The 72,089-nt window shown below is 39.3% G+C and overlaps 1 protein-coding gene and 2 pseudogenes across 2 annotated transcripts; 2 read left to right on the top strand and 1 right to left on the bottom strand.

Moving 5' to 3' along the window:
* Positions 1-9,103: 9,103 nt before the first annotated feature.
* On the top strand, positions 9,104-9,546 carry LOC118007454 (annotated as a pseudogene).
* A 7,091-nt stretch (positions 9,547-16,637) lies between these two features.
* Positions 16,638-20,568, bottom strand: LOC118007554 (annotated as a pseudogene).
* A 214-nt stretch (positions 20,569-20,782) lies between these two features.
* ACTR2 (actin related protein 2) lies at positions 20,783-58,205 on the top strand. Of its 2 annotated transcripts, XM_035001411.1 has the most exons (10): positions 20,783-20,977; positions 27,764-27,874; positions 29,870-29,884; positions 33,276-33,491; positions 37,252-37,324; positions 40,870-41,006; positions 43,235-43,384; positions 47,698-47,843; positions 51,447-51,579; positions 55,484-58,205. In XM_035001411.1, the coding sequence occupies exons 1-10, from the start codon at positions 20,930-20,932 to the stop codon at positions 55,652-55,654; spliced, it is 1,200 nt and encodes a 399-aa protein (XP_034857302.1). In that variant the 5' UTR covers positions 20,783-20,929; the 3' UTR covers positions 55,655-58,205. The 2 variants fall into 2 exon arrangements, with proteins under 2 accessions (XP_034857302.1, XP_034857304.1); XM_035001413.1 differs by lacking the exon at positions 29,870-29,884.
* The last annotated feature ends 13,884 nt before the right edge of the window (positions 58,206-72,089 follow it).

The raw sequence follows: 72,089 nt of genomic DNA, 5'->3' as shown, positions 1-72,089 counted from the left end.
CAAGCAAAAGTTAATACTAGAAATTTTATACAGGAACATGTGTATGCAATGAATATGTTTTGAACTTGACTTTTGAAATATTAAATAATTATAGATCAACAGGGAGTTGTAAAAAAAAAATAATATAGAAAGGTCCCATGTACCTGTGCTCCAGTTTCTGCCAATGATAACACATTGCATCAAAACAGGAAAGTGACATTGATACAATCCACAACTTTATTCAGATATCACCACATATGCACTCGCGTGTGCACACGTGTGTGTGTGTGTACACTTCTGTGCAATTTTATCACATAAGCAGATTCATGTAACCACCACCACAATCCAGATAGAGACCTGCTCCATCACCCAAAGATCTCTCATGCTACCCCTTTAAAATCATACCCAATATGCTCCCCAGGCCCCATCCCAAACACCTGGCAACCACTCATCTCTTCTCCATCTCTACAATTTTGTCATTTCTAGAATGTTATATAAATGGCATTAAAGAGTATGTAGCCCTTTTAAGATTTTTTTTCCATGTAGCCTAATTCCCTTGAGATCAATTCAAGTTCTTGTTTTGTGTATTGATAGTTCTTTTCTTTTTTTAAATTCAATTAATTAATATATAATGTATCATTAGTTTCAGAGGTAGAGGTCAGTGATTCATCAGTCTTATATAATACCCAGTGCTCATTACATCATGTGCCTTCCTTAATGTCCATCACCCAGTTACCCCAATCCCCCACTGGTAACCCTCAGTTTGTTTCCTATCATTAAGAGTCTTATGGTTTGTCTCCCTCTCTGATTTCGTCTTTATTTTTTCCTCTCTTCCCTTATAATCCTCTGTTTTGTTTCTTAAATTCCACATATGAGTGGGATCATCATAATTGTCCTTCTCTGATTGACTTAATTCACTTAGCATAATACCCTCTAGTTCCATCCACATTGTTACAAATGGCGATATTTCATTTTTTGATGGCTGAGTAATATTACATTGTATATATATACCACTTCTTCTTTATCCGTTCATCTGTCAGTGGATATCTGGGTTCTTTCCATAGTTTGGCTATTCTGGACATTGCTGCTATAAACACTGGGGTGCAGGTACCCCTTTGGATTACTATATTTGTATGTTTGGGGTAAATCCCTAGTAGTGCAATTGCTGGGTCATAGGGTAGCTAGCTCTATTTTCAACTTTTTGAGGAACCTCCATACTGTTTTCCAGAGTGGCTGCACCAGCTTACATTCCCATCAACAGTGTAGGAGGATTCCCCTTTCTCCACATCCTCGCCAACATCTGTCATTTCCTGAGTTGAATTTTTGCCATCCTGACCCCTGTGAGGTGGTATCTCATTGTGGTGTTGATTTGTATTTCCCTGATGCCGAGTGACATGGAGCATTTTTTCATGTGTCTGTTGGCCATTTGGATGTCTTCTTTGGAGAAATGTCTGTTCAAGTCTTCTGCCCATTTCTTGATTGAATTATTTGTTCTTTGGGTGTTGAGTTTGATAAGTTCTTTATAGATTTTGGATACTAGCCCTTTATCTGATAAGACATTTGCAAATATCTTCTCCCATTCTGTCGGTTGTCTTTTGGTTTTGTTGACTGTTTCCTTTGCTGTGCAGAAGCTTTTTATCTTGATGAAGTCCCAATAGTTCATTTTTGCCTTTGTTTCCCCTGCCTTTGGAGACGTGTCTAGCAAGAAGTTGCTGTGGCCGAGTTCACAGAGGTTGCTGCTTGTGTTATCCTCAAGAATTCTGATGGATTCCTGTCTCACATTTAGGTCTTTCATCCATTTTGAGTCTATTTTTGTGTGTGGTGTAAGGAAATGGTCCAGTTTCATTCTTCTGCATGTGGCTGTCCAATTTTCCCAACACCATTTGTTGAAAATACTGTCTTTTTTTTTTTTTTAAGATTTTATTTATTTATTTGAGACAGAGAGAATGAGAGAGAGAGAGCACATGAGAGGGGGGCGGGTCAGAGGGAGAAGCAGGCTCCCTGCCGAGCAGGGAGCCCGATGCGGGACTTGATCCAGGGACTCCAGGATCATGACCTGAGCCGAAGGCAGTTGCTTAACCAACTGAGCCACCCAGGTGCCCGAAAAGACTGTCTTTTGTACATTGGATATTCTTTCTTGCTTTGTCGAATATTAGTTGACCATAGAGTTGAGGGCCCATTTCTGGGCTCTCTATTCTGTTCCATTGATCTATGGGTCTGTTTTTGTGCCAGTACCATACTATCTTGATGATTACAGTTTTGTAATAGAGCTTGAAGTCCAGGACTGTAATGTCACCAGCTTTCATTTTCTTTTTCAACATTCCCCTGGCTATTCGGGGTCTTTTCTGGTTCCATACAAATTTTAGGATTGTTTGTTCCAGCTCTGTGAAAATTGTTGATGTTATTTGGATAGGAATTGCATTAAATGTGTAGATTGCTGTAGGCGGCATAGACATTTTAACAAAATTTTTCTTCCAATCCATGAGCATGGAATGTTTTTCTATTTCTTTGTGTCTTCCTCAGTTTTTTTCATGAGTGTTCTATAGTTTTTTGAGTACAGATTCTTTGCCTCTTTAGGTTTATTCCTAGGTATCTAATGGTTTTTGGTGCAATTGTAAATGGGATCAACTTCTTAATTTCTCTTCCCTCTGTCTCATTGTTAGTATATAGAAATGCAACTGATTTCTGTGCATTGATTTTATATCCTGCCACTTTGCTGAATTCCTGTATGAGTTCTAGCAATTCTGGGGTGGAGTCTTTTGGGTTTTCCACATAGAATATCATATCATCTGCGAAGAGTGAGAATTTGACTTCTTTGCCAATTTGGATGCCCTTTATTTCCATTTGTTGTCTGATTGCTTAAGCTAGGACTTCTAGTACCATGTTGAATAAGAGTGGTGAGAGGGGGGGTGCCTGGGTGGCTCAGTCGTTAAGTGTCTGCCTTCAGCTCAGGTCATGGTCCCAGGGTCCTGGGATCGAGCCCCGCATCGGGCTCCCAGCTCGGCGGGAAGCCTGCTTCTTCCTCTCCCACACCCCCTGCTTGTGTTCCCTCTCGTTATGTTTCTATCTGTCAAATAAATAAATAAAATCTTAAAAAAAAAAAAAAAGAGTGGTGAGAGGGGGCATCCCTGCTGTGCTCCTGACCTTAGGGGAAAGGCTCTCATTTTTTTCCCCATTGAGAATGATATTCACTGTGGGCTTTTTGTATATGGCTTTTATGATATTGAGGTATGTTCCCTCTATTCCTACAAGGCAGAGAGTTTTTATCAAGAAAGGATACTGTACTTTGTCAAATGTTTTTCTGCACCTATTGAGAGGATCATATGGTTCTTGTCCTTTCTTTTATTAATGTAGTGTATCGCATTGATTGATTTGCAGTTGTTGAACCACACTTGCAGCCTGGAAATAAATCCCACTTGCTCGTGGTGAATAATCCTTTTAATGTACTGTTGGATCCTATTGGCTAGTATCTTGGTGAGAATTTTTGCAGCCATGTTCATCAGGGATATTGGTCTGTAATTCTCCTTTTTGGGGGGGTCTTTGGTCTTGAGATCAAGGTGATGCTGGCCTCATAGAACTAGCTTGGAAGTTTTCCTTCTATTTCTATTTTTTGAAACAGCTTCAGAAAAATAGGTATTATTTCTTCTTTAAATGTTTGGTAGAATTCCCCTGGGAAGCCATTCAGCCCTGGGCTCTTGTTTGTTGGGAGATTTTTGATTACTGCTTCAATTTCCTTGGTGGTTATGGGTCTGTTCAGGTTTTCTATTTCTTCCTGTTTCAGTTTGATTATTTATTTATTTATTTATTTATTTCACAGAAAGACACAGCGAGAGAGGGAACACAAGTATTTGTAGAGTTGCAGCAATTCTTTTCTTAGATCTCCGGTTGAGTTCGCAGGTGTTCAGAACAATCTGATAGCTATGTAACTGAATTCCTGGGACTAGATGAAACTAAGGTCTGCTACTCCTCCAACATCTTGGACTCTCAGATAGTTTGTTTCTTTTTATTGCTATGTAGAATTCCATGGTAAGGATGAAACATACATTGCTTAACCATTTGCTCATTAAAGGACATTTGGGTTGTTTCCAGTTTTTGGTTATTGCAAGTAAGACTGCTATGAACATTCCCCTGTAGTTTCCTTTGTGAAAGTTTGTTTTCATTTCTCTAGGGTAAAAGTTTAAGCATACAATTGCTGGGTTGTGGGTAAGTGATGTTTAGTTTCATAAGGAATTGACAGACATATTTTCTAGACTGAATGTTTCACTTTATATTCTGATCTGCAATGTCTGAAAGATCCAGTTTCTGTATTTTTACCAGCATTTGATGTTATCACTATTTTTTATTTTAGTCACTTAATAGTCTGATAGGTGTGTAGTGGTATCTAATTGTGATTTTAATCTGCATTCCCATTATGGCTAATGATGTTGAGTATCTTTTCCTGTGTATCTAGTGGATATTCTAAGAATGATCTCTTAGGATCTTCCAAAACTTAAAGCAATGTTATTTCTTTTTTTTTTTTTAAGATTTTTTTTTTTAATTCATTGAGAGACAGAGCGAGAGAGAAAGGCAGAGGGAGAAGCAGGCTCCCAAGGAGCAGGGAGCCCGATGCAGGACTCGATCCCAGGACCCTGAGATCATGACCTGAGCCGAAGGCAGACGCTTAACCATCTGAGCCACCCAGGTCCCCAAAGCAATGTTATTTCTGAGGAAGATGAGAGGGAACTGGGATTAATGATGAGCATAAAGAGGGACTTCAAGTGTATGTATAATGCACCAGATGCTAAAAGAAGAATTAATTCATGTAGTATTTATATGATTAATTATTAACTAAAACAAAACAAAAAAAGCACAGAATGAAAAACAGCAGCAGTATTTTATCCTGGAAAGAACTCAGACTTAAAACCAGATAGACTTGGCTTTGAATTCTGATGTCCCTACCAGCTGTGACTTTAGAAGCTGATTTTAACCTCTGTTAGTCTCACTTCTCTTACCTGTAAAATAGTGGTACTAGTACTCACCTCATGGGATTGTTGTGAAAATTTAGTTAAGTTAAATAATACATTAAAAGGGCTTAGTATAGTGTGTGGCAGAAACGAGTTGCTCAATAAATAGCCACTGTTCCTACTAAGATGGAGACTTTATTATTTTCTTTAGAGCTTAATTTATTTAGACCTTCAACTCCTCTTAACCTCCCGTAAGTGGACTAGTGTTCATTTTTAGGAATAGTGTTATGCTATAACATGCTTAGTGATCTCATTCCATGCTTCCTAAATGAGTAATAGATTGTACCTCTAAGTTGTACAAAGTTGATACTAGCAAATCCCTAGTAAACTCTTTTCCTTGAGGTCCTCAAAATTTACAAAACTGTCTATAATCCTTAACAAAGGCTTTTCTACATTTTTGTGATTGTCAGACCAAATCAACAATGGAAAGTCTATAATCTTAACCAGAGTAAAGAGCAATCATTTATCCTTAAGAATGCCCAAACAGGTTTGAACAGGTCAGTTTCTCCAGCAACTTCACATTCCAAGATAAAATCTCATCCAGATATTCAAAAGGAAACTCAAGTTCTCTGCATTAGGTGTTAAGTGAAGATGCCGTGTTACCAAAATTATGTGATAGGTCTCCAATAGGAGTTAGTCTACTTTAGCATATTTAGGTTTTCTTTGCCACCGGAGATGACCAGTCTGTCACTGAAGACAACATTATTTCAGGTACCAGTACATTGCATTTATAATTTATAGGGAATTTGATTCAAGTATAATGTGTCAATTATGTACATTTACCTGAACAAATATGAAGAAGTGATCACATGTCTCGAAATGTTAATACAGGTCATTGGGGTGAACATGGAGAATCTTATTCTGCTAACTGAGGAGAAAAAGGCAAAAAGGGAAGGAGAATAAGGAAAGAACAAGTATATGAGGAACAAGTATACGAGGAACATACAATGCTCACCCTAATTAGAACATCACCACTGAAAAAATATAATGGAACATGAATGTCAATGTTATAACTCTGTGTTGTAAAATGATACTATTTTTTATAAATTGAAAGAGTAATGTATTTATTTGGGGTAAAAAACAAACAGAAATGTATAAAGTGAGAAAAGTTTAGAAAGTCTGGCCAGGATCACAAAGCTAAGCATTCTTAAAGTGAAGACTAGAACCCAGGCCTTCAAATTCATGGGTCAGTATGCTTCCCACTAGCGTCTATATCCCATGATATAACTACATTCATTATTCCATCATTTAACTCTGCACCTCAGGCCACTCATCTTTACAATAAGCGGGGGGGGGGGGGGGGGGGGGGGGGGGGGCGTGGTAACAAATCTGAAAGTCGTCACAGGTATCTGAGGGCTATTTTTAATATTTTGTAAGAGAACAGTGATACCGTTATTTCAAAACAGGGATACTGATGATTTCAGGGTGTGCCACCAACAGTTAACTGGGACACATGCCTGACAATCACCTGTGCATCTTGAGCACAGAGAGTATGGGCTCTGCCTGGCAACAGTTCAGAGCAACAACCAAGCTAAGCAGCAAAGTGCATTCAGTGGGATCTTCCTCCTGGAAAGGTTGGAAACCACTGGATTCTATTGCTATGCAGCTTTAGCAGTGGTAGAAAGAGAGTTAACTCCCTGCTCAGTCCTCTTGCTGTCTACGCATCTGTAATACAGGTCGGCAGATGAGTCAGAGTTTGAAGAGGGTTTACGGCTTCATCTGGGAGTTGTAGGCGAAGATCTCAGCTAGACTCAGGAACACCATAACACAGACAAGAAATAATCCCAGGAAGTAGAAGAAACAGATCCTAAGCCTCCAGGCCAATGGCAGAGGCAGGGCCCAGGCTTAGTTTTACTAGGTTCTATTTTCATGTCTATAAACTCACATATTTTTATTTTAGACTTGTTAAGCTTCAAGTCCTGAAAGAGCTTGTGACAAAAGCTCCATGCTGTTCCTCACGCTGCTGTTGGGGGGTTTGGCCATGGAACATATCCCTTTTTAATCTTTCATTAGAGATTTAAATATATCACTGCCCCCACAAGCTTCGTGTTTCTTTTCAGTAGCAAGCTATTCCATCAGATTTTAATCACGATGTCAAAGTAACTGAATATCTTATTTAGGTTAAACATAAATTCTGAATTTAATCAAATTTTATGCATTTTATCTAGATAATTCAAATGATTCTTAAATTAAAACTTCTGCTGTTCTGATAATTCACTTGTCTTTTGGTGATGATAGATCACTTGGAGGTCAGGAGCTTACATGTTGATGGTTGGATACTATTTTCTGGCATAATTTTTCCCCCTAAATCATGTGAAAAGTGAAATTCAAACATACTTAGTTATTTAAAAAAAAACTGTTTAGGGGCACTGAACCCTTATTTAAAAAGTCATCTGTTAATAGTCCAATTCTGAGTGCAATGACAGCCTCAGGAAACAAGAATGAATGGATCTTACAACAGGATGTTGAGCAAACAAATGAGACAAAAGAATATATATCATAATGATTATATTTACATAAAGTCAAAAATTCATCTTTGTTGTTAGAAGCTGGGTAATGTTTTCCTCTGGGATGGAGGGGGGGACAGTGATTGAGAGGAGGTGTGGGGGCATCTTCTGGGGTGCTTGTAATATTGTATTTCTTGACCTCGGTGTGATTACATAGCTGGATTCACTTAGTGAAAATGTCTTGAGTGTAAAAGTGTCCTTTGTGCATTTTTTTGCATGTGTATTGTATCTTTTTTTTTTTTAAAGATTTTATTTATTTATTTGGGAGAGAGAATGAGAGACAGAGAGCATGAGAGGGAAGCGGGTCAGAGGGAGAAGCAGACCCCCCGCTGATCAGGGAGCCCGATGTGGGACTCGATCCCGGGACTCCAGGATCATGACCTGAGCCGAAGGCAGTCGCTTAACCAACTGAGCCACCCAGGCGCCCCTGCATGTGTATTGTATCTTAATAAAATTTTATTTTAAATTAGATTTATTTTTTATTTTTTAATTTTTTTAAGATTTTATTTATTTATTTATTTATTTATTTGAGAGAGAGAGAGAGAGAAACAGCATGAGAGGGGATAGGGTCAGAGGGAGAAGCAGGCTCTCCGATGAGCCGGGAGCCCGATGTGGGACTCGATCCCAGGACTCCGGGATCATGACCTGAGCCGAAGGCAGTCGCTTAACCAACTGAGCCACCCAGGCGCCCTAGATTTTTTAAATGTTAATTTTAATTACATGGGAAATACATGAAAACATCCCCCCTGTTTAAAAAAAAAACTGGAATATTTTAGTTAAGGTAAGTCCTTTTTGATCCCTTTCAAATTTTGTACTCTCCCAAGAGGATATCAGCTTATCCTTTTTACATATATTTACATACCTAAGTAAGGGCATGGAAAATATATACCATTGTATGTGTATTTTAGAAGAATCTGTATTCTTTTTTAAACTATCTGGATTAATAGAATTTGCATTGAATAATGCAGGGTATCCACACTATCTTCCACTAAAAAACCTCTAATAATCTTCACTAAAATTAAATATCATTTTATAATATACCCCATAGACACAAGTTTTATTACACGTATTATATTGGATATATGTTTTGTATATGGTATTTATGCAATATACCTTTTATTATAGTGTAGATCTTTTGTACAACTTGTAATAAAATTTATGCAATAAAAGAGTCCTTGTGTACCTGTCAGTCAGCAAACCTCAAGGACAGAAAATTAAACTTGGAAATAGAAGCCTGTAAGAATCAATAGTAAGTAGCTGCATTGAGGTAGCAACATATATAATCAGGTTGTAAAATTTGTAAAAGTGCTGCTAATGAGATTATGCTAGAGTGTTGTCCATACTGTATGTAGAAGCCTAAGGAAGCTCCCAAATCAAGGGTTAGAATTAATTTAAGCAAGATACCATATGATCTTGCAATTTATGTTGCATAGGGTAATGAAGCCTTGATAAAAAGAAAGCCAAAAAGCAAAAAATTAGCCATTGTTTATTTAGTACTGGGTATTCAACCTACACTACACTACACACACACACACACACACACACACGTTAAAAAGTCAAATGGTTTTCAGGGAGTTCCAACAGAGGCTGCCCAGCAGGGGTCTGCGGTGGAAACTGACCGGCTGTTCCTTGCAGGAGTTATCTATTGAAGACAATGTCTGAAAGCTTCTGCCATCATGATACTCCAATTTTTGAAATGGAGTTTTTGCCAGCTGGAAAAACAGAATCCAACGATGATCATTGTCATCTGAACCATTCATAGCTCACACTGCTCTCAACCTCGTAGATGAGAACATGTGGCTGTCATACAACATAGATCTGAAAACTTTGGACAAATTCAAGGAGTGGTTTGATTCAGCATTTGTTACTGCAGGTCATGTGAGATTTATTATGCTTCATGACATAAGGCAATAAGATGGAATAAAGAACTTCTTTACTGATGTCTATGATTTATAAAGTTTGCAATGAATCCATTTTATGAACCCAGTTCTCCTATTTGATCAAGCCCATATGACGAAAAAGTTCAGTTTCTTGGGAAGAAACACCTTTTAAGTTGAATGCAGAAAAATTTGGAAATAAACAATGTTGCTACGATGGGGTATTCCCAGGAATGTGCACACTGTAAGTAACTTGATTAAATAGCCTGGAAAAGTTTAGGGGAAAAGTCCAGGGGCGCCTGGGTGGCTCAGTTGGTTAAGTGGCCGACTTTTGATTTCAGCTCAGGTCATGATCTCAGGGCTCCACACTCAGAGGGGCGTCTGCTTGAGATTCTCTCTCCCTGTTTTTCTGCCCCTCCCCTGACTCACGTGCATGCTCTCTCTCTCAAATAAGTACATAAATCTCAAAAAAAGTCAAATGGTTTTACAAAGCTGATAATGTTGAACATCCAGTGCCGGCCTTATCTTCTCTACTCTCAATTTCTGCTTCCCCAAGGCAACTACCTTAAACTCTTAGTTGTTTCTTCTGATACTTAACTCCTTCTTTCTTTTTTTTTTTTAAAGATTTTATTTATTTATTTGAGAGAGAGAATGAGAGAGAGAGCATGAGAGGGGTGAGGGTCAGAGGGAGAAGCAGACTCCCTGCTGAGCAGGGAGCCCGATGCGGGACTCGATCCCGGGACTCCAGGATCATGACCTGAGCCGAAGGCAGTCGCTTAACCAACTGAGCCACCCAGGCGCCCTTAACTCCTTATTTCTGAACATACTTCTTCAGCTATTTCTTGATCTTTTTTAGTTTATTTCTTTAAAGATTTTATTTATTTATTTGAGAGAGAGAGTGCACAAGAGCAAGGGAGATTGAGAGAATGAGTTGGGGTAGGGGCAGAGGGAGAAGCAGACTCCCTGTGGAGCAGGGAGCCCAACATGGAATTCGATCCCAGGACCCTGGGATCATGACCTGAGCTGAAGGCAGACGCTTAACCGACTGAGCCACCAGGTGCCTGATATTTTTCAGTTTAAACACCATCCCTTAACCATCTGCTATGAAAGATCATTTAACTCCATTACAACTCCTCCCCAATACACATACACTTCCCTTCCCCTCATCCTCCTAGCATCCAAATATCATAATATTTGATTAGACCATTATTTGGTATTTACACTCATACTGAACCATGTAGTATGCATAATAACATTTCTTTTGTATTACAATTTAAAATTTTTCCCTGGATTTAATCATTGTCTTATTTTTCCTCTGTTTAAGAAGTAATCACTAGTTTATCACCAAACTTTCCACTAGAAGTACATATATACAGCTCCCAAAGTCTTTTATTTTTATTTATTTATTTGAGAGAGAGAGCACAAGCAGGGTGCGGAGGGGCAAAGGGAGAGGGGGAGGGAGAAACAGACTCCCTGCTGGGTAGGAAGCCCAACACAGAGCTCAATCCCAGCACCCTGGGATCATGACCTGAGCCAAAGGCAGATGCTTAACCAACTGAGCCACCCAGGTGCCCCTCAAAGTCTTAAAATATATCAGATAATCTAGTGTGTATGTGTATGTGGGAAGTGAGGGAGAGATTGATTTCCCTCCTGAAGTACTCTGTCCTGATTCAGACTCTAGAGTGATGCACAGCAGATTCCTTGGGATTTTTGTTCTACCATCAGTCATGGAATTCTTATCTCATTTCTGTCTTGGTGAATCCCTGGTTTTCTACTTTTCATGATTTCGTAGTTCTCGAATAACTGCCTCATTTTCCAGGAGTACATCCTTCAATAACTTTCTGAGAAATGGAGCATTGTCTAGAAAATTGTTTCTCAGTTCTTGGAAATAATCTTGTATTATTTCTCAAATTCTTTTTTTCCTCCTATTTTCTGTTCTTTCTTTCTGTAAATTCTATTATTCTGATATTAAATGTCCTGGCCTAGGGCACCTGAGTGGCTCAGTTGGTTAAGTGTCTGACTTTGGCTCAGGTCATGATCTCAGGGTCCTGGGATCGAGTCCCACATTGGGCTCCATGCTCAGTGGGGAGTCTGCTTCTTCCTCCCCCTCTGCCCCACCCCACTCATGCATGATCTTGCTCCCTCTCAAATAAATAAAATCTTAAAAAAAAATGTCCTGGCCTGATCCTCTAATTTAATTTTTTTCCTATTTTTTTTCCATTTTATTGTCTTTTCACTCTACTTTATGGAAAGTGTCTTAAGCTTTATGTTCCAACCTTTCTGTTGAATTTTTTCTCCTATCACATTAAAATTTTCTTATCCCTCTGAGGACACAAAGATATTAATTATAATGATTTTTAAAAGTTCTCTTCTGCTTCCTACATTGTCACTGTTTTGTTTTTTGTCTTAGGTGTTAGAGGTTCTCTTGAAGTGTTTGACGATCTTAGGTGGTCCAATGATATTTAGGAGAGAAAGACTGAAAAACTGACTGGAAGATGTGTGTTGGGCACTGAGTCCTGTTGATCGTGGGTTTTACTGTAGTATGACCTAGCAGAGTTTTGACTATTTTTGTTAGAAGGATCCCCAGCTGTCAGTGTCTATAGGAAAACTGATTATCAGTTTATTAGCAGTTCAGTAGGAAGGAGGCTGGGTGTCTCACTGTTTTGGATATAGATTTCCCATTAATCTCCCTGTAGTCCCCAACTGTGTCTGTCCCTGAGAACAAAGTCCTTTGGCTTTAACTCACTCTAGAGAAAAGCCACTCCATTCCATGACAGAAGGGATGGCATGGGAGGCAGAGCGGGGTGTCATCTGGCTGCAAGGGCTGAAGGAGGATATTTAGGAGTCCAGCTAACGTTTAAACCATTTTTAGTCAACTCCTTTTCAGATCTCTGCCTCAAGAAGAAGCTTGCTTTTTCCCCTTCCTAACCTCAGGCATTAAGTTTTAAGCTTTCTAAGGTTTGTTTAATGACTGCCATTCCTCCATCTGCTCTCCAGCTTACAAGTATTTGTCAATCAGTCTAGCAACTTCATTTCTTTCTCTCTTTCTTTTGTTCATTTGTTCATTCCTTTTTTTGGCCTCAGGGAGTCTTTGTCCTTGCAGTTCTCTTCACCTGTAAAGTGAACTACTCTAGCTTTTATCCTGAAAGTTAAAAAAAAAAGGCTTTATTGAGATATAATACACATACCATACAATTCACTTATTTAAAATATATACAACACTATATGTCAATTCCATCTCAATAAAACTAGAAAAAATAAGTAAATATTACAATAGAGTTGTGCAACCATCAGCATAAGCAATTTGAGAACATTTCATTCTCCCAAAAAGAAACCATATACCCATTAGCAGTCATTCCTCATTTCTCTCTTCCTCCCCCACAACCCACCAACCTAGTCATAGACAACCATAATGTGCCTTCTGTTTCTATAAATTTGCGCATTCTAGATATTTCATATAGGGCGCCTGGGTGGCTCAGTTGGTTAAGCGGCTGCCTTCCGCTCAGGTCATGATCCTGGGGTCCCGGGATCGAGTTCCGCATCAGGCTCCCTCCTCAGCAGGGAGTCTGCTTCTCCCTCTGACCCTCCCCCCTCTCATGCTCTCTGTCTCTCATTCTCTCTCTCGCAAATAAATAAAATCTTAAAAAAAAAATTGCTAGATATTTCATATAAATGGAATCCTAAGTTGTAGATGGAATTGTAATTGGCTTCCTTCACTTACCATAATGTTTTCAAGGTTCATCCATGTAATAACATGTAGCAGTATTAGTACTACACTCCTCTTTGCAGCTGAATAATATTCCATTATGTGCTTATGAACACACTACATTTTGTTAAGCCATTCATTGGTTGATGGACATTTGGGTTGTATCCACTTTTTGGCCTTTATAAATAATGTGGCTATGAACATTTATGTACAAGTTTTTGTATGTGCATATGTTTTCTTTCTCTGGTATATATCTAGGAGTAGAATTGCTAGGTCATATGTTAACTGTGTTTATCCTTTTGAGGAACTTCCATACTGCTTTGTAAAGCAGCAGTACCATTCTACATTCTCACCAGCACCATTTTACATTCCCACCAGCAATAGACAAGAGTTCTAATTTCTTCACATTCTTGTCAACCCTTGTTATTATCTGTCATTTTGATTACAACCATCCTAGTGAGTGTGAAGTGAAACCTCACTGTAGTTTGCATTTACCTGATGGTTTCTTTGATACTAATCAAGCTAAATTCTTTTCACGAGCTTATTGGCCAATTTGTATACCTTCTTTGGGTAAATGTCTATTCAAATCCTTTTCCTATTTTCAAATTGGTTTAATTATTTTTATTATTGAATTTTAAAATTTCTTTATATATGCTGGATACAAGTCCCTTATCAGGTACACAATTTGCAGGTATTTTCTCCCATCCTGTGAGTTGTCTTTTCACTCATTGGATGGTATCTTTTGTAGCACAAATGTTTTTAATTTTGATTAAGTCCAACTTGTCTATTTCTTCTTTTATTGCTTGTGCTTTTGTATCACATCTAAGAAACCATTGCCTAATTCAAGGTTATAAAGATTTACCCCCTGTGGTTTTTTAAAAAAGATTTATTTATTTGAGAGAGAGAGAAAGAGCAGGAACGGGAGGGGCAGAGGGAGAGATCTCAAGCAGACTCCACACTGAGCTCAGAGCCAATGTGAGGCCTGATTTCACGACCGTGGGATCATGACCTGAGCCCAAACCAAGAGTCGGACACTTAACCAACTGTGTCACCTAGGCACCACTACCCCCTAAGTTTTTAAAGAGTTTCATAGTTTTACCTCTTAAATTTACATCTTTGATCTATTTCAAGTTAATTTTTGTACATGGTGAGATGAGGGGAGAAATATGAACCTTTTGAATGAAGAATATCACAACTAAAATGCCAACTAAAACTATAGCTTATACACACTAAGTGCCTATGAGATTTGTTTTTTGATTTTAAAAAATCATTTAATTAACCCAGTTTTAAAACTATAATTTTTCCATTGGAAAGCAACTGCAGTGGCTAATTAGGTCAAAACCTATTAGCTTTGGAAATGAGAAATTATGGGTCAGGCAAACGACTTGATTGTTTTCCGATCCAGTCAGGCAACAATCATTGATGACTGCTTAAACTATTAAGTGGCAAGCTCATGGGGAGCTCTGTAATATATCATTCGATAAAACCAAAATCCACTGAATAACCTTAACATCACTAACTCTGGGACATCCACACATTGTGTTTCTTCAAATGTGATGCAATAGGAAGTACATCTCACTGCCCATGAAATACTTTTACCAAATAGTTGAACCTACATCTAATCAAACTTCTAGATCTAACCACCAATTTCTAGACAACATGGAAGCTAGAGGAATAAGACAAACAACATTGCATGGATACAATCAGCCAAATCCAGAATCGGGACATTCCAGAGGACAAATGATCCAGGTTCTTCACCCAAAATATGGTGTAAGAAAAGAGAGAGGGAAGTGTCATAGACTAAAATAGGCTTAAGAGACATATCAACTGAATGCAATGTGCAGGACTTATTTAGATCCTGATTGAAAAAAACCAAATGAAAGAGAAGAGGACATTTTGGAGACAACCGGGGAAAGCTAAATATGAATTAAGTATTAGGAGATAATAAGAATTTGTTAATTTTGTTGGCTATAATAATGTTATTGTGATTATGTTTTTAAAAGTCAGTATGTGTTAGAAACACATACTGAAGTATACAAAGGAGGTAAGGTATGATCCCTGAGATTTGCTTTAAAATACTCCAGCAAACAAGAACAACAAAACTGTGTGTGGAGGGAAATTGATGAAACAAGAACAGCAGAAAGCCGATTGTTGCAGAAGTTAGCTGAAGTTAGCTGACGGGCTTATAGGGTTCATTTTACTATACTATACTTTTATATGTGTTCGAAATTTTCCACAATAAAAGCCAAAAACAGTAATCAGATTGATTATTAACCTAGGGGTGCCTGGGTGGCTCAGTCAGTTGAACATTCGACGCTTGATTTCAGCTCAGGATGTGATCTCAGGATGTGATCTCAGGGTTGTAAGATCAAGCCCTGTGTTGGGCTCCACACTCAGAGTCTGCTTGAGATTCTCTCTCTCCCTTTCCCTTTGCCCCTCTCCCCAATAATGCTCTCTCTAAAATAAATAAAATCTTTTTTAAAAAACCCTTAAAACTATTTAATCATAAAACACATAAATTCTTCAGAATTATTTTCCTCTAACCCTGAGATGTACTTATGTTATACAGGAATCCAAAAACAAGTAAGAGGCTAAATGAATTCAGAAAAAGGGCACTTGACTGGCTCAGTCTGTAGAACATGTAACTGTTGATCTCAGTGTCATGAGTTCAAGCCCCACATTGGGCAGGAGTCTACTTAAAATAAAGAAATAAATAAAGTCAGGAACTTGGATAGTAAAGCATTTAGTTTATTAACTTTCATAATATTTATTTCCTTCCCCAACAGAGTTATGGAATCATAAATCACAGATTCCTACTTTTGTGTGTGTGCATATGTGTGTATAACAATTGTACTCTTTCTAGGCTAGATCTAAATCAAGGCAATAACATTATTTATAGTATTGCAAGATTTTTGCTTGGTTCCGATATCAATTCAATGTTAATTTTATATTATCAAAAGCAAAGGATGTCCATGTAACACATCCTGTCTATAGTACCATCAAATGCCATAACAACATTATGCATAAACATCACTTAAAAATGTAACCAACCACAAGAAAGCAATCATACAAATCCAGGACATGGAACATTTCTATAGCCAAATGATCTGAACTCTTCAAAAAGTTAATGCCATGAAAAAAAAGTGGGATGACTATTCTAGATTAAGAGATTAAAGAGATTAACAAGGGGTGCTGGGGTGGCTCAGTCAGTTGAGCATCTATGCTTAGTTTCTGCTTAGGTCATGATCTCATGGGAGCCCACCCAAGGCTCCATGTTCAGCATGGGGTCTGCTTGAGATTCTCTCTCCCTCTGCTCCTCCCACTTGTGCTCTCTCTCTCAACTAACTAACTAAATAAATCTTTTTTAAAAAAGAGAGAGACATAACAACAAACACAATCTCTGAACCTTGATTGGATCTTGGTTTAGGAAGAAAAACAGCTATAAACGTGGTAGGGACAACTGGGGAAATACAAATATGGACTGGATGTTAGATGATATGGAATTACTGCTTATTTTTCCTAGATATAATGATACCGTGGTTTTGTAAAAGATGGCATTTGTTCTTCAAGTGGACCTGCTGAAGAATTTAGGAATGTAGTCCACTATCCAAAACATTAAAGCATTGACAAAGAAGAGGGCGATCAGCAGGACGATGGCTACTTTCAGATCTGGGTTTTCAATGGCTCAATGGGCCACCTTTTTCCACTGAAGTATGAAGAGGACAGTGAAGGTGACAGACTTTTCAAAAATCATGACCAAGATGTAAAAGCACACTGCTGGACCTGGGCTACACACTGCAGAAGGTCTCCACATTCATCCAAACACAGGGGCTCCCACTGCTACTACTCGACCAAGATGCTCATGGCCTGTACGCCCACATAGATGAGCAACTTGCCAAAAGTTGTGTCCCAAGAGGAAGGTGATGTGAACAAGGGACCTCTTCGATGAGATCTGCTAGGTACACATTTGCAAAGTGGATGAACAACATTCCTATAACTTGTTTGGAAGTGTCTAAAAACCATATCCTCAAAAGGGACGTCTTTCATGATTTGGTTCTTTGGTTTGAGCATCAACATGCTGAAGGCCACTGCACGTAGCAGCCCTCGCAAGAAAATGCCAAAACTGTGCAGGAGTGCAAGCCTCTTGCCTTGCAGTTCCCACCAGCCTTGAGGGCAGCCTGCGTGGCAGTCCCAGCTGGAGTGCCTAGGGGGCCCTGCATTGCCAGCCTAGCAGAGGAGCACAAGCCCCAGGCCACCCATGGCCTTGCTGCCTGCAGGCCACCACTCTCATTATGATTTTAATTTGTATTTCCCTAATGATTAATGATGTTGAGTATCTTTCCATGTGCTTATTAGCCATTCATAAAACTTTTTGGGTGAAATGTCTATTCAAATTTTTCACCCCCTTTAATATTAGGTAATTTGTCTTATTATTGTTATGTGTTCTTAATTTATTCTGGAGACAAGTTCTTTGTTGGATATGTAATTTGCAAAAATCTTTTGTCTTTTGGTTTTCTTAATACATGAATTGAAAGTTTTAAATTTCTGTTAAGTCCAATTTATCATTTTTTTCTTTTTTGAATCATGATTTTGGTGTCATATCTAAGCAATCTTTGCTTAACTCAACATCAAAAGATTTTTGTCTTTTTTTCCAGAATTTATGGTTTTAGCTCTTCTAAATTTATTTATTTTTATCTTTTAATTTTCTAAAGATTTTTTAAGTAATCTCTACACCTAATGTGGGGCTCAAACTCACAACCCCAAGATCAAGTGTTCCATGCTCTTCCAGCTGAGCCAGCCAGGCTCCCCAGCTCTTCTAAATTTAAATTTATGATCCATTTGAATTAATTTTTGTGTTTAGCGTGAGGTAAGGATCAAAGTTCTTTTTTTCCCTCCACATATAAGAATATCCAGTTGTCCAAGTACTATTTGTTTAAAAAAAGATTACCCTTTCCCCATTGAATTTTTTTTACCAGATTTGTTGAAAATCAATTGACCATAAATATAAGTTTATTTCTGTGCTGTCTATTCTGTACCATTGATCTATATGTCCATCCTTATGACATTATCATACTGTCTTCATTACTGTAGCTTTATAATAAGGTTTGAAATCAGTGGAAGTCTGCCAATTTTGCTTTTCTTTTTCAAAATTATTTTGGCTATTCTGGCTCTTCTGCATTTCTATATAATTTTTAGGATCAAACTTGTCAATTTCTAAAAAGAAAAAAACCTGCTGGGGTTTTGATAGAGATTACATTGGAATTTATAGATCAATTTGAAGAGAACTGTCATTTTAATAATGAGTGTTGAATCCATGAACATGGTATGTTTACTTATCTAGATCTTCTTTGATTTCTCTCAGCAGTGTTTTGTAGTTTTCAGTATATAGGTCTTGCATTAAATTTATTTGGATTTTTCTGATGTTCTTTCATTTTCAGATTGTTCACTAATGACATGTAACAATATATTGATTTCTGTTATGTAGACCTCATATCCTATGACCTTACTAGACTTAATTTTTTTAAAGCCCTCATTTCTCATGTGTAAAATGGGGATATCTACATAGCAAGATTTTTATGTGGAATAATATACATAAAACCATGACAGAGGAATAGAAATGAAGTCTCCCAACCCTCCTCCCCCAAAATAATCGCCTAAAATGTGTGATCAGATTATTTTGAGGAAAGTGAAATGACCAGGTCTTGCCTGGTATAGAAGGCAGGAGCCTGTCACCAATAGTACTGCATCTGAATTTGCATAATCAAGGGTTTGCTGCATTTTCATTAGTACAATGAATAGATGTTGATATTTTCTATCATCTGCATATGCTGTTTTTATAATGGAAAAAAACAAAAAATGTAATTTCTTAAAAAGTAAAAAAGAAAGTATGAAACTTAATTTCATAGAGAGGAAAAATAAAAGGACACAGCAATGCTTGAGTTCAGTGTGCTGAGACCAAATAAATATACTTCAAGGAAAATTGTACAGTGCCAGGCACTGGGGCCACAAAAGGAAGATGTGCAGTTTATGAACTAATGCACTGTTCAGCAGACTGAGGTACCTCAACAACTACTGAAGCAGGTGCAGAGAAGACATATTTCCCTGAGGCCTCCTATCCATCCTAATTTCTCAAACTTTCAACTACTATGGCAGCTTTAGTCTATTTTATATGTTGAGGTTCCATATAAGATTAAATTTGAGGGGCACACCTGGGTGGCTCAGTCAGTTAAATGGTGGGCTCTTGATTTTGACTCAGGTCATGATCTTAGGGTCCTGGGATTGAGCCCTGCCTGCATCAGGCTCCACACTCAGCAGAGAGTCTGCTTAAGGATTCTCTCTCTCCCTCTGCCTGCCCCCCATGCTCCAGGACTCTTTCTCTAAAATAAATTAATAATTTTTTTAAAAAAAGATTAAATTGTAATAAAGCCACCTATGCCTTTATAAAGGTTTGAAAACCACTGGTCTAATAAAAGAACAAAATGAAAACTGAGAGGTAGCCTAGTCTTACAATACTGGACTGAGGGGTTCATGATCCAAGTTTTATTCTAGTCACTGCACACGTACAGCCATGTGAAGGGCACAATTCTAGTTCTCACCTCTCAAAAATGTTGGTATTTTTTCAAGATAAATTTTAATATCACTCATCCAATATTTGTTGAATGTCATAAGCACAATAATATTATTCATATATCCATGGTAAACTAATTAGTGAAGAAAGAGAGTAAAGAGCATCTTGAAGGTTATTGCAAAGCCTTCATAGATGTGACAACTGGGTCTTAGAGCATGAGCAGAAGTCTCTTGATCGATTAAAAAAAAAGGAGAGCCATTATAGGTAGAAAGAATTATACATTTAAATGTATGTAAATAATAATCAATAGCTACCACTGAATAGATACTTACTCTATGCACAGAATTTTATCCTCACAACCACCCATAGAACTAGAGGTTAGTATTCTTATGCATAGGCAAGGATAAATCCAAATCACAGAATTCTTGAGTGGCAGGGCCATATTTGAAACTAGGGTTGTCTGATTTCAAGGCCAAGACTCTGGGTTCAAACACGTACATACAGTGAAGAGGTGTGAAGCAACATGGTGCTGCTGGAAGGGAAGTGGTGAGCGAGGGGGCTGAAAAGGTAGGCGCTCACTCCCGCTCACTTGACTAAGGGCAAATTGGGCAAAAAAGAGTTGGGCTGGAATTGGAGGTATCGGTATAAACGCATGACTTCATGTGTGTCTATCCATCCCAGCTCTGATCCCTGAAGAGGCCTGGAAGCAATGACACACCAACCTATGTTCAACAGTGGGGTCAGCGTGGATGTCGAGGTTTCTTTCCCCCGCTTTCCACCCTACAGGCTGTCTCCTCTCCCCACATTCCACTGCCATCTCGCACAGATTCGGTGTCCTTCACCTCCCTGTCCCTTTTGCAGACGGGTAAGCGGGCCCTTCAACTCCTACAGCGCCTTTGGCCGCAACGTCCACTAGATCTGCCGCCATTAAGGCCCCGCGAAGCTCCGGAAGCTAGAAGCAGTGGGGAAGAACCCGGGTGGGCGGTGACCCCTACGGCTGAGCCGGAGCCGAAGCTGAAACCGGAGTTGTGGGCGGGGCCTCGACACTTCTCCGTCTCTTATTGGATATCACTACTGCCAGTTTCGGCCTCCTCCCTCCCATTTCCCCACCCCTTCCGTGCAGACTGTACCTTAAATGGCGGGTGGGGCTTAGCTGCGACTTCCGGTTGGGGGAAAAAAGTTGGGCCGAAGGAGGGGCCGTGGAGAAGGAGGAGGAAGAGGAAAGGGCCCGGCAGCAGGGGCTGTAGGTCGTTCGGCGGCGGCGGCGGCGGCTCTCTTCCGGGCGGACGATGGACAGCCAGGGCAGGAAGGTGGTGGTGTGCGACAACGGCACCGGGGTAAGCGCCCGGCGGTGAAACCGTGGCCACATGCCCGGGCGGGGATGTGCTAGTGGCGCTTGGGCCCTCGGCGCCCGAGGTTGCACCCCTGGGCCCGAGGGGCGCGGGAGAGCGCTTCCGGCCTTCGCGGGCGTGGGGAGGGAGCGGACTGAGCCCAGTCCTGGTCTCCCCGGCCCTGCCACCTTCGCAACTCGGGGTGAGGGCGGCGGGCAAGGCCGACGCTGGAGGGGGATCCAGCCCGCTGCCCTACGGTGGCCGGCTCCGCGCCCCAATGGGAACAATTGGGCTGAAGGGCTGGAGGGGTGAAAGACTGGGTAGGTTTGTTCGATAAGGGTTCCATTTCCCAGGGTTACTGGTTCTGTAGAAAGGAGAAAGACCCAGAGGCCTTCCTCTTCCTGTATAATTGAAGATACCGAAAGGGAGGCAGGAAACGGGTTTAAAGAAAAAAAAAAAGGGGAAGTGCTGTCATGCAACGAGCCGCAGCCCTTTCGCAGTTTTTGGGGCGGGGAGGGGGGGCAGTTGAGCAAAGCATCATTTACTTTTTGTTCTGCATGCTGGGAATTTGGCCTCCGTGCAGCCCCGCAGAGACAGTATGTTGTATTGATCTTGGGAGATCTAGGACCCCGTTAAGGCCCAAGTGTTAATTGTGGACCTTGGGGGAAGTCAACCAATTTTGGTATCCCCTCCCCCATTTTTTTCCCTTAGATGCAGAACACAGATCATGTTAGTCTTTAAGATTCAAAAAGGCAAATGATTGTAAAAATCTGGCTAAAACACTGATTTGAAAGTTGTTGCTTTCAAACCTCCCTCCCCTCGCCCCCATTAAAGAATAACTTATTTGGAGTAGCACATTAGAAGATAGAAATGTTACTTATTTGGGATGAGTTCTGTAGTGATCATTTCCCCCTACATTACAATGATTACTAACCATTTTGGAGTTGCAATATTTTGTGACTTTTCTTTTTCCATAAATGTGACGTATAAATTAAAATAGGCTTCCAGTTATGGAGTGAATAAATCACAGGGATGACAAGGACTGCATAGGAAATATAATCAGTGGTATTGAATAGCATTATATGGTAGCTACACCGGTGGTGAGCATAGCATAACAGAATTGTCAAATCACTATGTTGTACACCTGAAAAAAAAAAAAAAAAGATTTTACTTGAACTTTAAAACATTTTGGAAACTGGATTGTTGAGGGGAAAAAGGGAGCTGATATTTACTGACATAATACTGCCCTTACTGTGCTACAGACTTTTACAGGCAATAATTATACTAGTTTTATATGAACTAAGTTAAAAACACGATAGTAAGAAGAGTTATAATGGGACATCCGTACAAAATGGGATACTTAAAAAGAAAGATCCACCACTGTGGAAACATATCTAAAATTTATTGTTAAGTTAAAAAAAAGTTTTAGAATGATCCCATTTATGTGACTGTTCTGGGTCCACAGACTTGTACATGAAAGTTTCAGAGGGAGAGGTATGTTCGAAGCGGTTACTTGTGAGCCTGGGGGATAAGAGTGAGGGAAGATGGGAAAGACTTCATGACTTTTCTGAATTATTGGGAAGTGTTCTGTTTTGTTTTTTAACAAAACATGTGAGACTGTCTTTAAACCAAATTAACTATAAACATTTCTTACCTTTTTTTTAAAGATTTTATTTATTTATTTGACAGAGAGAGACACAGCGAGAGAGGGAACACAAGCAGGGGCAGAGGGAGAGGGAGAAGCAGGCTTCCTGCTGAGCAGGGAGCCTGATGCGGGGCTCCATCCTAGGACCCTGGGATCATGACCTAAGCCAAAGGCAGACTCTTAATGACAGCCACCCAGGCGCCCAACATTTATTACTTTTACAGCTAAAACTCAGTTAAAGGTGCTTAAAAAAAAAAACAAAACAGTAGCCGGATTCCCCCTGTAGTCTCAAATTGACCTCTAAATAAATTTAAACTTTAAAAATGGAATTTAAACTGTTTTAAAAAATATGTCTGATACTCTCTTTAGAAATCAGAGCCAGTTATATTTCAATAGATTCCTCCTCTTTGAAGGGTAACGAGCTCTGTATTTATAGTGTATGAGTTTTTCCATTCAATTAGAATAGGATTGTTAGCCATGAGTTCATTTTTGTTACTATTTCGTCAGTTTACCTGAGTTAGAAAGCTGATTATATGTTAATGATTAGGCTTATGGCTAATCCATAATTTAAGAATCTTGTATCTTAAGAGATCAGTAAAGGAAAAATGTACTTAATTTGAACAAAATTTATGTATTTGGTGTTACATTTCTAGTTACTTTAAAATTTTATCCAGATTTTCTATAGACATGATTGGCTTCAAATAAAGAAACAGTTCTGATGTAATATGTAGCTAGGAATGCTGTGATATTTCTGAAAATTTAGAAGATTCTAAATACAGAAATTATTTCTTACTTCTTATACTTCATAGTCCTCTTGATTTTGTTTAGGTACCTGAAGCTATACTGAATTATCTACAACTAAATATTACAGAAGGTGTTCAAATTTAATTTCTAAAAACTTGTGTAAATAGTTGTTACCCTAAAGCAACTGGCCTCTTACACATTTTAGGTTTTAGACTTACAGGCTATTTGAGAAATTGATTTTTTTTAACTAGGCCCTAATTGGAATGCTCCGAGTGGGTGACTCTTATGATCGCATGCCAGATGTTGGTCCTGCCTCTCTTCCCCATTAGCTCCCAAATAGACCAGGGTCTCTCTTTAGGGTGGCTTAGAGGAGGAAAACTTACCTGATTCCAATAATTTATGCATTTCATCTTCATAACCATTCAAACCTAAAATAGCACTTCCATCTAAATAGAGCCACTGAAAATGGCCAGACAGATGAAAATCTGGAGATCTGCTTAGGTTTAGGTGTCTTTCAAGAGTTGGGTCCAGGCCCCTGGTGTGTATTGCTACCAAACTTGGGTGATCTCATCAGCATTAAGATAGTTCACTGACAGGGAAGACTCCTGTGCTTAATGTGTGACTGGTAGAATTTTTAGGGTCTAATGATACAAAGTAGCTTATAGTGCTAGGATAATTATGCTTTCATTTATAATTCTCACTTTTGTTGTTGCTTATAGCGTGCTTTATCAGATTTATCCTAGTTTATATGTTGAATTTAGGAGTCCTTGAAGTAGGAACAAACCAAAAACAAATTTGGCTTCACTCTGCAAAATGCTTTGAAATAGAATAAATTCTTTTGTGGCTTAAGATGAGAATAATCACTAGGTAATTAAATTAATGAGCATATCAATACCATCAGATTAAATTAATAAAGGAAAAATACAAATTAAATAAGCTCAAATGGAATTTATAAATCCCAGTTTATTTTTTGGGGGGAGAAAGGTACTTTTAGAGCAAATGTAGTTGCATTTTTTTCTGCATTTTTGCTTGAAAGAACATTATACTGTTCATGTTCTTACCATTTGATGACTCAGTGGCAAGTAAGGGAGCCAGTTCAAACCACAGTGCTAAGAAGAGGAAACTATATATGGTAAAATCTATTTCTTAAACACAGCCTTCTTGCACACAATGAGAGAACGAAGTCCAAGTCTTAAAATGATTAGACTGGGGGAGGTATTGCAAGGTTAAAATGATACCAAATGATACCAAATGAGTAGTTTAGAAAAGAATATTTCTTTGCATTTTATCACATGAATTAGATTTTTTTTTAAAGTACTGACTTTTTGCAAGAAAGGAAATGCCAAATTGTGTCCTCATTTTATGTTATTAAGAAATAGATTATTTTAATTAAATTCTTGTTATAGCTATTAATGCTTTCACATTTGAAAGAATGTGAAATAGTGCAGCTCTTGTCATTTTGACCGAGTATCTAATACCCTGTAGGAGTGCTAGTGCTGGATTACTAGGCAGCATCTACTTCCAGTAAGCCACTGCTTAAGCTGAATAAGTAATTTCATTAATAAGTGATTGATAATATTTAATTTGAATTAAATGCCAACTTTCCTTATTTTGTAAAGCAGAGGAATAAGTGGGTTTACAATTGTTTTTATAGTTTCAGGGGGTCTCATATTTCAGGGAGGTCTTTTTACCTTGGTCACTTGGCAAATATTTCATCCCTTAAAATATGCTCAAACAGGAATTTTAAGATATAAACCACCCATCTGACATTTATGATCAGTAAACATTGACAAATGTGATTATTTATATATTTGCCATGTTGTGTATTTCTGAGTATGTGTAGTTCAGAATGAGAGGGGAAGCATGTCAACCTTCACAGCCTCCTTCCTCCCTGTACCAGGATTTGATTTATTTCCCATGCCAGGCTTGTCCTCCCACCTTCAATTTTTAATATGATTTCTGTCTTAAATCATTTGCTTATATTTAATATGCTGAAGATGGCCCTTACAAACTTGATTCTTTTTTCAGTCATTCATTCTATAATTTTCTTTAAAAACATTTATAACTATATAAGTGAGCATTTTCAGCCTGGAATGGACACTTTTGACCCACCCAGTGTCTTATCTGTTCATTATTTTGAGGTAAATGTAAGAATTTAATATCTGCTTTCTGCATTTGGGATATAAGGTAAATTATGACTAATGCTGGTATTAGGCTGATGATCATGATAAATTTTATTCATATAGAAATTTGGGTATGGTTGGGGCACATGGGTGGCTCAGGTTAAGAACCTGCCTTCAGCTCAGGTCATGATCCCAGGGTCCTGGGATCCAGCCCCACATCGGGCTCCCTGCTCAGCATGGAGCCTGCTTCTCCCTCTCCCTCTGCCTGCAGCTCCCCCTGCTCGTACTCTCTCTCTCTCTCTCTCTCAAAGAAATAAATAAAATCTTTTTTTTTTTTTTTAAGATTTTATTTATTTATTTGAGAGAGAGAGAATGATAGAGAGAGAGCACGAGAGGGAAGAGGGTCAGAGGGAGAAGCAGACCCCCTGCCGAGCAGGGAGCCCAATGCGGGACTCGATCCCGGGACTCCAGGACCATGACCTGAGCCGAAGGCAGTCGCTTAACCAACTGAGCCACCCAGCGCCCCGAAATAAATAAAATCTTAAAAAAAAAAATTTATTCCTATGTCATCATATCCTACTATTGCCTTGAAAGATAATCCAGTAAGAATTGTATCATAGTTTTAGAAACGGGTAGCTATAACTGAAAAATACCCTAGCCTTGGTGGCTCAGAGGTTAACAGACCAGGACTAGGTTTTGTGGGTTTGGAAGAAAATGTATATGAGCGGTATGTTTTATGTAGATTCTAGAATGTAAATGTGAACTGAGAGGATAGGAATTCAGGTGGTATTTCAGACAGATTTTTCATAGCTTTAATCTGCATAAGTCATGACTTTAACATATTTTAAAAATTCTATTTATAAAAGACTTGAAATTCACTTGAAATTCTGGATGGCAGAATGTTCTAGGCTATTTAAAATTAAATGTGGTTCATCAACATTCCCAACAAGGTTGGTGTTAGAGATCTTTGAAATATGAAAATTCTATATTTTGGTGGATTACTTAAAAGTCAGTAAATTTAAGATTGTTGCTAAGTTTTACCACCATCAAATAAAACAGTTCCTTGTACAAAGTAGCTTTCTGTCAAGGGGTAGGTTAATAGTTTCTGTCAGCCTTTTTGTTATTACTGTCATGTGTCACACTCAGATACTGTTTTTCTCCTTAATTCTTTTCAGAGAATGTATGGTGCCTGGAGCCATGAAACAATGTACTTTTTCTCAACATGAAACATATTCTCTGTATTAAAATAATCCTAGTATTGTACTCCCAAATCAACAGCAAAACTTTTAATTTTTATTGATCATTGATATAGTATGCACTTCCGATGTGCCAGACACTGTTCTAGGCACTTGAGATTCATCAGTAGACACAAAAATCCTTACACAGTATAACTTACGTGAAAAAGACTTGTTAAAGAAGAGGGTAGAGATTATGATTATTTTTCCTGGTCTGTAGCTTCCTCCTCCTACACTGAAGTTTTGAATTGCATTTTCCTTGCAATGTCTGCTCTTAAAAATAAGACTGAACAGACTGTATTACTGGTACAAGAATTAAAAACCCTTGGTTCTATTTTCAGTTTTACTGTAGTTGTTAAATCACTTAGCGTATCAGTTTCTTACAAAGTATTATCAGAGTCAGTGTTATGCCCTCACTGGAGAACTACACTATCCAAATATAAAATTCTGGTTACCTGGTATTACTAAATACATATATCTAAATAGAAAAGTGTAAACAGTCAAAAATGCCCAAAATGGTTTTTTTAACGTGATGCTAGTCCAGATGCCATTTTCTCCCCCGCTTTGGTTAAATGTTGCTTAAGTAAATTGCCAGAGATAAATGAAAGCCTGCTTTAGAATTGAAGCATTAGTTCTGTTCAGTTTCTAACATTTCTCTTTGTAAAAAATTCTTAGCATTTGTTGAGTGAATCTGTCCATTTCTCACTTGTGTGACCACTGTGTGCTAAGATCTTTTTGAGGCATTTGGACTCCACCATGAACTGCTCAGCTTAAGCTTCCTGCTTTCCTGAGACATTCCCTGTAGTGGGGAGACTTGTGCACTAAATAAGCAGTTAACTGGTAAATAAACATGAACTCTTAAGTAGTCAATGCCATAAAGGAAATAAAAGGAGGATAAGATAGATTGGGTAACTACTTCAGATAATTTGAAAGCACCAAAAGTTTAAAATATTGTATAAATGCAAAGTGGTATTTTCCAGATGCTGTTTTTAAATGGACATGGTAAATACCTTGACACTGACCCACTTTTACTGTTCTCTTCCAGTTTGTGAAGTGTGGATATGCAGGCTCTAACTTTCCAGAACACATCTTCCCAGCTTTGGTTGGAAGACCTATTATCAGATCAACCACCAAAGTGGGAAACATTGAAATCAAGGTAATATTTTATTTATTGATAAATGAGGATCAAAACTTGTGGGGTGTTCTTTGAATTAAGTAGTTTTAAGATCTGATACCATGAAGAGCAAAGAGGCAGAATATCTTATATTTTTAATTTATATCAACACTTGAAGACACAAAAACTGAAATGCCATTGCTCTCTGAATGGAGTAAAACTCTTATTAATATTTTTATATTGATGTGAATATTGTATTAGAGACTTAAAGCCCTTATTACATATAATGTTTAAAAGAAATAAGCCTGATACTTTTATGTCTTTCAGTTCCATATATTTTTCATTATATGTTAGTGTCTATTTGGGACCTAAGACTTTTCCTTCCTTCTCATGCCCTGATCGTCCTACTTTTAATGTAACTAGTCAGGAAAACACAGGCTATAAATCTTATTGGTTCCTTTTTTCACTAATATAGTAACTGATTTCCATAATGTACAGGAAGAAGCAGTGCAAGTCTTGAGTTGGCCTTGCATTATTTATCTTACTGTAAGGAGAGAGGAAGAAGGTTGTCATTGCCTACTCACTGTACTTAACATGAGAGACTGGACATTAAGGATGACAGATTTTTCTCCGTATTAAAGGAATTGGAAATCAAGTGGGAATTACAATATTTTAAAAGAAAAAAATAGAATAATCAAAAGGACAGTGGTCACCAGTTGACTTAAATTCTTAAGGTGGCCTAGGGATCAGATTATTAAAAATGCAGTCAAATTGAGGGGCCCTTTTATTGAATTATTTGTGAACAAGCTAGCATTGTTGGTCCTATCTGGATAGTCTTTGGCAGAACTTCAGTTAGATTATGAGTCATTTGAAATACGAGTTAAGTGTACCTCTTTGGGATATTTGTTTGAGATATCTAGGAAGGTAGTAATAGCTAGGAGATATTTGCTACTTGGTAGCTCTCTGCTCTTGGTACTAGAGAATTGAGTTACACAATGAATACAAATGCCAACTGAAACTGAGGTTCTGGGTTAAATTTTTAAAGACTTAAGGTAGTGAATGATTCTGACCTCTGTTTTGTTATTTTACAATCAAATGGGACATTCGGTATGATAATTTTTTTTTCAAGGTCTTTTGGGAAATTTGGGGGATACCTTATTCTCTTTTTGTGAATGCCTTTCATTCTGATTGAATTTAATCTTAAATGAACGACTTAGCCGATACTTGTGATAAGGACAGTCACACTTTTTAGTCAGTATCAGGCTTTTAAAGAATGTCTCTTTTTTATATACTTTATGGATAATAACATTTTTGAGGTGTACAGATACATCATATATAACCATTTTATTCCCTAACATGGCACAAATGATTACATATCTTTTCACTCCCACTTTCTTGCTTTTTAAGGCCAAGTGATGGAAATGAAACTAGTCTATATCCTAAGACATTTTTGCTAAGGAATTCCCCAGTAGCATTTGCTTGTATGGTTTGTCATTCTGTGTTCTGTTGGCTCAGTTCTGTTCAATCTGCTCAATCTTTTAAGTCTCTCTAGTTAATTTGTTCTTCCAGTAGAAAATAGTAAAAGAAATCTGTGTCAAATTTAACTTGACTACTAGAGCTTAGAAAAAAACCACTCTAAACTCACCCTCTACCTACTCAGCTAGATCTTTTCTGTTATTTAATTTCCTTAATTAAGGTTCTTAAATTCAGTAATGAATTAAAGAAACTTGACTTTTTGGAATTCCTATGCCTAGTGGATTGACTTATACTTTTGTGTTTTGTTAGCTGAAATGTGATAGACTAAAAACTGGAAATTTAAATTGTTTAATGAGTTAATTTTCATTCAGGAGTAATAACTGTCCATGTTAATTTGGCCCTAATTATTAACTCCGTAAAATATAGTACTGCATCTGACCTCTACCTAATTTGTCTCTATTGCTTGTATGTTTAAAAATTTCAGTGAGGATTTTATTTAGGCCTTTTCTGACTCTTACTTCTACCTTCTCTTTCTTCACCTTTCTTGACCTGTTGAAGTAGAATAACAAAAAGATGGTAAGTGAGGTTACACACATGCTCTCTGTTTGTTTTCCACTTTTGCTTGATGGAACAGTAGTTGTTGTTTTGTGTCCCTGTAGTATTGGGGAGGGGGGCAATTCCATATTTTAATTTTAAGTATTTTGATTTTTAACCTTTTTCATTGCTTCAATTTGGTAGCAACTAATTAAGTCCTATACTTTCCTGATTGCATACAATGGACCAGACCAGAACTAATTACTAACACAGTTTTGAATTGTTTTCCTTGTGTTTCTTGTAGATGAATGTTATAATTAAAATGGAATGTGGTGTGCATAATATTAGAAACCAAGTAGCTTTATTTAGAATATGTGTGATCCAGAGAATTGGGGTGAAGTTGTTACATTTGGACAAATCAGTTTTATTGATCAATGTTAAATTGAACATTACCTATCATAGTCTGTAGGTATTTGCATCCAGTTGGGTAGCAAATGTGTAATAAACTGAGTAAAACTTTAATATGCCAATAACTATAGATAGAAAAAAAAGAGGAAAAGAGATTGACTTGTTTCCTATACCATTTTTATTGATGAGCAGATTTTTACAACATTATCTGAGGATAAATAAGAAAAATATGAAAGTCTTATAAGACTTTTCCATAAACAGCAGATCTTCCCCCTAAATAAATACCATTGTGTGGCCCCTTTTTCTTTTGAACTAAAGTACGGGGCACATCCCAGACAATTCACTCTTCTTTATATTTTTCTGTGACAGTCCTTAAGTGCTTCAATAGTGGGTATTTTCAGGTTTGTGTGTTTTTAATACTATTTATAAGCAGTTTTGACAAAGATGAGGCATTTCTAGTGATTTATATTTTAACTAGTAACAGTGTCTTTGTGGAGTTTTCTTTTGGATAAATGAAAACATTTAAATCTGGAAATTCCTATATTTATACTAAATAAAAGATCATGCATTAATCTTAAAATCTTAAGGAGATTGAGTGTATACTTTCAGAGAACAGTGTAGGGTTTATTAACAAACTTTTTTAATGGAATTTCCTTCTTAGGGATTTAATTGTGGTTTTAAAGTATGTTCACTCTGTTTTCCAATTTGAGGTGACATTGTTCAGAATAATTCTTGGCAAATATCTACACTGCCTGCTTTTCATAAAAGATAAATGCCTTTGAAAGAGCATCTCAGACAGTTACTGTGATTTCTCATTCTATTAGGTACCAGGTGGTAGTTCAGGCTTGAAGTCCAGGGATGAGGTGGGTGGTAAAAATCTAAGGTTCTGAGGTATGAGGGCAAGTTACATAAAGCTCTTGGCATTTGTAGTTTTGGGAAGTTGAAATGTTCTAGGGACGATTATATGTTTTATGATTTTTTAAATTAAAATTTTAGATACAAATTTTTTAATTAGGTGCTGAAGCTACTTGAGAATATTTGCACTAATTTCATAGGTTAATACCTGTTTTCCATTTTAACTGTCCTTCCTCTTTGTTCAGAGGGATTGTAAAATATTCAGTGCCAGATGTTTCTTTCAGTTTATTCTTTATAGTATGAATGCTCTCGAAGTAGATAGATGAGGCTTTTATTTTGAGTTCGTATTGGGTCAGACATATGTAAGTCCCTATTCTTGCATGGAAATAAAAGTAAATATTCTGATGAAATCAGATCAGACTTATTGTAAATTTGATGAACTATAGTTGTGAATGTATATTGATTATATAAGCCATCTAATTATCTAATTTATTAACTTTGTACAACACATAGAATGATACATTCTAGAGGAAAGTAAGTAACAAAATTGTGTTTTGTATTTGTTAATGGTTAAAAGTAATGTATGTTCTTACAGGTATAGATTCCCCCCTAACTTTTTATTAAATGTTCAGAACGTATAGCAAAGAACGAATTTTACAGTGAAACCCATACGCCCATCACCTGGATTCTGACATTAATATTTACTCTACTGACATATTACATATTTATTTATTCATCCCTCCATTAGTCTATCTCGTTTTTTGATGTATTTCAAAGTATCAATGTACTTCTCCTAAAGTAATTCAACATATGCATGTCATTGACTAGAATTCACAGATGCAGATTTTTAATTTTCCATTTTCCTATCAGATGATTTTAAACAGTTAATATTTAAGAAATATTTGAATATTTAAGTTGTGGTAAATTAACTTTATAAGAAATTAGTTGCAACAGAGAAGTTTTCGTGAACGTTTCTGGCATCTGCTTTAACTTTGTTTTTCCTTTTTGTTGTTGCTTTCAGTGGATTTTCCAGAAATCTTTTTTTGAGCCCTCACCCTGGTTTACCTCTGATCTTTTTTTAAATTGTTATTTTTAAAAGTTTTAAACTCATATATATTTAAACCTTATTTTGAGACATTTTATGTTAATGTTCTCATTTCCTCATGTTTTAGATTTATGGTATTATAGCAAACAGTAGCTATTTCTGATAGCTTTTTTAAGTTGAATTTATCAGTATATGTAGAAATCAGGATTATTTAATATCTTGACTAGCTGACTTTTAAAATAAGCTTAAATTCTGTGACATCATTAGCCTTATTATACATACAAAATTTGACTTTTCAAATGTGGGTCATCTTAAGTATGCTCTCCTTGGAGACAAGACTTGTGAGTACTCTGCTTCTTGTGTGCTAGCATAGTTTTCCAGTATTATACTTTAAGGTTGGAAATGTTGCTCATGAGCTAATTTTTAAAAATTGTTTCCCTGTGTTTTAATTTTTGATATCTCTACAAATTTCCATTGATCTTGGTGAGGCATATATAGAGACTTAATTTCAATTCTGAGGCATGTGCAGGTAGAGATTTGTGAAATTTGCAAGTTATGTGATGCATATCTGCATTATTACAATATAATAAAGAATCATTTAATTTTTAACTTCTTTCATTATGCTTTGTAGTACATTAAGACGTATCATTTACACTTACCATTTCAATATTTAGTACAAAGAACTGTGCTGCATGCATTGAGCCTTTTTCTACAAGATTTTTTCCCTGATGTGCTATTTCACATATCACAGGCCTTATTTTTTGAACATTTGAGCAAAAGAAACAGATGAAACCTCATACAAAACCCTCCAAAATATGAAAATGTGGGGTTTATTTGTGCTAATGCTCTTCTTTTGGAAACATTTGTATTAAAGGTAAGGTCCATTTATTGATTTAACCCACGTTGTACATAAGAATTTTTATTATTCATGATTAAACTTTCCAAGGCATTGTTCTTGAAAGAAAAGATTTTTTAAACTTGTGGAATGAAGAACTTTATCTGAAAGTGCCAGAAAAATTAAAATTAAATTATTCCCAAGTTTTCCAAAATATCATGAGAATGTAATTTTCTGAAGATATTTTATGCAAAAATTTGGCCTAAAGCCTTGATATTATAATTTTCTAGGATCTTATGGTCGGTGATGAAGCAAGTGAATTACGCTCAATGTTAGAAGTTAACTACCCTATGGAAAATGGCATAGTACGAAATTGGGATGACATGAAACACCTGTGGGATTATACATTTGGACCAGAGAAACTTAACATAGATACCAGAAATTGTAAAATCTTACTCACAGAACCTCCCATGAACCCAACCAAAAACAGAGAGAAGATCGTAGAGGTAAGTGTTTAAATGGGATGTGTATGTATGTGTTTCTGTGATGAGACATTATAGCAGATGTTCTTTCTTTTACCATTGTTAAGGATAAAAGGAATGAAAATAATTGTTCCCCCCCCATCCTGTTTACTGAGCACCTAACTAGTCATTATTTCTAAATAGGCTATATCAGTAAACAAAACCAAGTCCTGCTGCCATGGAACTTATTTTTCTGGCAGGTGACACACCCCCCCCACCCCCACCCCCACCCCACCCCTGCCACCCACAAAGTGAGTTAATTGAATGGTTTGTTAGAAGATAATAGATGCTAAAGAGGGGAAAAGAGCAGGTTAAGGGGGGTGAAGGGGTTATATTTTTCACAGGGTGTGAGAGTAGGCTTCTGAGAGAAGGTGATATTTAAAGAATAAGGGACTCAGCCAGGATATGTGGGGGAAAAGCATTCCAGACAAAGGAAGTAGCTAGGCAGTGTGAAGGTCTTAAAATGGGAACAAGCCTGGTGTATTAAGAGTCAGCAAGGAAGCCAGTACGGGAGAGCAACAGGGGATGAGGTCAGGGAAATAATAGGACAGGATGATCTAGGGCCTTGCAGGCGCTTAAAGAGAATTATTTTTTTACTCTGAGCGAAATGTCCCTTCTGTGTTAGGGACATGCTCCAGTTTAGGTTTCTGTGGCCGCTGTGTTGTGAGTAGACCATAAGGAGGCAAGGGTGGAAGAGAGACCAGTTTGAAGACTTTCAATTATCTAGGCAAAAGATGATGATGGTTAGGATTAGGGGTAATAGCAGCAGAAGTAAAGAGAAGTGGCCAGACTGAATCTGTTTTGAAGGTAGGGGCAAAGCATTTTGTAATGCATTAAATATGGGTAACAGAGGGGAGAGTCAGGGATGACTCCAAAGGTTGTGGCTTGGGCACCTGGAGGATGACATTACCATCAACTGAGATGGAAAAAGACTGAGGTAAGTAGAACAGGATTTGAGGGGAGTGGATCAGGAGTTCAGTTTTGGACATGGTAGGCCCTCATTAGACATCCAGTCAAAAATGTCAGGGAGATAGAGGTGTCCCTCACTTTTCAAAAGTTCATGTTATGCCACTTCACTTTTACCAAAGACCTACATTAGTACCTGTTTTCACTAACTGAAAGAAGCCCGAAGAGGATTTTCACCTGTATGAATAAAGGGGGGAAGCGAAAATTGCATTCAGCATTTGTTTTGCAGCGAGCTAATGTTAGAGGCGGCGTGCACCCAGACCAGCAAGAGTGGCCCCGCCAAACTCGTACCCCAGAACTACACTCAGCATCAAGGCGCCATAGCTTTGAACTGTGTGAGCATCGGTGCTTTATCTCGTTTTATTTTGTGCATCCATTAGCAAGATGTGTCCAAGAAAAGCCTAAGAGAGGTTATTTTTGGGGTTTGGGAACACTGAGTTTTCCATATAAACTAATGGTAACTGCTTCTTTGATTTACAACATTTGAGCTTTACCTAAGATTTCCATATGAATGCTCTACTTTTCAGATAGCAGGGAAACCTGTAAAAGATCAAGTTCAGGAGAAAAGTCTGAGGCTGGAGATAGAAACTTGGGAGTCATCAGGATATAGATAATCAGTTCACCAGGAAAATGGGAGCAGGCAGTGGTGAGAAGGCCAAGGACCAGGGAGGTGGGAGTTAGCGAGAGGAGCTTGAAGGGCTCTAAGGGAAGCAGGTACGGAGAGCAAGAAGTCTGCCTTCTTCATAGTTTAGATAAGTAACTTTTCAAGGTTCTCGTTCATTATATTTTGTTTTATATGAGGTAGGAACTGTATGTCTTTGTCTCTTGTTGTATATGAGGTAAAAGAATAATTTTTTCTGTCTTAGTAGCTTTGCAGATACTACTTAACGTAAATAATTCTGTTTTACTCTATGACCATATTTAGGTGTTGGTGGAAATTTTGGAAGGATTTTAGAAAAGATTGTTGCTAGACAGTATTTTTTAATTCTGGATTAAAACTTAAGTTTTATGTTAAGTGTTTTAAAAACTTAAGATCCTGGTTTTAGTTACAAAATCCATGTCATTCCTTATGGCTTATATCTTAACTATTTCCTGCTCCAGAGCAGCCCTAGAGCTGTGAAACATGGCCCTTGTTATATTAGTTCATATTTTAGTTGCAATTTGTTCTTTCTAAATGACTTATAACTACTAATACTTTGTGATGGGTAAGTAGTCATTTGTAATGGTATTTATTTTTAGCAGTGCATTGTAAAATCAGAGTAGAGGTACTTTTGTATTAAACCAAAAGGTTCCTCCTACACGTGGAAACCTCTTTAGGAAAGCAACACAATGTCAGAATGAAAACCAAGTTTCCTTTCAGATGAAAAGTTAGGGAGATGACATTATACCTGGGTGCCTCTTCCACTAGCCAGCTATTTGACTAGGACATGTATTTTTTTTTTTTTTTTAATCTGCTAGAATGACAAGAATTGTTCTCATGTGCTATACAGTCCCACCTTATTTTAATACTCTTTTTTACATGCGGGTGCAAATTTGGCTGTGACTGATAATGCCCTACTTTAATCTCATCCAGAAAGTTGATTTAGTACTACTGTTACTTTCTAATTATCTTACAAATAAAAACAAATTCTAATGGACTTTCAAGATGACAAACGCAAATACAGCTTCACTCTTCTGTTTTCTCCCCTGTGGAGGGGAAATAAAGGATGATGGAATAGAATACTGGGTAGAATATCTAGTTGCTTAATTGATGAATATGTGTTTCAGAGTAATAACATTTAAATCCTATGTAATTCTCATTGTGATCAGTTATGACATTTCTAGGTGTCTAGATTTACAGAGTGGTCGTCAGCCCTCCCAGTCAAGGAGTGCTCACTGTAGATGACAGACCAAGTCCTACAGGATGTTCCCAGCCCACCTGGACTACAGAGAATGAGCATGGTTGTGAATAGGGAGGGCACAAGGAGACTCCTCCCTTCAGTGTAGCTCAGCTGGGAGCTGAGAGCAGCGCCACAGCTGGGGCTCAAGCTGGAAGGGTGGGCAGAACAGCTAGGCAGTTTCTCTATCTGCCAGCATTCAGGAATTACTGCACACATTTTTGTCTTCCTGCCCTGCTGGTTTACTACTTTCTTTCTTTCTTTCTTTTTTCTTTTTTTTTAACTGTTGGAGGTAGAACTCCAGTCTTGGTGCAGGTTAGGGGAGAGGGGCCAGCAGTTAAGCAATTTCTGTAGTTTGTCCTTGAATTAAAAGATATTTTCAGGGCGCCTGGGTGGCTCAGTTGGTTAAGCGACTGCCTTCGGCTCAGGTCATGATCCTGGAGTCCCTGGATCGAGTCCCGCATCGGGCTCCCTGCTCGGCAGGGAGCCTGCTTCTCCCTCTGACCCTCCCCCCTCTCATGTGCTCTCTGTCTCTCTCATTCTCTTTGTCTCAAATAAATAAATAAAATCTTTAAAAAAAAAAAAGATATTTTCATTAAGGGACATCATTAAGAAAGGCTTGTTCAAATGCAGAAATCTTTCTTCCACTTTAGCCATTAACTAAAACACTCAAAAATCTTTGCTTTGTAGCACTTACAAAATACTTGAGGACTCTATATATCCAAAAATCTCTTCCCTACAATAGAACTCTGTGACAGCTGAGGAGAATGAAGGACTCTTTTAGGTCCCTTTTGATTCTATTTTGGCAACTAATCTACTCTGTGACCATCAAGAAAGCATAAAAATATTTACTATGTAACTTCTAAATACCAGCATTTCTTTCTTTCCTTTTGCATTTTCAGGTAATGTTTGAAACTTACCAGTTTTCTGGCGTGTATGTAGCTATCCAGGCAGTTCTGACTTTGTATGCTCAAGGTAGGTGAAACTTAACTTTGAGAATAATCAATTCAGCAGACATTAAGTCCATTTTATTTGAGTTTTCAATAGTTGGAAATCCCAGAAAAGCACAGTATTTATACATTTATTTAAATATTTTCAAATATTTATTCAAATATTTTCATAATTTCTAAAATTTGTAAAATATCACATATATTTTTATTTCCTTCATTAAGCAATGAAGGACTTAAGGTAAAAAGAGAACTCAATTTTTAAGAAGTAGGAGGTTCCCTCTTAAGACTATTTTAAAGTAAAAATTTTTTATGCAGTGAAGAATGAACATGGAATTTGTCCTTAGAATTGTCAGAGTTGGGGCACCTGGGTGGCTCAGTTGGTTAAGCATCTGCCTTTGGCTTAGGTCATGATCCCAGGGTCCTGGGATCAAGTCCTGCATCGGGCTCCCTGCTCAGCGGGGAGTCTGCTTCTCCCTCTGCCTGCCGCTCGCCCTGTTTGTGCTCTCTCCCTCGCTCACTCTCTCTCTCTCAAATAAATAAAATCTTTAAAAAAATTTTAAAAGAATTGGCAGAGTTAAAAAAAATACATAGAAGTCCAAAAAGGTTAGTATAAAATCACGCTTGTATACATAGTAGAGGAGAAGGTAGACATTTGGAAGTGCCTTCCTAACTTTTATGTTTTGTTGGTGCTGCCATTAGTAACTGCCTCCCTTTCTATTGAGAATAAAAATTGGCCGTGTGGGGAGAGCTCTTTCTGTTCTGATTGTCTTATTAAGAGAATTTATGGGGCTGTCAGATATGTGCCACACAGCCTGTTAGGCACTTGAAATGTGAAGATTCCCTCAAAAAATTTAGAGTCTATTCGGGAAAAAGATACAGAAGCAGATAATTTTGACCCAGCATGGCAGAAAAGGTTTCTGAAGGAGGTGACACCTGAGCTAAGTCTTCAGCCTTAGTAGTTAGCTGTGTGTATGACATAGTACTTAGAAAACTCACTTTAATACTGTGGTGACCCATCTAATTCTAAACATGGATTAGTAAAAATCACCTTGTAAAAATATACATTGACTCATTAAATTGTCTGCAGTACTACGTATAGGTACTTAGGAAATACCTGGGGGAACTAAATTTTCAAAGAAGCTTTGTTCATTCACCGAGTGGAATGTACCTTGTACTGTGTTTAGTGCAGAGGATATGGCAGTGAGTAAGCTAGACGTGGTCTTCTTGACCTTAAAGTGATTACATTCCAGCTGTGAATAATTTTCCTTTGAAGAAGGAATTAAAAATCACTTGTTACTTTGCAAGGAGTGTTTACCTGCACCGAGGTAATTTTATTTCATTTTTAGAAATTATTTTAGAAAATACTTTGGAAAAAATAGATATTAAAAGTTTTGAATCTAAGCTTTGAAACTGGTAATAATGATTTTGTTTAGGTGGTGAGGATGGACTGTTCTGTTGAAGTGAATTTTTGTTTAAATTGTATTTGAATAAAACTGACCTTAATGGGTTTTTCTAGCAGTATTCATACATTTATTTTCATCCAGTGAGAAGATACCCTCTTTTAATTCCCGATATTTAGTCATTTTTTGTTTAACTGTTGAATCTTTAATTTTGAGAAATGATAGTCCAGTAAAGATCAAAAGAACTCTGACCCACCATAAAATTCTCCTTCTAAACAAGGTGGCTAGGGCTAGGTAGGAAGTTAGTTAAAGGTAGGAAGAAGCATTCGGAGCCATGGAAGGGTTGTGAATAGGAGAAGTGACAACGGTGAGTTAGGAAGCTATGTTTGCCTGCATGCCATAGACAGGATTGAAGGGAATCACTGGAATTAGGGAATCTGGAGGTTAGAGTTGTCAGGAAAGGTGTAAATGGAAAGGTATGAATTCGATTGAATCTTAAAGAATCCATAGGAATCGAAGTGGAAAGAATGGATACTCCAGTGACAAAATGGTATGGCACTAGAAATGGGTCAAATGTGTACAGGGAAAGGCTAGTCTGTAACCTGGTAGGAGTGGGAGAAAATAAGCTGCAGTTGGATGGGAAGGTCTGTTTGGAAAATAAAATGTCGATCCCGGCTTCAGTTGGTATTACTGGGAGTGTTTTTGAATTAATGATGTGGATTCCTCTTTTTTTGCAATGAAATGTTTCTTGTTGAAAGGAATGCAGCATTAAAAGGCAGTAAATGATTTTTATGAAGCTTTTTATGAAGATTTATATACACCATCAATCATGGAAAGACATTATGTCAGCTTCAAAAGGAGGTAGATTGAATAAATGTATCAAAGATAAATCATTATGATGAAATACTGTAGTGCATTCAAGTTTGTATTAAGAAAGGGAGAGAGCCTATTCAGGGATGTGAAAATGATAAAATAATGGTTAAGAAAGTTACAGACATTGCGTATTCTATAAGGTTAAAAATTTTTTTTGGTTAAAACATTATTAGACTTGGGGGCTGGGAGAGATGGGGTGGCTGGGTGATAGACACTGGGGAGGGTATGTGCTATGGTGAGCGCTGTGAATTGTGTAAGACTGTTGAATCACAGATCTGTACCTCTGGAACAAATAATACATTATATGTTAAAAAAAAAAAAAGGAGGAGAAGAATGGGGGTGGAAATAGGAGGGGGAGACAAACCATGAGAGATGATGGACTCTGAAAAACAAACAGGGTTCTAGAGGGGAGGGGGGTGGGGGGATGGGTTAGCCTGGTGACAGGTGTTAAAGAGGGCTGGTTCTGCGTGGAGCACTGGGTGTTACATGCAAACAATGAATCATGGAACACTACGTCAAAAACTAATGATGTAATGTATGGTGATTAACATAATAAAAAAACATTATTAGACTATTAACTGTTACAAAATTTGAGTTCGAAAAAGTTTTGTTTTAATTAACCCTAGTGCAGAAGGTAACTTTTGCAATCATTTGTACTTTAAATAGTATGTATGGGAAACAAGGCAGCTTCTTTGCTGTTCTTTTATTATAAGGTGTAACTGATACTGTCTTTCTGGTTTCTGGTGAATAATTGACGTGATTAATTGTTCTCAAATTTCCAGCTATCTAGTATCAATAGGAATTTTTCCAAACCCAGTTTTGAATATATATTATATGACAAAAATAATAAGTACATTATTTCAACAGGTTCACTATCAACTTGTGTAGTTTTTATCTCTCACAATGATTTTCCTAAAAGTTACCATGATGCTTTAGAAAATTTTACTTCAAGGGAATTCAGGGATCAAGATTAAATTGGAAAGAAAAATAAAGAATTGTACTGAGCTTTAAGAACATGTTGTGTCTTTCAGTCCTAGGTCTCAGAGTCTGTTTCTTCTCATCTCCTGGGATAGCACACAGTTAGACTAAAAGTCTCACAAGAGACATGTGTGAGAACACTGACTTTAGTGTCTAGATGTTAGAACTGCAAAATAATGAATAATAAAGAAATGCTGGCTTCTAGACCATTCTGGGTGGTGAAGTTTCTAGTTTAGCTTCTGTATGAATTTTTTGAAATTTGCTGGCTCTGATTTTTCTGATTTGGTTTTTTATTTAAAACCTCATGGTTCTCACACAGGTTTATTGACTGGAGTAGTGGTGGACTCTGGAGATGGTGTAACTCACATTTGTCCAGTGTATGAAGGCTTTTCTCTCCCTCACCTTACCAGGAGACTGGATATTGCTGGAAGGGATATTACCAGGTATCTTATCAAGGTAAGCAAAAGAAGGTATCATAGAAGTTAGCTTTTGTAATTTGTATTTACTAACTTAACATATTTGAATATATCCTCTCAGGATCATAGCAGATCTTCTGTACAACTAGGGGAATGTCCCATTACCCCATTATTCATGTAAAAGTCCATGTAAGATTTTTATACATGCTCTCTAATATAGTAATGAGAATAGAATACATCATTACATAATTATGTTTGCTATTCCTGAGGACTTGGTAGTGAGATAGAAGAGACCTTAAAACTTTTTGAATAATAGAGGCAGCCTTTTCTGCCATAAAACTCTTTTTTGAGGGGTGCGTGGGTGGCTCAGTCGATTAAGTGTCTGCCTTGGGCTCAGGTCAATCTCAGGGTCCTGCGATGGAGCACCACGTCAGGCTCGCTGCTCAGCGGGAAGTCTGCTTCTCCCTCTCCCTCTGCCCCCACTCCTCACCCCCCAGCCCCCCCTTCATGCTCACTCTCTCTCTCAAATAAATGAATCTTTAAAAAAACCAAACAATACTCTGGTTTCTCTTCAGATCGTATAAATCTTTTGCCTTTTACTAAAAAAGCCAAACAAACAGGGCCCAGTTGTACCGGACTTCAATATTTAGTAGTTTTCATGGAATAGATCCAGTTTTTAGTGTTTACTATATATTAAAGTTTAATTAGTTATAATTTTATAACTTTACTGTAATTAGTTATAATTTTCTTTAAAACATTGCAGGAGAGGGCGCCTGGGTGGCTCAGATGGTTAAGCGTCTGCCTTCGGCTCAGGTCATGATTCCAGGGTCCTGGGATCGAGGTCCGCATCGGGCTCCCTGCTCCGTGGGAAGCCTGCTTCTCCCTCTGCCTCTCTCTCTCTCTCTCTCTATCTCTCATGAATAAATAATTAAAATCTTGGGAAAAAAATGAAAAAAATAAAAATAAAACATTGCCGGAGAAAGTATATAAGGCTGTTAATTAGAGGCATGTGTATTTTTTTAATATTGAAAAAAATAGTTTAGTCAGTCAATTCTCTCCAGGTCACTGGTTCTCAACCAGGGGTGATGCTGCAGCCCCTCCCCCCCTGCCTGCCCCCCTACCAGCCAGGGACATTTTGCAATGTCTGGAGACATGTTTTGGTTGTTCCAGCTATGCAGGAATGCTACTAAATATCCTACAGTGAACAAGGCAGCCCGCACGACAAAGAATTGTTAAGGTCCACTATATCATTGGTGCCACTGTTGAGAAACTATTCTAGGGTAGTATCTGTGCAGTAAAACGGGGTTGTCTGTCTCTATCTTGACATTGAGTTCCTTTCTTCTCATTTAGAGTAATAATGAGATTAAGATTAATGAGAACTATAATACTGTCATTCCAGGCCAAAATTCTGTCTGAGGAATGTCCGAGGGTTTTCTCACAAGGATTAGGGGATTCATTTTTAAAGTTTTTATATGAAAAGTCCCAGCTTGTTCGTGATGCATATTATGGGTTTTTGGTTTTTTTTTTCCTGTTAACTGCTTGAAATCTCATCATTTATTTGATTGACAAATTCTCTTGCCCATCTACTGTGTGTCAGACATAATACTAGAAGTTTGGGATAAAATTTTCTAAGATCTAGGGATATTTCATGAACATGGCATTGATTGAGCAAATGGCAGATTATAGGAGTCTGGTACTAAAATAATATTTATCAAAATATTTATTTTGATTATTTTGATTATTTATCAAAACTGTCTAAACATTAGTACTCCCAATAGTAAATTTTTTTTTTTAAGATTTTTTATTTATTTGACAGAGAGAGACACAGTGAGAGAGGGAACACAAGCAGGGGGAGTGGGAGAGGGAGAAGCAGGCTCCCCACCGAGCAGGGAGCCTGATGTGGGGCTTGATCCTAGGACCTTGGGATCATGACCTGAGCCGAAGGCAGACGCTTAACGACTGAGCCACCCAGGTGCCACTCAAACAGTAATTTTTTTAAAACTAGCTTGATTTTCTTTTTTTTTTTTTAGCTTGTTTTTTACCCATTTATTATTCATGAACAGTTAATTCTTTCACTCTCTGTGAAACTGAACTATAAATCCTCTTATGGAAAGTACTGTTCCCATTTCTGAAATTCTCAGTAAGACCTAAGGATCCACTGTCCATTGCATTTGTTACTGACATTAGCTATTTAGTGAGCACTGATAGCTTGCCACAGTTGAACTCATTCAGATTAATTGTGACTTTACTGCTGTTTTTTTGTACCAGCTGCTGCTATTGCGAGGATATGCCTTCAACCATTCTGCTGACTTTGAAACAGTTCGCATGATTAAAGAAAAATTGTGTTATGTGGGGTATAATATTGAGCAAGAGCAGAAGCTGGCCTTAGAAACCACAGTATTGGTTGAATCTTACACAGTAAGTATTTCCAGTACTTAATACATAGGGGGTTTTAAAATCGTGCACTATGATTATTGGTGTGTGCTTAAGTAGGTTTTCTTAGAATCAGTATTTTTGTTTTGAGTTGTTAGAGTATGTATATGTGTGACCTTAAATGTCTTTCTACAATAAGATTCTTTGGTTTAGTTATTTTAGGACACCATATAATGTGAAATAAAGGCAAGAATCACAAATTGCTTTTCTACCTTAGGATATAATTAGATAAGAGATGTTATTTTGAGATTCTCATATCTGAAATAGCGTTTTTCAACATGCGTTTTATAGAATATTATTTCCCTGAGATGTTATTAAGTAATTTCACAAAAATTAAAGTGGAGTTTACATTGTCCAGTAAGTTTGGGAGTCTGGGGGCGCCTGGGTGGCTCAGTTGGTTAAGCGACTGCCTTCAGCTCGGGTCATGATCCTGGAGTCCCTGGATCGAGTCCCGCATCGGGCTCCCTGCTCGGCAGGGAGTCTGCTTCTCCCTCTGGCCCTCCCGCCTCTCATGTGCTCTCTCTCATTCTCTCTCTCTCAAATAAATAAAATCTTTAAAAAAAAAAAAAGTTTGGGAGTCAGTTTCACTTTACTGAAGAACTTCTCAGAACCTTTGATGTGCTAATATGTGTATGCCTGTGGAAATATGGTAAACCGCCTGTTTCTCAACCTTATTAGACTACAGGGTTCCAGTATTTCATGAGACTCATGTTCTGCAAAGCATACTTTGGAAGTGCTCATCCTGTATTATTGCTCTAATAATTCAGTAGGTGGCAGTCTTTTCTTGACTTTGTATTTTCTTAATGAGATGTTCAAAACAAATGTTAACTTGAAAGTGAAACGAGTTATAGGTTACACCAGGAGAGTTGATTCTACCTGAATTTTTAACGTACTGTTATCTGAAGTCTATTATATTCATCTTGGTATGAAGTACTTCCATATCTCATCTTTGATCTAGTTATTATTAAAATGAAATCAAGTAATAGGCAATAAAAGCAAGTATTGGCAATAAAAGCAAGTATTCTTAAACCAGTTGATTCATGTAAGCTCTACATATCACAAATATGTATGAATTAGTCATTTTTTTTTTTTAAGATTTTATTTATTTATTTGACAGAGAGAGAGAGCGCGAGAGAGGGAACACAAGCAGGGGGAGTGGGAGAAGGAGAAGCAGGCTTCCTGCGGAGCAGGGAGCCCGATGCGGGGCTCGATCCCAGGACCCTGGGATCATGACCTGAGCCGAAGACAGACGCCTAACGACTGAGCCACCCAGGTGCCCCTGAATTAGTCATTTTAAAAATAATTATTGGGGCACCTGGATAGTCATTAAGCGTCTGCCTTCAACTCAGGTCATGATCCCAGGGTCCTGGGATTGAGCTCCACATCAGGCTCCCTGCTCAGCGGGAAGCCTGCTTCTCCCTGTCCCCCTCCCCCTGCTTGTGTTCCCTCTCTTGCTGTGTCTGTCAAATAAATAAAATCTTAAAAAAAAAAAAATTGTTAATTTTTATAAATTATATTGTTTTATTTTTAACCAGTACTGATCCAAAAAATTGACAAGCAACTTAATCTCCAGATTTGCCCTGGGGATTCTTTTCTGAAGCTTTTTTGATAGTTCCTCTAGATTTGTAGTTTTTCATCTTCTCACTTATTTGTAAGAAAATGGCATGAGACAAAAGATGAGGGAACTAGAAATATAAGACATGTTTTATTTAATTTCTCCCCTCCTTTCTCAAAGAATTTGAGGTGGGTTACAAAAATATATACAGATGACCCTTGGGGCGCTGACCCTCTATGCAGTGTATAACTTTTGACTCCCTCAAAACTTAACTACTAATAGCCTGTCATTGCCTTGCCAGTAACATAAACAGTTGACTGACAGATATTTTGTATGTTATATGTATTATATATATTATATACCATATTCTTACAACAAAGGTAGGAAGAAAAGAAAATGTTACTAAGAAAATCATAAGGAGGAGAAAATACATTTACAGTACTGTACTATATTTATTGAAAAAAATCCATGTGTCAGTGGACCTGTGCAGTTTAAACCCACGTTGTTATAGGGTTAGCTGCACAACAAATAAACAGTAGACTGATGAAACTAATGAGTAAATGAAGAGGGATAAGGGCCGACAAAGGATAGGATGAGATTTGGTACAAAAAAATGAGAGTCCTACAGTCATAACCAGGTAGGGTCTAGAGGTGGGTAGCTCCTAGGCTGGGTGGCCCCATGCTAACCAGCAGCCAGTGTGGAAAGAAACCACACCGTCAGAGAGGCTGAAGTATGAGCTGCAGAGGTTTTGCCAATAACTGTGTACTGTGTAAAGTTTTTCCAGATATTTTGGGTGATTTCATGTGGTTTTAAACTCACCTGATGGGTTTTTATTTTTTTAAGGGTAAATGTTTGAATCTGTATCCTTGGGGGTTTTTTATTTGTTTTTAATTTGATACAATTTACAGATTGTATCAATTTGAAAAATGTGCTTGCCTTTGCTCCTATCTGTAAACATGGAGTAAATGTTTAAAAAAAAAAACTTGCTTTGTGGTACTTTGTCATACTGGAAAGTCACTTTTTGGAATCCAAATACTATTACAGTAATCATATTATTATAAATGTACTGTTAGAAATGTTAATGTAAAACTAATTCTGGTATCTCCTATGGAAATGGGTCAAATGCCAGCATACACAAGCATGCTTATAATTTAGGTCAGTCCAATGAGTTGTGAGGTGGTTGTAAGAGAGGGTGGAGCATCTGGGTGGCTCAGTTAAGCATCTGCCTTCAGCTCAGGTCATTATCTCAGGGTCCTAGGATCAAGCCCCAAGTTGGGCTCCCAGCTCAGCAGGGAGTCCATTTCTCCCTCTGCCCCTCCCTCCCGCTCGTATGCACACTCTCTCTCTCTCTCTCTCTCTCCTTCTCTCAAATAAAGGAAATCTGTAAAAAAAAAAAAAAAGGGGGGGGGGAGGGTTTTGGGGGGCGCCTAGCTGGCTCAGTCGGTGGAGCATCCAACTCTTAATCTCGGGGTCATGAGTTCAAACCCCATGTTGGGCATAGAGCCTACTTCAAAAAATTAAAATTAAAAAATAAGTAGAGGGAGTTTTTACTTAACATTTCTCATTTAATTAAATATAAACATGATGTAACTTAAGAGTTTTCTGCATGCAGAAAAGTGGCTCAGTAGGTTAAGCATTCGACTCTTGATTTCAGCTCGGGTCATGATCTCATGGCCGTGAGATTGAGCCACACATCAAGCCCTGTGTTGGGCTGCGTGCTGGGCATGGAGCCTTGGTCAAGATTCTCTCCCCCTCCCTCTACCCACCCCCCCTCCCCCACGTGTGTGTGCATGGGCTCTCTCTCTTTCTCTCTGTCTTAAAAAAAAAAAAAAACTTGCTTAAGTTAAAATTTTATTTATCCATTATTTAAAATTCAATAGGGTCTAGAGGGGAGCCTGGCTGGCTCAGTCCGTAGAGCATGTGACTCTTGGTCTTGTGATGGGTTGTGAGTTCGAGCCCCACTTTGGGTATAGAGATTACTTAAAATCTTTAAAACAATTTTTTAATAGGGTCTAGTAAGTAGGATACAATAGAATTGCTTAATAAAAAGTAGTCTTAAAAAAAAGTAATTTAGATCCATGTTTCTTTTTTAAAAAATTTTGTTATTGTTATGTTAATCACCATACATTACATCATTAGTTTTTGATAGATCAGTGTTTCTTAAACTTTTTTGATCATAAAACATTTTTTGGATTAAATGATTTGACAGAAGTTTTACACATGATATAAAGTGTTTTGATGGCAAAATAGCAAAGTTTCACAGTGTAATTATTTGGTAAAAGAAATTATTTAAAAATTTTAACTGAATGTGTCTATGCTACATGGTAAAAATATCCATAAAATAAATCACAAATGTGTTAAAATAGAGAAGCAGCATTGACACCAGCAGTAATCCAAATGCAGTGGTTTATTAATGCTTCCTTTTTATGCTTAGCTGCACATAGCGATGGAACATCACGCACTCATGCATTGGTGATTTTTCCAAGAAATTCCTGATGTGTTGGAGCATGGCATGATGGCATGTTCTGCGTTTAAAAACAAAACAGCATGATAATAACAACTATCTAAACGTATTTTATTTTACTTTTTTTTTCCTTTTCAAAAATTTATTTTAGGAGAAATGTGTTGCTGATGATGATTTTGATTATTGAACAGATGTGTTTAAGGTACCAGTGTTGTGGAGAACACTGGGGCTTTTTTTTAATGTTTTGCTGACTAACACCTGGTTACTCTTGGTCCCTAGCTCCCGGATGGCCGCATTATCAAAGTTGGGGGAGAGAGATTTGAAGCACCAGAAGCTTTATTTCAGCCTCATTTGATCAATGTTGAGGGAGTAGGTGTTGCTGAATTGCTTTTTAACACAATCCAGGCAGCGGACATTGATACCAGGTACATCGTAAATGATGGTTTCAAAGTTATTTAACAATAGACGGAGTATGTATAATTAAAATGACCAAGTTGTCTATTACCTCACTCATGGTTTTGAGCAGATAAGGCAAACGAATTTTTTGAGGGTGGCACTGGATGTTGAATATATATCATTGTGTCTCAGAAACCCCCTTAAATTTTTTTTTAATAATTCAAAACTTAAAAATTTCAAGAATAATACAGAGAACTCATGTATACTCTTTACTCAGTTTTGCATTCTACTAAGTTTAACGTTTTGCGAGTTTATTCTATCATTCTCCCTCTCTCTTTTCTTGAGCCATTTGAGAGTATGGTGAACACATAAGTCCTCTTTTACTCAATATTTGCTTTGTATTTCCTGAGAACAGAGGTATTCTCTTATATAGCCACAGTGCAATTATTGAGCTCAGGAGATTGATTACTGATCTGCTGTTATCTGCCATCCATTTTTCAGTTTCATCTACTGTCCCAATACTGTCCTTTATACTGTTTTTCTTTTCCCCAGGAGATTATCAAGTCTGAGATCACACAGCGTATGTAGTTGTCATGTCTCTTAGCTTTTATCTGTTAACAATTCTTTAGTCTTTCATGACAGCAACATCTTTGTAGAGAACAAGCCAGTTATCTTAGAGAACTTTTCTCAACTTGAGTTTGAATAATTTTCTCATGATTAGATTCAGGTTATGCATTTGGGGCTGGAAAACTACTTAAGTGATGTGTCCTTCTCATGGTGTCCCATCCAGAGATGAGATCTGTTTGTTTCTTGTTGGTGATGTTAGGATTAAGCTCTTAATGAAGTTTCCTGTTTGGTTTTTGTATTTTTCCTTTCTTAGTTTATAAGTGATTTGTGGGAAAATACTTTGAGACTGTGTTGACCCCCTGTTCCTCATTAAACTCTGCCCTCCACCCCTTTTAGTATCTGTTGATGATTCTTGCCTAAATCCATTTTTATTGTGGTTGCAAAAAGGTGATTTTCTAATTCTGTCATTCCTTCTATAGTTATTAATTGGCATTCCAGCATAAGGAAGTGCTCTTCCTTGTTTTGTTTGTTATCAGTGTGGACTCATGATTTTGTCCAGTGATTATAATTTATTACTGTCTTTATTTATTTTGATGCTCAAATTGTTCCTGATTTGGCCAGGGGAGCCCCTTCAAACACACCTCTGTGTCCTTTGACATGCTGTTATCTCTTTGGGCACATTCTGTTTTGTGGCACAGGATAGTCCTGGCTTATCTTTAATTTTGTAGGTAAAACATTACCATCTACTCAAAACTACATAAAAAGCATACTTTGAAGTATTACTCTTCCAGCCCCTTGTTCTCCATCCTAGTCCTCCTCCCCCTTGTAGGTAAATGATCTCATTAGTTTCAGGTTTATCCTTTCTGTATTTCTTACTTGTTCTTACACAAAAGGTAGCTTAGTGTAAATGCTTTTTTGCACTTCTTTCACTTAATATTATCCTGAACAATCCTGTACCACTTCCTAGGGATTGTCCTCCTTTTTTCCCGTGTATACATATCATGGTTTATTAGGTGAATCTTGGTTATTTAGGTAGATTCCAATATTTTTGCAGACAAATAATGTTGCAATTAATAACCTTGTGCACACTATATTTTTGTACTCTTGGGCATGTATATTTTGAAAAAATTTCTAGAGGGAATTGTTGGGTCAAAGGGTATATAAATGCATGTAGTTTTGTTACTGCTCAGTTCCCCTCTGGAGGTTGGGACCCTTCTCCTTCCCACCAGTAATAGATGAGGGCACCTATGTCCCCACAGCTTGGTCACAGTTTGGCAACTTTTTAACTTTTATGCCAGTCTGGTGAGTGAAATGATTATCTCAATGTAGTTTTAATTTGTATTTTACTTAAGAGTGAAGTTGAACATGTTTTTCTATGTTTAGGGCTGTTTTTCTTTTTCTGGTGAATTATCTGTTCGTGGCTTTTGCTTCTTCTGTAGAATTTTTGTAATTTTCCCCCTCAAGTTTTTTAAAAGTTCTTTTTATATTATAGCTCTGTGATAATCTACTGCAGATAGTTCTCCTGATTATCCATTTGTCTCTTGCTTATGGCGTTCTTTGACTATACAAAAATTTGTGTTTACTTAGTTATTAAATAAGTTTATAACCTTTTATTGCATCTAGAGTTTGAGTCATAGTTGAAAAGCCCTCCTGTACACTCAGGTTATGGAAGAATTTACTCAGAAGCATTTTGTAAAAAGCAAGTGTTTGCTTACTTCTCTGTTTAATCCTGAATTGAATAACCACCAAACTAATTTTTGTGGGATGGCTGAGGAGCAGGATAATAATGGAAAGTAATAAAAATAGCAGTTGGCTTATAACAAGCTATAAACTTAATGTAAGATGATCAAGAATCTAAACTTCTCAAAGTACGAGTAAATTCTCATAGTAGGGATTGGGTAGATGCTTTTGTCCCTTGACTTAATGATCATTAATAGTAACATTGCATTTAAAAGTGTATGCCTATTGGTGGTGATTCAAGTTTTGGCATTCCCGAAGCACTGGAGTCCGGTTCAGTACCCTTACGACAGAGCTGGCATCGGGAAGTCACACAACTCACCCTTTGTGTGTTCTGCATGTTGGAAGCGTACATGTAAATGCTAGTGGGTACATACCACATGTAGCCATGTCTCAGCTGCATATGCTACACTCATGTGCATACTTCTGCGAGTAGATATAAAAACTGGGATTATAATAGCCTGAGCCATTGGAAACCAGTTTGAATGAAGCCAAAACAGATGTGACTCAGCTTCTGAACTTTACTAGGAGAAGAGTTCCTCAGACCCTCAGTTATATTACTTTTACTACATATGCAGTTATTTTAGATTTGATTATCTGGTATCATAACCGGTAGCATATTTGAGGAAGAAAGAGAGGACTGCTGTAACGAGGAAACACGTCAATGTCATGTAAAATAATAGCAGCTAGTCCCAAGGCAAAGGAACAAAAGGGAAAACTACAAAAGGCAAATGGAAAAATTGAAAAGCAAGAACTGAAATCGTAATAGAAAATGGTTAATTGTAGTAAACTCTGGGGAAGCACTGTGATGACACAGTCCAAATAGTGGAAGTTTGTAATGTAAACTCTGGTCATTTATAAATGTTCAATTACAGGGGCGCCTGGGTGGCTCAGTCAGTTGGGTGTCTGACTCCTCTGATTTCAGCTCAGGTAGTGATCTCAGGGTCATGAGAATAAGCCCCACGTCAGGCTCCGAGCTCAGTGCAGAGTCTACTTGTCCCTCTCCTTCTGCTCCCGCCCCCCGCTTGCTCTCTCTCTCTCTCTCAATAAAAAAATATAAAATCATTTTTTAGGAAGTCTCAATATTTGCAAGAAAGTGTGTCATGTGCTTTAGAAGTATTCTCATTAAAATTGTAAGTATTTTGCACGTAGAGAGGGTTTGTTATCTAATAACAGCATTAGTAACAAACATTCAGCCCTACAATTTCCATGTTGGATTTTATTTAAATCTCCCAGCAATCCCTTGAGGCTGCTAGATATAAAAGGAACTCTGTAAGACTGTTTTTCTCATCTGCAACCCCAAATGAATACCTTTTGTGTCCTTCTAGATCTGAATTCTATAAGCACATCGTGCTTTCTGGAGGGTCTACTATGTACCCTGGGTTGCCATCACGGTTGGAACGAGAACTTAAACAGCTTTACTTAGAACGAGTTTTAAAGGGAGATGTGGAAAAACTTTCTGTAAGTACCAATAATGCAACTGTTAACATGCTTTTAAAACCCTGTAAAGTAGCTTGTGAATCTTGACAACCACCAGAGGGAGCAAGAAGTCTTCCTAAACAAATTATTAATGAAGTTACATGCAGCCTTGAAAAGATGGGAAGAGGTAAATGGTTCGAGGTAAGCTCTGTTTCAAAATGGTTGTACTGCCTGGTCACCTCTGTATCCAGTGGCTGGAGGCAATGAGGTCCAGGGCCAAATGTTCTGGTTCCTCTGTAACAGACATCCTGGAGTCGAGATGCCTCTAAGGGCATGGGAAGAACCTGCCATATAGTATTCCCTCCCCACCACCCTTTTCTGTGGGGGATACGTTCGAAGGCCCCCAGTGGATGCCTACACCGCAGATAATACTGAATCCCATGTATACCATGTTTTTTCCTATACAGGAACACCTATGATAAAGTTTAATTCATAAATTAGGCACAGTAAGAGATTAACAACAACAACAATAAAATAGGACAGTTAGAACAATATACTGGAATAAAAGTTATATGAATGTGGTCTCTCTTAAAATGTCTTATTATACTGTACTCACTCTTATGATGATGTGAGGATGAAATACCTACGTGATGAGATGAAGTGACGTGAGTTAAGTAGGTCTTATGATGTAGTGATGTCAGAATGAGGATCATCTGCTTCCAGACCACGGGTAACTGAAACCACAAAAAGCAAAACCACAGATAAGGGGGGACTACTGTACTATAGAGAGAGAAATGCCTCTTTGGGGTTTTTGGGTTCTTTTTAGCTTACTTTTTGGATATGTAACCAGCCTTCATTGCTACTCTTGGACTGTCTCATATTTCTGATTCTAGGTTATTTTTCTGACTATTTCTTGCGTATGTCTTATTTTCCTAATCAGATTGTAAAACCTAATGTATCAAATACATTGCGTCCTCATCAGCTATCCTAGCTCTTGAAATAAACTTTAATTGGTAGTTGTCAATGTGTAGAATAGAAAGTAATTTATAAACTAGTATGTAATAGTTGATGGTTATTTGGCATTGATTTTTTTTTTCAACCAACACTATATGTGTGTGAAGTACACTATATATACCGTGCACTCAGCCAGGAGTCATTTAATTCTGAGTTAATCTCTGAGCTTTGTCCCAACAACTTTGATTGGCTGTTGTAGATAATGAGATTACGTATTACAGAGGACTATCTGTATATCAGAGATACTAATGTCACATCTTTCATCTGTGACTAAATTGTGAAAATTAAATCAAATATGGACTCACATACATTAAATAAATTAAAAGACTCGGGGCGCCTGGGTGGCTCAGTCGTTAAGCATCTGCCTTCGGCTCAGGTCATGATCCCAGGGTCCTGGGATCAAGCCCCACATCGGGCTCCCTGCTCCGCGGGAAGCCGGCTTCTCCCTCTCCCGCTCCCCCTGCTTGTGTTCCCTCTCTCGCTGTGTCTCTCTCTGTCAAATAAATAAATAAAATCTTTAAAAAAAAAAATTAAAAGACTCAAAAGGAGCCATGTTGTCTAAGTACTTTGCTTATTTGTCTGATTTTTTTTAGTTATACATAGAATTTAAAGTTAGTCTCAGGTGATTATTTCCTTATTTAGCAAATATTTCTTGACCTGCTTCTAGGTGCCAAATACTTGTCTAGGTGCTGGAACAAACAAAACAGTAGTAAATAAAAACCAAGTCCCCACTTTTAGTCTGTGTGTCAGTAGTAATAAGCACTCCGAAGAAAAGTAAGGTAAGGTGAGGGGCTAGAAAGTGGTAGTGACTGGGGAGATGGCATGCTCCTTCATGTAGTGTGGTCGTGGAAGGACTCTGAGGAGATGAATTCTGAGCAAAGACCTGAATAGAGTGAGCCGGTGAGCCATGTAACCATCTGTGGGGAGAATCTTCCAGGCAGGAATGGCAAGTACAAAAGCCTTGGGTTGGGGCACCTGGGTAGCTCAGTCAGTTAAGCGTCTGCCTTCGGCTCAGGTCATGATCCCAGGGTCTGGGGATCAAGTCCCACATCGGGCTCCCTGCTCAGCGGAGGGTCTGCTTCTCCCTCTGCCTCTGCCTGCTTCTCCCTCTGCTTGTGAGCGCGTGCTCTATCCCTCTGTCTCTCTGTCAAATAAAAAAATCTTAAAAAAAGAAAAAAAAAAAACAAAAAACCCTGGGTTGTCAGCGTGCAGGTGTGGCTGGAGCAGAGCGAGTAAAAGAGAGGCCTGAGCGTTGAGGTCAGAAAGGTGGTCGGATGCAGGTCTTTAGCCACTGTGAAGGGTTTAGCTTTACTCCTAGTGAAATAGAAAGCTCTGGGAGGGTTTTGAGCAGCGAAGTGATAGGATCTGACTTGTTTTTAATGGATCACTAAGTCTGGTGTGGGGGAGGGAGGAAGAATGGTTGTGGAAGGATGAGGTAGCAAGCTCGGAGGGAGGGAGGAGATGGTGGAGGTTTATGCAATGGTGGAGATGTGAAATGGTGGTCTTGAAGAGTAGAAGAGAGAAGACAGCGTGTCATGGGCTTGCTGGGCTGCACTAAGGGGCTCAAGTGAAGGACGTGATGCAGTTAAGCCAAGACGTGGAGTTGCTCACCTGTCTTGTTCAGTTGCTTGAGGGCAGCCGCAAAGTAGAGAGTTGGTCATGCGAGTCAGTGTTGTGCCACATGAGTGTGAGAGGGAGAGAAGGACGACGTCACTAAGGTACCACCAGGAAGCAATGGGGAGAGCCCACACGGGCTCAGTAGGAGCAGGCGTGGGAAGAAATCATCTGGGGCTCCTGTAGGTGACGTGGCAAGAGGGGTGGTGAGTGGAATGGTCTGACAGGATGAGTTTCACTTGGGAGTTGTCGGGAGCAGGGAGGGAGAGCCGCAGGGGAGAAGAGGAGTCGGTGTTACCGAATGGGCCAGAGTGAGCGTGACAGGGGACAGCTGCAGGGGCGGCAGTGTCTTGAGGGGCTAGCCGGGCCTCCCTTGGAGCCCGGGAGGCCAGACCCCAGGCTGGTATCGTACTGGCTGTTTTATAAAGAAAGTTCGATTGCAACAAAGCCGGGCCCATTTTTTTAAGTAAGTCAACTGGTGTTTGTATCTGATCCTACAGTTCGGTTATGTGACGTGAAGACAATCTAAAATGACATAGTTACTTTGAGTCTTTTTGCAGGGTGTGTCACAGTAAATTAAACAATGACATTTTAAGGTTTTTCTTTCAGGCATGGACTGTTCACACAGATTGAGGTGTGTCTTTTATTAGATAATCAATAGTGGCGACAGAATATAAAACTTACCCCACTTGTCTTTAATTTTGGTAACTGTGTTCATTTTTTCCAGCATCCCCATGGTTTATTTGACCATATTTGGTCTTGTTTATTTTGAGAACATTTCATTTTTTGAATTTGAGACAATAGAAAGTGAGCTTTGCTTATAAGAATTTCAATCTTACTCTTACATGGGACTGCAATCATAGAGGCATTAGACCTTGAAGAAACCATGGAAGTCCTCTTACCCAAACTCTTGACTTGACATCTGGCTAAGTGATTTGCTCATGTGGTCATCCCCAGTAGGTGGGAAAACCTGCCACAATCAGGACTGTGGTACTTGGGCTCTCAGTAGGTTTATCATGGAATTTATTGTTCAAATCAAGACAATTTTGAGAGTGACGGGGGTGGTGGTAATAGTGATGGGGCAACAGGTGTAAATCAGGACTGTTCTAAGCACACTGGGATGGATGTGTGATCTCACTGTGAGCTTTGGGCAAATTACCAAAAATGTCTCTACTTCAGATAACAAATCATGCCATCCTACTTACTTCACAGGACTTGTGAGAATTCAACAGGAGAATACATGAAAAAGTCATTTCCATAAAGCAGAAAGCATGATGATGCACTTGTGACATTTTACAATCTCGTCTTTCTCCTTTAGAAATTTAAGATCCGCATCGAAGACCCACCACGCAGAAAGCATATGGTGTTCCTGGGTGGTGCAGTTCTAGCAGATATCATGAAAGACAAAGACAACTTCTGGATGACCCGACAAGAATACCAAGAAAAGGGTGTTCGTGTGCTGGAGAAACTTGGTGTGACTGTTCGATAAACTAACTCCAGAGCTTGTTCGCATCACACCCCTAATGCTTTCCTTTTTCCTTTATTGCCAATCTTTGAACTCATTCAACTCCAGGACATGGAAGAGTCCTCTCTGTGCCCTTTGACTGGAAAGGTCAGGTTTTCTGCTGGTGTCTTGGGGAAGCTTTGTTAAATTTTTGTTAATGTGGGTAAATCTGTTTAATTCAACCACTTCCCTACAAACATGATGAGAGAGAGGGCAAAGGGTCCTGTCTGCTGCTTTGTTTCTTCTAAGTAGGCATTTAGATCACTCCCCTCGGCTTCCTCTTTTCACTTTACTGCTCTAACGCTGCCTGTTGTAGTCTTTAGCACACTAGGTGGTACGCCTTTATTAGCATAAGAAAACCTTTACTGGAGCTTTTACATATTACTGGGGTGGGGGTGGTGAGGGACGGGCGGGCAGCTGCTGACCCCTTTACAGCATTTCCTCTGTGGTGTGGTGCTTTCAACAGTTACTGCACAGTTGAAGTACCTTAAAGCTTCTGGAATTAACAGTTTAGGGAAACGTTAGGCTCAGAATTAAAGTGTTTTGGGTGGGTTTTTGTGTGGGGGTGGGGAGTGGCCTTTTGATTTTAACTTTTTGATTTTTGAGCTTTTCTGCTCGGAGGTATGTAAGATGAAATTTATTTACAGTACTTTGATTTGGCAGGTTTTCTTCTACTTTTGGTCTGCCTGGAACTGTTTCCGTGATATAAAAAGCAAGTGTAATATTCCATTACCATGTGGCTTAGGGATTTATTTGTTTTGTTTTGTTTTTAAATCAACCATGTTAGCTGGGAGTAAACTCCCTAGAATCAGTGGAAAATTAACAACTTAAAAATGCTTTTGGAAATTCAAATTACAGATGAAAAAAGTGCTTTAAGAGTGCTTGTTTTTATACCAGAAGCATTGAGGTAATCCAGTGCCAACTACCATTCTTGCAGTTATTCTTTTATATAACTGACCAGTTGCTTCTTTAATAAGAATAGGTAGATACATACGAATAATTACTGGCAGTAGGTTATAATTGTTGGATTAAAAATAACATTGAAATACGGGACTTGTTGCCAGTTGGGTAATTTTCATTAGTTTCTTTTTTATTATTTTAATTTGAGACCTGGAAGTGGAGTAAAATTTGACTACTTAAAATGTTGGCCAAAAAAAAAAAAAAATCAAGAATTAAATTTGTATTTGTACTGAAAAAGTAATCATAACTAATAAGTCTCAGTCATCTTGTGCTTGAAAGAAGAGTTGTTGATATTTTGTAAATGTTAGCAGATTTTCCCATCTGTCAGAAAATCATATTTATGATTCCCGCCGGTATTGCTTTGTGTCTGAAAAAATATCAAATAGTACTCAGACTTGAATTCTTTCTAAATTTGAAAAATAAAGTAATAAATTGTATCACGCTAAGTACAAAATGCAGATACTGGGGAAAAAAAATGTTTTCCTTCATTTCAAAATATTCTTTACTAATAATGGCTTTGAACGAAGAAGCTTAATTTTTAGGTGACTGAAATTGGAGAAATTATTGGCTTTAGAAAGAGTCTCTTTTTTGTGAGAAAACTTAAAAATCAATTTATATGAAATGAGCAGCAAAAGGGGGTTAGTTTTAATTATGCAGCTTCTGTTAATATTAAGTATTTTTTTGTCTGTTTTACCTCAATTTGAAACAAGTGAAAGAAGTTTGCCTGCATGCTGGACATGCTTCAGTACACATGAATAGCCTATGAATAACATGTACTAGGTTTGAGGGACATGGGTGTCAGTCATTTTGGAATTCTAAAGTATTCCTAAATCATGTTCTTATAAATCCCCCTAGCCTTTGAGTCCTGGACTAGTTAAAGGACACAAATGTAGGACCAGTTCTTATCAGCTGTTCATTTCCAGTATATGGATTAACCTTGGCCTTTGGTCATGATTTTAATCTACGGGGGTAGAAAACAACAAGGAATAGAATGGACTCTTAGAACAATGAAAGAGCATTTATCATTTGTCCCTTGAATATAGAATTTGGTTTTCATTTCATCCTTCTGCTAGCAAACATCACAGTTAAAATGGTGTATTTATATATATATATATATAAATATATAGTGTAATTTTAAAATTCCATTTTCTAATTTTCCTATTCCAAGGTAAAATAATGCATATAGTAATTTGGGGGGTAGTGGAAATAAAATGTTTAATTGAAGTTGCCAGGTAGGAGTCCCTCAGAAATTAAAATTTTTTCTGTTTTAAAAGAGATCTGATTTTGAGCTCTTGAAAACCATTGTCACTTAAGTTTCCAATAATGATTAAGTCTTTTTAAATTAGAATTGCCAATGCCTTGACATTTAAGAAGGGTTTCTTAGAAATAAGTCCTACATTTAAACTTTTTTTCTTTAAAACATGGTATTGGATGTTGACTTTTTACACAGTTCTAAGCACTGTTAACAATATCTGGAAAGTGTTTTGAGAGATCAATGGAAAGTTAAACATTCTACATTTAACGTGAATACACTTCTTTTTGATTCAGAAAATAAAATCAGATTTTTGAAAGTAAATCTGAATTTTGTCTTGGTTTTACCTATTTTTCTCTCGTTTCATTTTCTTATTTTTGTTCATATTTTCATTTTTGCTAATGCAAGATGGATTGACAACTTCACGCTAGTTGTTAGGTGAGGTTCAGTTCAGTGTTGTTCTAATATTTGACCAAAAAACCTCTTTTTTGGTATGATTTTAAATACGTAAGGAAAACAAAAACTTTCTAGAAACCAGAGTAAATTACAGCTACAGCTGTATTTGAGGGTTTTTTCCCCTCAAGCGGACGGTTTTGTTTCCTGGAAGACTTAAGGTGGCTTTTGCAGGATTAGGAATGCTAGACAGACCTATATGTAAGGTACCTCTGTATTACACTGACCTTTCCTTGCTTTCGTACTTGCCTTTGAGGATAGGGGCTGAGGAGTAGACGATAGGATTCTTGTGTACCTTCTTCATGAACTTGTACGCTTGAATCTCATTGCTCTCTTCATGGCCACATTCCCCTAGGACGTCCTGAGGTTTGCCTCTGGTGTCTTCTCCAACCTCTTCTTAGTTGCAAGAATAATGTGACAACTGTCTCCATGTGTTACAGAGGAGGAAGATCCTGGGCACCGCTCCTTGTTGATGGGACGATGTTTTAGTGGTCTCCATGGGTTTTCTGCACCCATAAACTTTGACCACTGTACAGTTGAGTGTGGAACCGTGCTAATTTTAGAGTCATCCGGGAGGGTACCCAACAAAAGTGAACCAGAAGCTCAAGGATTGATTTTAGCTCAGTATTTAAGATGTAATCTAATCTTGGACTAATTGACCAGTATCCACAGTACCTGGGTATTTGTAGGGTCCCTTTTTTTCTGCCAGCTCAAATTCCTTGACCTATTAAAAGCTTGACTACTTCTTAAAGGCCAAATTAAAAGGAACCTTAGCTATAGACTAGAAAACTGCATGGGGGTTGTCAATAAGACAGCTGTTGCATAAATTCACACCAATTCTTCGCATTAAACTTAACATTTTAAAAGCCTCCTAAAGCATCTTGCTCTGCATTGTTGAACACTGAAGTTAGGGAGAAAGAAGCTATTACATTATAGTTACTTTTGTTTAAATCATCTGCACTATGGCAGTGACAAAAACAAATAATGCTTTGTACCTGTTCTGAGTATCTCATTTTGTGTTGTGTGCAGCTGTAAGATGCGTTCTGGGCAGGGGGAGTCGAAATGATTACTCTCTTTGGCAGAACATTTCCTGTCCTGCCTCCTCTCTATCCTCAGTTCCTCCCCACCTAGAAGAGGAAAAAGACTGGAAAGGACTCTGCAAATAACTTTCCCTTTTTAAAAGAGAAGACTTAGTATCATATGATCTCACTGATACGAGGAATTTGAGAAATAAGGCAGAGGATCATATGGGAAGGGAGGGAAAAAATGAAACAAAATGAAACCAGAGAGGGAGACAAAAAGTAAGAGACTCTATCTCAGGAAACAAACTGAGGGTTGCTGGAGTGGAGGGGGGTGGGAGCGATGGGGTGGCTGGGTGATGGACATTGGGGAGGGTGTGTGCTGTGGTGAGCGCTGTGAATTGTGTAAGACTAATGAATCACAGAGCTGTACCCCTGAAACAAATAATACATTATATGTTTTAAAAAAAGTAGGAAGGGAAAAATGAAGGGGGGGAAATAGGAGGGAGAGACGAACCATGAGAGACTATGGACTCTGAGAAACAAACGGTTACAGAAGGGAGGAGGTGGGGGTATGGGGTAACAGGGTGATGGGTATTAAGGAGGGCATGTGTTGTAATGAGCACTGGGTGTTATATGCAAACAATGAATCATGGAGCACTACATCAAAGATTAATGATCTACTGTAGGGTGACTAACATAACAAAATAAAACTTAAAAAAAACACTGCATAGCAGCCGCACCATTTTGCATTCCTAAAAAAAAGAGAAGACTTAGTATTTTAACTATGCTTGTGTACACCAATTGAAAGGTTTGGGTTTGGGCGCCTGGGTGGCTCAGTCGTTAAGCGTCTGCCTTCAGCTCAGGTCATGATCCCAGGGTCCTGGGATCGAGCCCCACATCGGGCTCCCTGCCTGGCAGGAAGCCTGCTTCTTCCTCCCCCACTTCCCCTGCTTGTGTTCCTGCTCTCGCTATCTCTGTCTCTGTCAAATAAAATCTTAAAAAAAAAAAAAAAAAGGTTTGGGTTTGAGAAGTACAGAAAGCAGTCACAAGAATAAAAAAGTATGGTTTTTAAGCCCAAGGTAGACTCCCTAGAACACTGCCTTTGGCCATTAGCATCAGGTTGAGCTTTGCCTGATGGATGCTTTTCCTTAAAGGTTAGTAAAAAGGAGACCCTACCAAGCTGCTTTGCTCTGCCTTGAATATGGGTTTGGAAAAGAGGGCCCCAATTCTCAGGGCCCCCACTTCAGAGTTCTATGCACTAAAAAAGTAATTGTAAATATTTGAGTGCAAAGGTATTAATATCAGATAAAGGTTGACATTTTAAGCAATTAGTTCAGGAAACTGAAGTTAAGACACACTGCAATATTAAGTTGATCTTTTTGTTAAGCCTTGATGTTGTGTGCAGGGATTGGGATTTTTTCTCTAGGCATATCATAAAATATGCACAAGAAAATTGCAAGGCCGGTCTTGTCTTGGGTAACCAAATCTAAGGATTTCCTGAGTGAGGAATACTTCTATTAACTACTCTTAAACATTTTCATATCTCGTTGCCAACTTGAGATTTGAAGAGTAAGAAATTTGGGCTTTGAGCTTCAAGTGTCAAAAATAAGTTGATAACATATATTTGACCGCTTGAGTTGAAACCTTCAGTCTGTCTCCACATGTTTTCTTTCTTAGATCTAAAGCTTCTGGCATTAAATTTTAAGAACTGTTGAAAGGAATGTAGGTTTGGAAACTAAAAGTACAATGACTAGGTACAATTCAAAAGACCTTGATGATCAGTTAAGGCCATTTTGCTAGTTTGTTTTGTTTTTCCTTAGAGCTTTAGGTGGAATGTAATATATCAAGTATCCTATAGGACATTATGTAGGTGGGGTAAATTTACCTAAATTTCAGAAACAGTAAAAGTACTTGCCCGCTCCAGGTCTCTGTCGATCTGAAGTCAGAATCACATGGAGTGTTTAAAATGCAGGTTCCTACCCTCACTCTGGACCCACCGAATTTGGGGCTGAGGGCCGGCCCGTTTTCCAGCTGCGCCCCCTCCGAGCTCTCCCTCCGCAGCTGTAGGGTCTTAACGGGACAGGCAGCCCCGAGGAATGAGCCACTGCCCCGGGCGCACACCGGCCTGCCCTTGCCCCGCTCTCCTGCCGCCTCGTGGAGCTTTTAGCGAATGGGTTCCGAAGCGAGATGGGGAGAGGCCCTGGAAACCTCTCTGAGCCCCGCTGGGCGGCCGCCGTGCCGGCTTCCACCCCTCCCCCAGACAAAGCCTCAGTCCTCAGTCCCGGCGGGCGCTAAGAGCCTGTACGCAAAATGCAAATTCTTCTGGGAAGGTTAAAGCCCCATTAGCCATTTACACATTTGTGTGAATTAAAAGGAAGTCCAGGGACTCAGACTGACACCTAGTGAAGATTACCGGCTCTTTGTGATTTAAGGCAAGGGAAGGTCTGTAAGTTTGGCGGATACAGTGCCTTGGAGAAAACGGACTCCAAGGAAATGTGGAGTTATTAGTGTATTGCTTTTTAGGGGCCGTACACATGGGAGCTGGGTGCCGGAAGTAGTGAAATAACCAGAGAGAACTGCTTATTTCAGAATTGTTTTTTAGAGAGGTTTTCTCCTCACTCTGCCTTGCATGCCAGAGCCCTGAACTCGATCTAGTACAGCTAGGGCTACAATTCAGCCATTTGACGGATTTAAATGATTTGTAGTCTGGCCACGCAACCCACCTACCAGATGTGGCTTTTACTTCTGGAGAGGAAATCTCTGTTTCAGGTTCCATGCAACTGACATACAAACGAACTTCTGGATGCAGCTTGGAGCCCCCGTATATATGGTGAAGTTTTGATTTTTTTGGAAATATAAACCCAGTTCCAAGATTTGGAAGTTTGTGGCATTCTATTATTGTAGTTGATAGCTGCTAGAGAAACACAGCAGCTTATCCCTGCCTTTGCTTTTTCAGGCAAGGATAATTTTAGCCAGAGATTTGAGTGAGGAGGAGGAGGGGGGAGGCGTGCCATATATATTAAAGTTAAGTAGCCAGCTGCAGGTGAGGGCACGCACCGGGAAAATTAAATAACCCGCTGCAGGTAAGGAGGTGGTTGGCTTTCAGTGTGGCAACCCTCTCTAAGGAGTTGGATGGAGCCTCTGGGTGAGTAGGAAGTTACTTTTCTCTGCTGAACCTACGTCTTCTACAGCCCATACAAGTAAGCTTTAGGGTGCTCTAGCTGGAGAGGGTGTAGTTTATGCTGGGTGCATTTTCTTGCTGTTTGTTTGCATCTCATTCCTACTGTTTTCACCATGAAAGCTGCTCTTAAATTTTCCATTTCACTCCAGAGCGCACACAAAATATCCTCCAGCCTTTTCAAGCACCACCTCTGACAGTACAGTTAGCTGAAAATGCCTATCGGATACTTATAAGCCCCGTTTGTTCCAAATGTTGACCTGAAATTTGTCCCAAAGTGGAAGAGTTTAACTGTTCATAATGATCTATAGTCACTTTAATGACTGCTATAAATACATTTCTTACCACATAAAAACTGACTGAAAATCACAAGGTCCCCTAAAGCAGAATGCTGCTTCATAATGTGAATTTGGGGGGTATCAGTGTTTACCATTTGCCTTTTCTCAAACAGGTGGAAGTGATGTTAGGAACACGGTCTTCTGAATTTAAGCTACTGTTCTTTTAAAAATGGTGTGACAACGTCATGTTTGGTTTGGGTTAATTCTACCAATCTCAGAAAAGAGTTGGCTGAAAACTCTCTTTTCCATTTCATATATGTAGCACTCTTTTATTCTTTAAACCCATTTTTTCTGCTCCTGCCATTCAAAAGAAGCTAAGATTTGTGGTGTTAGCCAAAACAAAAACAAAAACACAAAAAAACAACTCAGGTGCCCTTGAGCGTTCTAAATGAAAATTTGTTTTGTTGCACTTGTGGGTCCTTTGAACAAATATGTGAAGGGAAGGGTTTATGGAATGAGATTCCCATGTTGAAGAGTCTAAAGAGGTTTGGATTTCTGGGGCCCCCAGCCCCGCCATCAAATCACTGAGACTGGAAAACTTTTGAGCAAACGAAACCAAATGGTCGCTCGCTCCACTAGCTGATGGCATTCAGAAGCTGGGCCCGAAGGAGGGACTTTCCCCACTAAATTGTAGTACAGTTACTACTTTAAAGAAGAGGTCCTGTTTTCTTCAGGCTCCAAGCTTGTCTGCTAAAATAATTAGCTGTGAGGCAGATGGGGGAAGGGCTGCGCCTGCAAAAGGTAGGACAAGGGTAAGAGGGAGGAGGAGGAGATAAGCCCCTCGCTGGACTCACAGCTGCCCACCCTACAAGGAGCAGAGCTTGCCAAGACTCTCCACACTGATTTATGGAGGAGAAATGAGGAAACCATTTGCCCCAGATATCTTGGATTTGTGACAATATCAGTGTAAACTATTTTCATTTAGACCAAGAGAATTCCGAGTCTCCGAGGTGTTCCCGCCCCCGCCTTGGACCCTCCCCTTCTAGTGTTTCTGGCAGCGCTCGGGCCAGTGGCTCACAACGCGGGGGCGCCTCTTGCAACATAGATACCTGGCGCCACTTTCGGGAATTGAGGAGCTCCTTTGCACTTGGAAAAACCTAAATCAGAAACCAGGTTATTTTGTACAGAAGTAAGCTGCAGCCTGAATGATAGAAATCTGGGTATATTTTCCCAAAGGTTCTGCTTAATCATTTTCTGAGCGAATGAAGCCCAATGCTTTCTGCCTAGAACTTAGCTACCAGAACTTAGCTGCCTAGAACTTAGCTCTTGGACTCCTGGTTTCTCCCTCTGTGTCTCTCTCTTCCTCTGCCTCTCTCTCCTTCCTGTTGTGAGCCTGGAGGAAATTGGCTTCCTTTATTACTCTCCACAGTGTTGCCAGTCTCCTCTGTTTCAAGCCCCTTTTGGAAAAGGAGAGCATTTTGGTTTACTGCCTTGGTTTACCGCTTTCCAGAGAACAAGAATGCATCTTGAACCAGTGTGTATCGAACTTTTACATCTTGACTTTCTGTGAGCTGAGCCAACAGGGGTCCTCAGGCCCTCCATTAATTACAGGAGTCCCCTAGAAGCAGTACCAGTTATGCCACAATGGAAGGCTGTGATGAGCACTGGGCAGGGAGTACCCACTGGGTACCGGGGCTCTGCCTTAAGCACTTTGCAAGCATCCTCGTGTCATTCAGCCAGGAGTTGTTATTTGCACTTCACACATGAGAAGACAGACCGCCAAAGAAAAATAAGCAGGTCAAAGACGCAGAACTAGGAAATTGTAGAGGCGGTCTAACTCCAGCATCTTGGCTCTACAACTTGGCTTCAACATCCTACCACGGTTCTGCATGATGGTCGTCCGTGTCTGTCTGCCTCTCTTTCAAAGCCTTGATCAGCTTAGGACCCCATCTTGACTCTCCCCGCCCCCTCCCCCCTCCCTCAAAGGGCTTGGGAAAAGCACTTGTCTTCTGTGCGCCTTAATTGAACTGAGGCAGATGAGTAGAGTGCCCTCAGCCTGGAGTGGTTGACATCCCAAGTGCCATTAGAAAAGCGCTTTCATATGAAGTGCCCTGTAAGAGCTTGCTCTTCTGTTTCTAGCAAACCATTCCCAGGAAGCAAATTAAGTGGTAGCTCTGGGAGTGAACAAGTGAGCGGTCCGCTGGGCACAGGCACTGAAGTCCAGAGGAGCTTGTCACCCTTTGAGGATTTATCAAGTTTGGGGTTTTTTTTATTTTATTTTTTCCAGTAGGCTTAAATTTTGCCTAGTGGGTGTTCATTCTGGTCCAGGGCACTGAATTTAGATCAGAACTTGACAATTTCGTCAGGAGAGTTCTCAAAATCTCTACTCACAACAGGAAGGTGAGAAATGGAAAGAATGTCAGTTATTAAGTTTAGCAGTGGCCCCTGGAATCCAAATGGCCCTTGAAAAGAACACTTGGGGAGAGGAAACCTTTGACTCGCTAAGTCTGCTAAGAACTTGCCTGTGTGGAATGCTCGGAGAGTGGCGAGAGCACAAGCAAGCTCCTCGGAGTGCCCGTCGTCCAGGGGCACAGCCCCATGGCAGGCCGGCAGTAGAGGCTAGAATGCGCCAGGCCAGGGCCGGTAGCTCGGCCCCCAGGCCGAGCAGCTGGGGGCCATTTAGCGCAGCGGAGGTCGCTGTCTGAATTCAAGGATGTTCCCTGGATCTCCAACGGTACTGGGAAGAGCAGTGTTGTTGGGAATGGCCATTGTTTGCTTCTGTCCCCCTTTGGCTAGGAGCAGAGGGAGGGGCCTGGATCCGGGTCTCCCGCCGTTGCTGTTGCTGCGGGAGGACAGGATTAGTGGTTAGCCTCTCTCTCAAAGCCCCGGGGGAGCAAAGGGCAGGCAGGCAGGAAGGAAGTTGTGTAGGATAAACAAAACAAAGCAAAACCAAAAAAAGCCGCAAGAAAGTACTTCAGATGTGCAAGAATCTGTAATTCACATACTCAGGGGATGGTTGAGGGTTAGGACCTGGATTAAATGCTTTCATATGAACCGGAATACCAAGAGTATAGAGGGCCTGGCTGGGTCTAAAGAGGCCCTAGAAACCGATTCCTCTTATGTTTCTGGATGTTTAGAACTATCAAGTCCTATAAATTCTTTTTAACTGTCTCTAGCAAGTTTTACCATAAGACCATTCACATTGTCCGTTTGCCTTAGGTTTTCATAATAGGATTAAATAGGTTTTATGAATTTGTTGAAAATAATCACTTAAAAAAAACTGCTTTAAAAGAAGTGAATATACCGATAACACGTGTGAAATGACCTCTTGAATGTTAATTAAAAGCCATTCCAAGTGAAGGAATCGCCATCAGATACTATTTTAGGGTAACTGGGCTGGCACCTGGCAACCTTCACAATTCAGTGTCTTTATGATCTCAAAGACTAGATTCCTTGGGATCGATACTCTGTGTCACGCCTCACAGATGGGGTTTTTCAACATCTTAATGACCCTTTGGATAGCACCAAATACCTTTAAAAGGTAGCAGCGGTGGGCATTTTGAGAGGCCGCTACATTCTCTCAGTGTAAAGTACGCCGAGGATTTCTAAGCCAAATGCTGTGGGAAGTTGTCAGCCTTGAGCAGCTGTTCTGGAGAGGGGCTTGAGGGCCAGCCTACGTGGGAGCCCAAGTTTTTGCAAATTCTGCACGTGTACATGTGTTAAATAACTTGAAGTTGAATGTGAACCAGAAAACGAAACAAAAAATAACAAAACAAAAATCAACTCATGACAATGTTAGTTTCAGCTGCTGCAAAATAAGCACATTTGAAATTACATTGAGTTTTGCAGGAAATACCTCCCCCCCCCCACTCACTGGATAACATAATTATGCTCTGCGTGAATTATAGTTATTTAACCATCAGCTCGAGTGTAAGGTCAGGGGTCCCCTTGTTTAAAGATCACAAGCTGCATTTCCTAAATCCAATGGTGGCAGAGACAGTCAAGAGAATTTGAAAGAGATTCAACTCTGCAGTATGCTGCTCCCCTTCACTCCCCCCCCTCTTTTTAAGACTTTATTTCTTTATTGAGAGAGCGAGCGCGAGAGCACAGCAGAGGGAGGGGCAGAGGGAGAAGGAGAAGCAGACTCCCCCGCTGAGCAGGGAGCCCAATGCGGGACTCGATCCCAGGACCCTGGGATCATGACCTGAGCCCAAAGTAGACGCTTAACCCACTGAGCCACCCAGGCGCAACCCCCCCAACCTTCCCTTTTTAAAGTAGCCCTCAAAATCGGTCTGGAACCAGTGACATTAAGAAGATCACTTGTATTTTCATGGAAATCTCTAAGAGTTTTGAATCTGAAGAAATGTTCTGTAGGGCTCTAAGGCAACGTGGGGTAATGGAGCATTTCCCCAAGGGTATTCTGTGAAACCCAAGTTCTAGCAAGATGCCTTGCAACCCACGTGTGTTCTGTAGTCCAGTGAGTTAGGGAAAGAAGTCTCCCTTGCAGCATATGAAAGTCTTGGAGAAGTCCTGCGGGAAGGACGGAGTGGGCTTTAGCCAGTGCAAAGTCTGTCTCCATCCTCGCCTCCTTTTCCGTCCGGCCACCGCCCATTCATACCAGGCAAAGCCCATCCGGAGGATGGTGGACCCAGCCAGTAGCATAGACCCAGTAGCTGTGGTCCCTTTTCCTCATCTGAAACAACTGGTTTCAAGGTGCCTGAAATGGCTATTATTCCAGTCTCTTCCTCAAAGGTTCACTTTAGAATTAAGACTTGAGGCTTTTACCTAATTTTTTTTCCATATTTGAATAAGCGTCACAATGCCAGAGCAGCAGAGAGGAGGATGAAGAAAGAAGACGGTGACTGAAAACACAAGTACAGCAGACGAAACCTAGCAACTGGGAGTTTCCCCTGGGTTCACTGCTCAGCGCTGGTGCTCTGCTGGTGGACACTGGCCCGATGCCTGAGGCCACCAAGGCTCCTTTGAACTCTCTTCCCACGTTGAGGGACTTTTCTACATCGTCAGTGCTGCCTCCTCAAGACAGGAGTCGCTGTCGCCGTCCCAGCCTTTCTTCCAGCAGAGATCTGCCCATGGACGCTCACTCCCACTTGGAGAGCAGATCTCCAGCAGATCCTCTCTGGCGCGGGGCTTTGGGACACCAGTGCCCATTGCCCGACGTGGGCGGCAGAGGCCCCGCTCCTTCCTGGATGGTCTGTAACCGGACTCTGGCCTTCCTAGGGCTTCTGTGAGCTCCCAGGGATCCCTTAGTCATTGCTCTTCTTTTCCACTTAAACCATCCAGGGCAGCTTATGTGGTTGCAGCTGAGACCCTGACTGACACAGGCGCATCCTGCCGAATGGCTAGGATGCAATTCTGTCTTAACGAAACTAGTGCCTCGCAGGACCCCGGATGGAGTTTCCAAACATTTCGCTCAGGAGCCCAGACTGTGTTTATCCTCTCAGATGTCTGGGATAAGTGCTCTGTACACCACACATAGCAGAGGCAGCCTCAGTATTTGCCAAATTAAAGACAACGTTGTTCTTCAAGTAAGAGGCCCGACTCCGTCCTCCCATCTGGTAGAGCGGGAATCTGACCCTAGATGTTCCTAGCGGCGGCAGGTCAGAAGAGCCGAGAGCGTACTCCGCCCTATCTTGCTGGCTTCGTTTTTTCACCCCATGAATATGGTTAAGAGTAAGAACATCCTAGGGGCGCCTGGGTGGCTCAGTCGTTAAGCATCTGCCTTTGGCTCAGGTCATGACCCCAGGGTCTTGGGATCGAGCCCCACATCGGGCTCCCTGCTCGGCGGGAAGCCTGCTTCTCCCTCTCCCACTCCCCCTGCTTGTGTTCCCTCTCTCGCTGTGTCTCTCTCTGTCAAGTAAATAAAATCTTTAAAACAAACAAAGAGTAAGAACATCCTAAATACAGTTTCAGGAAATATGGAGATATATACAAAGGGTAACCCAGTAAGACAAATTCACAGTAGGCTTTTCCCCTGAGAGGAGCTGAGGGTACAATGGGGAGTGGGTGGGTGAGGGATTAGAATTTTGTCTGTGCCTTCTCTGGAATCAAGCACAAGTGTTAGAAACCAAGAAAGCCACTTTGAAAAGTGTTTTCCTTGATGTCAGGAAACTGGGGTTATTTAATCACATAAAAAAGATTTTTAATTCCCTATCTGCCACAGCCTTAGCTCTCTGCCGGCTGCTAGAAGGAATTGCTAGAAGGAATACCACAACAATATTTATTTTTTTTCTGAGCCATTTGAGAGTAGCTGAGACACCAGGCCCCCTTATCTCTTAATCCCTGTGTGTCCTTCCGATGAACAGGATATTCTCTTACACAGCCACAATACTTATCAGATTCAAGAAATTTAATACTGTTACAATATTTTTTTTCTCTTGTACACCCTACATTCCAAGTTTGTCAGTTGGCCCAGTAGGGCCTCAGAGCATTTCCCCCACTCCGGTGCAGAAGCAAATCCAACACCACAGAAAACCTTAAGATGTCGTGTCCCTTTTGTTTTCTTTATTCTGGAACTGTTCCTCGGCCATTCTCTCCCTGTTATGACATTGAAATGTTTGAAGAACAGAGACTAGTTATTTTATAGAATGTTCCTCAATGTGGGTTCCTCTCGAATAGGTTCAAGTGACGTAACCCTGGCCAGAAGACACATAAGTGATGTTGGCTGATGTCCATCTGCTAATGTTCCTCTTGATCAGCCAGTTACTGTGTGGTCAGGTTTCTCCACTGCATCCTTACCATTTTCTCCTGACTAATAAGCCCTCTGTGGGGCCGTATACCCTTCGAAGGGACAAGGACACGCCACAATAACGGAGGAGGCTACAGAGGGCAGTAGTGAAACTGGCTTGAATCCTGACTCCCATTCGTGAGCTGTGACCTTGGGCAAGTGACCTAACCTCTCAGATCCTCCATTCCCCATCTGTAAAATGGGATAACAACATTTCCCTTCCTGTCGTTGGGAGGATAAATGAGTAAGGTACTCGGCACACAGGAGGCATTCCACAAATTTAACCCCCTTTTCATTCTCTTCCTCTACCTTTTTAAAGTGATTTTGGGGACAGTGCTTTGTTGCTTCCTTGCTATTGTTTTTAGCACCATGGAGGGACACCAAGGGCAAGCAAGGAATACAATGTAACACCTACAGAAAGTGGCATGAAAGACCAGCTATGTGGGGCGCCTGGGTGGCTCAGTCGGTTAAGCGTCTGCTTTCAGCTCAGGTCATGATGTCAGGGTCCTGGGATGAAGCCCCAGGTTGGGCTCCCTCCTTGGAGGGGAGCCTGCTTATCCTTCTCCCTCTGCCCTTCCCCCACTCCCCACTTGTTCTCTCTTGGTCTCTTTCAAATAAATAGATAAAATCTTTTTTTTTTTTTAAATAATGTTTTATTTATTCATGAGAGTCAGAGAGAGAGAGAAACAGAGGCAGAGGCAGAGGGAGAAGCAGGCTCCCTGCCTAGCAGGGAGCCCGATGCGGGACTCGATCCCAGGACCCCGGGATCATGACCTGAGCCGAAGGCAGACGCTTAACCATCTGAGCCACCCAGGCGCCCCAATAGATAAAATCTTAAAAAAAAAAAACCAAAAACAAAACCAAAAACCCAAATATGCAATAGAACCCCTGTGGGAGGAGCTTGGAGTTCTTTTGGGGAATACCAGGAGCAGGGGTTGGAGGCAGCAACACCATGGCTGTCTTAGGATGTGGGGTCACGCTCTGCTTGAGCGGCCACTGTAAGGAAAATGGCCAACAGGACCGAGCTTTTGAGACCGACATGGGCTCTGCAGCATCAGGGACCCAGGGGTTTCACCCCACACCCAGGCCAGAGGCCGAGGCCGAGGCTGCAGAGCAGAATGTGCTCTGCCCCAGCTATGTGCCCCAGGAAAACCACGAGGCTTCTCTAAGCCTCCATTTCCTCATCTGTAAAATGAGGGGTTTTGACCAAATCTGTAGTTCTCAGTCCAGGCTGAGCATTAGAACCAGGAGGGGAATTTTAAGAAAATGTCAATTCCTGAGCCTATCCCCAGACCAATGAAATCGGAACCCAGACCAGAATTTTTCAAAAGTTCCCAGGTGATTCTACTGTAAGCCAAATTTGAGAACCACAGGCCTAAATAATCTTAAATGTCCTTCCTCGCCTTAAGTTTCTACAAGTCCATGAATGGAATATTCTGAGGAACTGAGTTTTCTGGTGAACTTAGAATTCACCACCAGAAATTCCTTCTTCTTTCTATTCCTATTTTTGATAAACATTTCTAAAGTGAATAAATCCAAATAATCTCTTTTTAAATGTTTTAATTTAAAAAAGGCCAGTGTAGTTAACACAGTGTTACATTAATTTTAGTTTCAGGTGTACAATATAGTGATTCAACACTTTTAGACATTACTCAGTATAAGTGAACTCTTATTCCCTATCATCTATTTCCTCCATCCCCCCCACCCACCTCCCCTCTGGTAACCATCAGTTTGTTCTTTATAGTTACGAGTCTGTTTCTTGGTTTGTCTTTTTTTCCCCCTTTGTTCATTTGTTTCTTAAATCCCACATATGAGTGAAATCATATGGTTTTGTCTTTCTCTGACTTATTTCACTTAGCATTGTACTCTCTAGCCCTATCCACATTGTTGCAAATGGCAAGATTTCATTCCTTTTTTATGACGAGGAATATCCCATTGTATATGTATACTACTGATCTATTGATGGACAAGTCCAAATAACCTTGAAGGTCCTTCCTACTTTAATGTTTCTATGACTATATGAAAAGGCATTCTAAGGAGCTGGGATTTTCTGGTTATTTCGAATTCCACGAAAACTTCCTTTTCAGTTTCATTCCTACTTTTGAAAACTTTTCTGAAGTATACAATTTCCTACCTAGGGAAATAAGGATAATATCTTCATAACATGGAAGCCACCACATGCCTTCTCCCTAGCCCAGACAGATATTAATAATTGATAATCTCTCCAAATTGCCTTAAAAATCCTTCTCAACCCTAGGCAGCCATGACCAATCAGCTGACACTTGAGATGAAACCTATTTGCCATTCTGGCTATGGGAAATTTAGCTCAATATTTCTTTCATGATGGGGTATCTTTCAGGGCTCAAAGGCAAGATTCTAAACAGCCCTCCCTCTACTCCAACTCCAAATTCATAAAACAGGTGGTGTAGGGGGCTGTGCTGAATGTATACGGAGTCTGGAAAAACTTTGGGTATAAATACATACAACGTTTTATAAAAGCATGGTTTCTGCCATTTACTTCTCTTACTTAAA

Source organism: Mirounga leonina, unplaced genomic scaffold, assembly GCF_011800145.1.
Source record: "Mirounga leonina isolate KUSES-001 unplaced genomic scaffold, KU_Mleo_1.0 Mir_125, whole genome shotgun sequence".
Classification (NCBI taxonomy): Eukaryota; Metazoa; Chordata; class Mammalia; order Carnivora; family Phocidae; genus Mirounga; species Mirounga leonina.
The sequence above is the reverse complement of the archived record's forward strand: the minus strand, read 5'-3'. Positions and strand labels throughout refer to the sequence as shown.

What these genes read in the sequence shown, in the direction of transcription:
- ACTR2 (XM_035001411.1), top strand. Translation starts at nt 20,930, where the DNA reads ATGGACAGCCAGGGCAGGAAGGTGGTGGTGTGCGACAACGGCACCGGG. An exon ending in TCTGACTTTGTATGCTCAAG is followed by an intron (nt 37,325 to 40,869) that starts GTAGGTGAAACT and finishes GTTCTCACACAG; the next exon opens with GTTTATTGACTGGAGTAGTG. An exon ending in GAGATGTGGAAAAACTTTCT is followed by an intron (nt 51,580 to 55,483) that starts GTAAGTACCAAT and finishes TTTCTCCTTTAG; the next exon opens with AAATTTAAGATCCGCATCGA.